We start from the raw sequence: 72,089 nt of genomic DNA, 5'->3' as shown, positions 1-72,089 counted from the left end.
TTAGAAAATAAAACACATAAAAGAACCGGACACGTGTAAAAGTTATTGTCGGGCGGACGCGTGCAATCGTTTCGGTGTGAAAACTTTTTTACACGTCCTATGCCAACATCCACGACACCCAGCACTCCTCCACGAAGCCCTCGGAAAAATGAAATAAAACCTATACTGAGGCTAGGGGCATGATGATATATATATAATATGTATATACAGCGCCAGTTTCATTTCACATCAAATTAACTTGTCACTCGCTCCATACCCACCACTGATCGGGCGTGTACGGCACACGTGCTCGGACACGTGCCCTGTATACACCCCTCCTCTCTTTTGCCGGAATGCTCAGTTTTTTGATATTGCAAATTCGCTAGTGCGTGAAACAAAAAAGAACTATCTATTCGCGTATAGTGTTTGTGCCGTGACACGAGCGTGCGCGCGCGTCTCGTACTTATATATATATATATTGGTACACTTTAGGAAAATAAACCACCACCGTTCACCACCGGTTTTGTCACCAGATTCGTTGACGACTCCTTTGTTAACGATATTTGATACAGCAGCTATCGTTTATAGACGTCATATTATATTATAAATACACGATAGTCCGCCTCTTCCCGTCATATCGCACTTTAATATGTCATATCACACGTTGAACACACACACACACACGCTCAAAGGCCGTCCTATCCCTTTTCATTTCGTCCTTGCTTTTCCACCTATATTCGTAATTACCTATATACATAGTTATATGGACATGACCCAAGTAAGTTCTAAAGTTAGGTACTACCTCCACCTAATACATAAAATTACCCAGTATATTATATACAAATCAAATATGATTTTGAAACTCTTTTAGGTACCATGAATAACATAGGAGTAAAAATGACTGTTTAAAGTTTCATTATTGTATAGTTTACAAATGTATCCTCTAGCTCTTTTTATTGTCTTTTTATTGTACAGTAGGTAAGTAAATAGACATAATATGCAATCATCATGATCTAGCGCTTGACTAAGATAGTATTTTCATAAATCTTCTATTTATTGTATACTTGTACTTATATGCAACTTGCAGGTATAAAAATATTATAATAACAAATTATTGACTATTGGCAAACTTTTAATAAAATATTAGCTTAGAAAAATAAACTTAATATTGTGGCGTCTAATCCAAAAATAACCAGGAAATGTATTAAAGAAATAATAAATAGCTACTATAACAACTAATAAAAAATAAACAAACTAACTCAATATGTTTACAAATCAAGTAGTTAATGAATAATGTTTTACGTTACTGATCAACCGAAGAAAATTGCAAATATTAAAACATATTATGCAAACATATTTTCATTGAAATAAGCCAAAAATAATAACGAGCATGATCATATGACGAGACCACTTAAGTACCATTTAAAAACTCTTATAATAACGTTCTTAATACAAATATTATACTAGAGAAGATGTCTTCTAAGATTTGAATAATCTGAAAGATGATACATTTGCTAGCTTTGATAAAGTATCTGTTGAATTATTAAAATCGCTTTTTACTGATATATAAACGATTAATTACAGTGTATATCATACAATATAAATTCTGAGTACTAAAAAAGCATATTTCTTGAAAAAATTATATTTTCAGATGTGGTTCCTTTATTAATTAAAGGGGGAAATCAGATGTGAACAAGTATTTTAAACCAGCATCGAAAACTATGAAGAAAATTATCAAAAGACATCTAAAAATTGCTTAGAGAAAGATAATTCATTTAATTCATCATTTCGGAATTAGATTAGACTATTTCATGAAAACCAACGCTAAACTGTATAAATGTATTTTTTAAATAGTTATAATATAGTTTTTATAATATTCTAGTTAATAGTATTAATAGCATAGAATGTTGGTACTAATAGATTTAAATTTAAAAAATTAGTAGGCATATAAAATGTTTATTATTAAAAACTTAATTTTGAATATGTATATACTATAAGTATATAATATAGTATGTAAAATTACAAGAACACCGTAAATCAGCCGATTATATTTTAAATGACACGAATATTTTTGAATTCAATTTAATCGACTTTTAATTCGATTTATAAAATTCATGCAACAATACCAATGGAAAAAGATTTTACCAAGTCCGTTATATCGTCTTGTTGTTGCAATAATTATAATATCACGTAAAATCATAAAAACAAATTGAGCATACAGTTAAAGTAAGTATAAACTCCACAGAACAAAAATATTGTAAAAATAAGTTACAACTATAAAAAACATCTATTAGTAATATTGTGATTTATATACTATTCGTTAACGTAATGTAGGTGTAATTATACAATAAAATAAATTTGTTATTAAATTATTAAGGGCTTGTAATGATTTTTATGCATCTTATATCATGTCATGAGCAATATGTTTATGTGCATATTATGACCGTAGTGTTCAGAATAATTAATGTAATTTTTTTTGTAAATTTTATTTTATTTTTCTAACATTCTAACATTTCTAACAAATTTAAGATTTCTAGCACAATTTTTTTTGTTCTTACTGTAGGAACCAATTTCATTAAGCTTTTCCAAAATTACTAACCTTTTGCTAAATATCACTGAAATCACATTTTTAATCTCGACAGCTGGACAACGGTGTCCAGTATTGATATATTAACATAGCAGACACAAATCCAAAACAAAGATTTTAGGGGCAGAAAAAACACAAATTGTGTTTTACAACGCAAATACAATTACAAATCACAAAAAAATTCCCTATGAAAATTGGAGAAATAATCTGTCCTATCGCTCCCCCTCGGCCCTCCCCCCCCCACCACCACTGTAATCGTTTCAAGTGTGAATACTATACGTAAGATAAATACATCATAAGTAATATAATATATTATATTAAAAAGTAAAATAATGAGGTGACTATCATTCGATGGCATACAGTGTGTCTCGTATGGAAAAACATAAGAATAATATGAAAGTTTAAATAAATATATTTACATATAATATAATAAAATAACCCATCCACCGAATCGGCTCGTTGACAGAGGCTGCAATACATGTAAATATGTAATATGCATGTATTACTTTTTGTAGGTACCTGTGTGTGCGTGTGTGAGTATGTGTATATGTGCATTGTCAGTCATTCAATTTCGTATCGCACGGAGTGGTGGAGACGTTTTTTCAAATTTAATTTAATTTAATTGAAATTGAAAAATTAAACGTCGTTATATGCTGCAAAACCCCTCCACCGTCCATCGTCCATGCGAAAGAGTGTAGCACTGGGCAGAGTCGCATAAGTGCGTAAAGTTTTTGTAATTTATAATTTTTTTTAACGTTTTAGTTTTTTTTACATAATATATCAATTAACACGCTAGTGTTAAAACACCATGGCCATCTCGTATATATATATATATAGCGTAAGTCTGAGGAGATGAGAGAATCGCCACTGTCAGAGGGGAAGGGTATACGCTGCAGGACGAAATCAAAATGGCGTCAGTTTTGAAATTTCGCAGCTGTTACCCTCCCCTAGTTGCCTCCACTCTACACACACATATATACTTGCGCGTGCACACATCACATACAGTCTTCGGATGAGGGAGGAAGCATAAATGTGTGAGTGTGAGTGTGAGTGTGAGTGTGTGTGTGTGTATATATATAAATATTGGATATTGAAATATATAGACGCACAAATATATGTGTAGTGTAATATATATATATGTATATATAATACATAAACACCCTCGCAACAGGGTGCGGTGCGTTGCGCACCCTCCTTCGGCATCAGTATAGTCCGTCCCTGTGCGTAGTGCGTATATATATACATACACATTGGTTTTGAAGATTGTATCTTTCACGGTCCAATGAAAACATCGCTCAATACCAGCTTAACGATTGTGTATATGCACGCATAATGTATGTGTGCCTGTACCTACACCCCCACTCACACATACTTGCCCATTTACGCACGCGTATATGATAATATACGTACGCAATAATGGGATGACAGCACCGCAGCAGTGTCAAAAACCAAATCGAATAACACCTGTACTGCAGCGCATTTACACATATAAACATAGGTACCTAACCTATATGAATAAGTATGATGTATATAGATCTATGTACTTATTTACGACATATTGATTGTATGTGTAGTCGATAGTACTAAAATATATGTAATATATAATATACTTGTACGACCTGTATTTTACCTCATATACGTTACTACCATCGGCACCCCCAGCAGGTCAAGACAAGATATCGCGTGGCGGCTCGCATGCAACATCAAACGTGAATATGAGAAATAGATACAATGCGAGACCGCGTAAAAGAATATATTTTATATTTATATATTATATTATCCAGTATCTACTGTAAAAATATATAAACATCAATAGTTTCTGAAAATATTTAAAAGGTGAGTAAAAACTAAAATAATGCGTGTTACCAATTTCCCATACACTATATTATAATAATTTATAATGCCTATAGTATGATATTATATCGAATCCTTTGAATATTCCAAAGACCAAAAGTATTATATCCAATATGTTGAGAGTATATTCATTATCTAGCTATAAAAGTATTCATTCAATGTTTTTTTTTTTTAAATGTATGAATTTTTAAGTAGGAGAGATCGGGTCTACTGGTCTAGTTTGCTCACTTTTTGCATTTTCACTTTTAATTTATTCAGCTTTATCAGTTTTAAGCTTAAAATACACCAAACAGTTCACTAACATGTAATCTACATTACTAATTTAAATTTCCATCTTAATTATTAAACCATAATATTGACAAAAAAAAAAAGAAAAAGAAAAGAAAAGAAAAAAATAATCAGGCCAACTTGCACCATGTGTGGGACAAATATTGTCTCACATATGTAGTTTTTCCTTATTTATTTATTTAAATTTAAGTATTTTTATAATATAATAACCATAATAACTAATGAAGCAATAAATGTATTGTTAAAAATAATCATATCACTAAAATTCTTATGTCTCCTTTGAAGCCAAACATATTAAATCACTACGAATCGTACAATGATAAACATTAAAGAACGATAGACATAATATAATGTTATTGAATCAATGTGCCCAACTATTAAACATCCGATTTTAATCGACTTCGGACTTGGTCAATTTACCCCGGCACCCAACTAGTCCTGGTCATCCCTACTATACTTAAGGAGTGTTAAAAAATATTAAATTTTAATAAATAAGGAAATATTAATAGCTTCAGTAATGAAATTCTTAATATTCTTAATCAAATTACAAACTTAAGAGTATGTCTGCAAAGTACGATCTACCGGTAATTCCAAAATCGAAAAACATTTAATTATACCTATACAAAACTAATAAATAATATGTAATATACATTTTGTACTGTCTTGATTTTACTTTTATGATCCAAAACCTAACCTAACGATAAGATAGATATAAATTATTTAGAGAACTTGGGAATGGAGATATACCTATGGTGAATTGTACCTCAAATCCCTAGTTACTTTCGAGTTACGACAAATCACCAACTTAATGACATAAATTTGTCTCAATAGCCAATACTATTGTACTATTATATCAGTTATATCAATTATATTTATTTTTTTATTTATATATTTTTTTTTTTTTTTTTTGAGGGGGGTAGTCTTCCGGGTCTGAACACTCCCGGCTTTAAAAAAAAAAAAGAGCTAAATATTGGTATTATCACAATTATCATTTATTTTATAATTTACTATTTTTATTTTAGTATAATATGTATATTCATTAAATGTTGGAAACCTCTGCCACACCAACCCCTCCCCCACAACAGAGAAATCACTCAAATTACGCAATTGAATTGTATAATATAAGCATCGGACTTCGGAAATATGCACACGCAATCAACACATATATATGTACATTATATTATTTTTACTTGCCATTGATATTACGGCACGCGTGTTCTGCAACATACCTGCAGTATAACAAGAGAACCTATACACGGTGATTCTTTTAAGTGGGCACACTAACTATCTCGAAAAGTATTTACTTTTTTCAAAATATTTTTTTACATGGTTTCAAGTTGTTAAAAAACCAACGTTTTTATTAAACAATTATATTTTTAAATATTTTTTATCCTTATAATTTTTTAAGTTTTTTACTTTTTTGAATGACAACATAGAGTTTTAATTTCATATTCCAAAGCAGAATATTTTTCTAAGTATTTTGATTTATAAAAATTGAATTTAGGACGAGTAGTTTATGAGTTATAAATATTTAAAGTTTAGATAGGCAGAGTGGAGTGGTACGGCCGTACGGGGTTACCCCGCAAAATGTTTGTCCACTACTCCGCTTATCTAAACTTTCAATACTTATAAGTTATAACTCATAAAATACTCGTCCTAAATACGATTTTTATGAATCAAAATACTTAGAAAAATATTCTGCTTTGGAATATGAAATTAAAACTCTATGTTGTCATTCAAAAAAGTAAAAAACTTAAAAAATTATAAGGATAAAAAATATTTAAAAATATAATCTTTTAATAAAAACATTGGTTTTTTAACAACTTGAAACTATGTAAAATAATATTTTCAAAAACATTAATAATTTTTGAAATAATGAGTGTTCAATGATAAAAGAATCACCCTGTATATATGAATTACAAGTATTCTTGAAAATCAGATTGTAATTCAGCATAATACCATATTATAACATGTTCAAAACACAAAAATCAAAAACAAAACAAAAAATCAGTGAACAAAATTCTAACGTTGCCAAATGTATATACATATTACATACTATAGAAAAAAATTCATTTCTTGGTGTTTGAATTATTAATAATTTTTACCCCGAATTCGATTCATCGCCAGACCGTTAACGAGCTAAGTATCCAAGTTCTCCCTAGTTTGTATAGTTCATTGTAAGTCCTCGGAGATTATTTATTTATATAAAACCCAGTGGACCGTCTCAAATTACTATAAGAAACGTGCACTGGTTAGTTTTCCGAGTTTACTATCGTCTTCTACAAGAATCAAGTCCGTCTATATGCAAATTTCCAATGCAGTATATAGAAATATATATGACAGGCACGTAGACAGAATAAAAAGCAAATGCATACAATTTCGCGAAAATATTATTATAGTATTTTTACTGGTAAATGTATATCGCTTGGAATGATACGTTATTTTAATACAATTTTTATGACTTAAACCTTTAAAGTTTATACAAATAGAGTACTCCGATGATTCAAATAATTATTACCCTCTCTCAACTCCCATGAAACTATATTTACGTTCAATTTAATACTTTTTTTTTATTGATGCCCATACCTCGATTCAGTGCCGTACCCAGGATTTGTTTTGGTGGGGGGAGGCTTAAACATTCATACTTATCTCTATGGAAAAATAGGAAATAATTTAAAAACATATTATAATATTATATACACATATACTATTTGAAGTATTATGCATTTAATATAATAATGTAAATTGTCACAATTTTAAATCTAAGCTTATTCCCCGTCAAGATTGTTACTATGATATGAACCCATTATGCATTAATAAAAAAATAACTCGCCCAAAAGCCCACTCCTTAGATACGGCACTGCCTCGATTGATATAACTAAAATGTTTAATATAATATACGTTAGATATCTCACCAACGTTATTAGCTTATTTTAAAATATTGTTAAAAATATTTCCAATGAGTTATTTATCGTATAGTACCTATCGTATACGAACATATTAAATTTACATTTTTACATCAAAAACATTTAATTTTAAAGACAGATAGAAAATGTGTGACATCTAGAAAGTTGTCTTCATGTTTTTTCACAAGTAAATATGAAATATTAATATTACCTATTTACTTTTATTTGAAAGTTTTATGTTTTATGACGGCAGGGGCGGATTGGGCCACCGGGAATTCGGGAGTTTTCCCGGTGGGCCGCTTCTTCAAATATTTACCTAAAATAAATGTTATGCCAAAAATTTATATTGAAAATTTGAAATATAAATTTTTTTCTATTTGTGGTGCACTGGTGCCTGAGTCAAAATAGCTATTGGTGTTTTAATTTTTGGACATTTACCGCGGTAATGATAAGTGATAAATTATTTATTATCTATGGTGATAATACTATACAAGATACCGCGTGATTTTTGTAGTTGTGATAACTGATATTATGTTATTTAATTAATTTTGTTTCTGTTCACTGTTATTAAGTTATTTTATATTTATTTATAATAATTAAATAATTATTTATAAATATTCATCGTTATTCAAGTTTTTAGGGAATAAAAAAATTTATTCTGATTTTGCCTGTTTATCACCAAGTAATTTTGAAGATTTACAAAAGAATAAACTCCCAGCCATTGCATTATATTAGCTCACTGAAAAAATTAAACCTTTTGAACCAACAATCACTGCTGATGGTTTAAAAAGTGAACTAATAAGTTTCTCCAGAAATTGGAATAACTTTAAAAAATCTATTCCAGAAACATATGAAGCTTTCAAAAATGTTGAATCAGATGATGATGATTTATTTAATGATGAAATAAGTACTGAAAAGTCACACTGCAAGACTTGTATGAATTGTGCAATCTGTTGCTACTCTGTACTATATAAATACAATTTATATTGTAATGCGTATAGTAACTTAGCTCTAGCTTATAAATATCTGCTTACCTTGCCATGCTCACAGGTACATAAGATTTTTACCCTTACATTATACTATAATATTGGATACTTTTTGTTATGTTTTTATTTATTTTACAGGTAGCTTGTGAAAGGTCTTTTTCTTTTTTAAAATATATCAAAACTAGACTTCGGAGCACACTAAGTGAAAGTAAATTAGAAGCGTTTATGCTTATGGGAATAGAAAAAGACATCCTCCATGAAATAGAAAATGATAAAATTATTGAAGTACTGAAGTCTAATAGCACATTGCTAAAGAATAAATTATCTTACTAAATATATTAATTATATTAATAATTAAAAAAATCTTTTTTACTATGGTTTTTAGGTACTTCATTAGCAAAACATGAATACTAAGTAATGTTAATGTGTTATCAGCTGTTCAAAAATAAAATAAATTAAAATGTTGATTTTGAAGTATAATACTATAAATAGTTTTAATTTTTAATTTTAATTTAAATATTCCTACATACAATGAAACATGAAACATAGGTCTACTGTCTACTCCTTTATGTCTGAACTTGTGATTGGGAAATAAGTGTTATATCATGCAAGTTCAAACGTACGTGAAGTTGGCCCCCCCACATCAACCCAGAAACTTCAAACCTCTTTAGAAAAATTGCTACTTATTTGCTAGAATTTGCTATGTAGTTTTTAGAATTTGCATGGTTTTGGTTTTCCCAGCAAAAACATTTTTCACTCGGGGGGGCCAACTTCACTGTAGCCCCCCCACATTTACTCAGAAACTTCAAACCTCTTTAGAAAAATTGCTACTTATTTGCTAGAATTTGCTATGTAGTTTTTAGAATTTGCATGGTTTTGGTTTTCCCAGCAAAAACATTTTTCACTCGGGGGGGCCAACTTCACTGTAGCCCCCCCACATTTACTCAGAAACTTCAAACCTCTTTAGAAAAATTGCTACTTATTTGCTAGAATTTGCTATGTAGTTTTTAGAATTTGCATGGTTTTGGTTTTCCCAGCAAAAACATTTTTCACTCGGGGGGGCCAACTTCCCGTAGCCCCCCCACATTAACTCAGAAACTTTAAACCTCTTTAGGAAAATTGCTACTTATTTGCTAGAATTTGCTATGTAGTTTTTAGAATTTGCATGGTTTTGGTTTATTCCTAATATATTTATATCATTTTTAAATCTCTTTAGAAAAATTGCTACTAACTTTTTATTTTTTTTTTTATTGAATAAAAACATGATGAATACGTGTTTTTTTAATTTTATTTTTTCTTATGTTTAAAAAATTATATTTATTCTCATTATTAGAATGAAAACAAAAAATAAAATATAAAATATTTTTTTCGATTCATTCTTCCATCAACAAATATAATAGAGTATCATGTTGGCCATTGGGTGTATAATAACAAAATAGTTTATTATAAAAATTAAAGTCTAATGAACTATACTATAATGAACATTATTAATTATAAGCAATTTAAAAAAAAATGAAATAAGTCTTTTATCTAAAAATGATAATAATAATATTAAAAGTTTAAATTAACATTTCACGTGTTTCTTTTTAAAATGTTTAGTTTAATCTTATATATACAAGAAGATGTGGAGTTAAATATTTTTCTTTTGTACTTGAGAATTTCATAATTTTTTTCAAAATATCATTGTGAAGTTCCCATTTATTTTCGGATCTTCGTATATACGCCACGTAGTGACCAGAACTAAAAGCTACAGCTCCGTAAAATATGTAGCTGAAAAATAATATATGAGTATGATTGTTACTAAGTTGTATGAAATTATATGAAATTTGTTCAATTTTAACTCAGTAAAAATAAATATAATTATATTTTTTGTTTAAATTATAAATAAAATTTTAACTACTATACTAACTTTTTTGTTTCAATATTTATGTTCACTGGAAAATCATCCAGCTTAAATTGTTGATTTTCAGCAAAAATATCAGTCTCAATAAATAAATGATATCCCAAGACTCTGGATGAATTCATGATCCCGCTACAAAATTCTTCTTGGCATTCGTATCTATTATTTTCTATATACTGAATAAGACTTTGTTGTAATAAATTAAATCCATTGCCTTTAAAACGCATGATGATTGTTGGGCAACCGTGAGTTTTTGAAGCATTTTTACATTGATTATTAGAACAAGTGATGTATTCTTCAGCCGATGGTGCATCTTTGAGCAATTGTGTAACAATAAAAGAAACGTTACATTCAGTGTTAATTAGTTTTATGTTGGATACATTCATGTCTTCGTTAAAAATGCCTTTTAGTAGAACAAATCGATCGGTGTATGTTTTTTTTGATGTCTTGTGATGAGCTAATTCTTTGCAAAATTGTAACATCCTATTTTTACTTGTGTTTATAAAATCTTTGTAGAAACTTATATCAATGTATGCCATTACTAATATCGACGAAACCGAATCAAACGGGCAGGTGTTGTGTAATAAATATTTATTTTTATTATATCGAATAGGAGTAGATGTATTACCATTTAACAATATAGTATCCAATGATGAACGCGTTGAAGGATTACTAAGAATTCTTTCTATTTCTGGATTTGAACTCATATATTTAGTAACTCTTTGTTTTTTATGTTTATTTATTTGAACTGGAGAAATAGTTGTATCATTCCCAAAACCACGCCAATTTTCAACAGCACTCAGAGAACATTCCGAGTTAATTGAAGTACTTAATTCATCGTCCGTAGCTGAGGAGTTTGGACTACTGATAGAATAATTCTGAATATTATCATTGTTGGTTGGTATTGGACTTGTTGTATTTAAATCGGAATCAGAATAGTCAATATTTTTTAAATATTCTATTGGTGCACATACAAGTTTATTTTTTGATTTCTCGTGAACCATTGTGTCATCAATGATTGAAATGTGATTATTTCTGTGATCTTGTGATATTAAAGAGTCTCGAATCTGAGTACTTCTGGTCAGTTTTGCATTAGATTCAATACTTTTTAGATGTGTTATTATAAACCTATCCACACTCATAGGTCGAACATCAAACCTCAGAATTTGAGATTTAAGCTCTTTGAAATCATTTTCAACTACGGCAGAACTTCCATTAGTATAAGGTGATTTAAACATTGTTCTCATAACATTGGTCCATAGAGGGAAATCTTTACAAATACGTAGAACATGGTTGGCTAATTCAGGAAGATAATATGCCGATAACCGATCTCCTTTTACTAAAGAATTTGTTTTACTTTGCTCGTAAATACTGTTTAAATATTGCTGTACATGATTTGAACTTAATACTTCAATATTATTATCTTCTATAACATAATCATCATCAGTACTTTGAAAACCATCTATAAAATCATTTTGTTCAGGCAACCCTTTTATTTTATTAATTATATTTTCTCTATTTTTCTCAGCCAGAGTTTTATTATGGTTATCATTTTCAATCCATCCATCAGTTTCGCTCATAATTACAGTCAGTACCGCTTCTAAATAATAACCAAATTCAAAAAGATTTTCTGATGATAAGAGAAGCCGCAGTGATCTAACATAAAATTCTTTCAGTGTTTTATTTCTTACACCAGTTAAACATTTCAATCGACAAAATATTTTAATAACATGTGCAACATCTATGCGTAAGAAACAACACGGTAAACGTTCCTCATGACCCATCAATGCCATGAAACAATTTTCTACATAGCTGCTTATGCTGCTACCGTTACAAAAGGCTCTCGACGTGGCTCCAAGTAGAGCTTTCGAATAATCACAGACAACTTCATTAGGATTGCCAATACCAAACTGCATCCATTCACTCAACCATAAAAAAATTGTCAAAGTATTTTGTTTTTCTGACAACATTTGTGAAACAGTCATGTTATTTCCAAAACTGGTACTTACTACAGCCTCATATAAGAATATGTGACTTGATAGTAATTTTAGCGACGAACGTTTAAGCTTTTTAACTAAAGAACCAGTAGCATCAATTGATAACTTACAATAATTTTTGCATGCTTCTTTGTAAATTATAATTTGATGTTGAGTCCAATAATGTACTAAAAAAGGATCGATGCCAATAGTATGTATAGACCCTGAATACTTTGAATTATTCTTAAATTCTACAAGTGATTGAACTGAGCATTTATATTTTTTACCTATTTCTTTATCTTTCGACTCCTGTTTCGCTTTTCGTAAGACAGATGTCTTATATAAATTTGGTGGGGAAATACTACCAAACTCCATATCATCAACATTTGCACGCCTCCAATTGCAAGCGAGATCGGTTTTTAATGATTGCCCTATTTCTTGACGTTTTATTCCTTTCAACGGTCTTTTTGTATTATGTTGATGTTCAAGCCCCTTTGTGTTATTCGTTAAAATTGAAACATCTAGCGGTTTTCCTTCGTCAGGTTTAGATTCACTCCAACCAAAAAGATTAGCATCACAATCCTTACATTTTGCCTTAAATGTAATGTAATACCTACTTTCGGAATTCGTGTATGCTTTCCCTCTTTTATAAATGAAGTTACAAGGAAGTTTATGAGCCTTTAAAAATTCATCATTTATTATATCTGTCCAAACATATGGTGTTAATATTTCATAATTTCTTCTTTTATTTTTTCTTTTATACGAAGTTGTTGTAGGACATATTAGTCTAAATTTTTCATATGACAGATAAAATTTAAATAACTCTCTACTAGAGTCATTTAATGATAATGATGATTCTGATGACGATATAAATGATTCATCTGTTGAACTTTCTTTATCATTTGATGATAGAACAGTTATTTTTTCATTAATACCTAGTAGATTCTTTAATTTGGTTTGCCAATTATTTCGATTATGATGCACAGCCAAATGCAATGTTACTGATGTAATTTTTCCTTCAAGAGCAGTAGAAATCTCATTCCAAATTTTCGAAGAGGCTTTTTTCAAAATACCATTTTCATTAAATAAGTCATTTTTCCTTTTTTCAAGATGACTGAAGACAATACCTAGCTCAACTACTGGTTTTCTACCTTTCTTCGATTTTTCCTAAAATAAAATTGTTTAAAAACTTAGACACCCGCATTTTATATTATCAGAAAAAAAAAATATGTAGGTATTTATTGTTGTTTTTAAAAATAAAATATCAATCTCGCAATCCATTTTACATATAGCACAGTAGGACAATAAGTTATCACTTTAATAGCTTAATATATATAGTAAATTTTGTTAAATATTGATTCAATTTTGTATCATTGTAAAAGAAAAACGTTTCTGAGCAAAGGCTGTCAAAGGTATTTTATATTCATATTAGGTACCAAAATACACATAAGTCGTAATTAAAAAAATTAAAAATTTGTTAATTTTTTGACTAATTCGATATAATGTTATTCAAATTTGAACATAAAATTACTATAGCAGCACCAATTTTATATTTTTAACATTATTCTACTTTAAAATATCATTAAATATAGAAAATATAACCTACTTGAAGCTGGCACCACAAAGTTAGCACAATCAACTAAAACCATTCCAACAAACTCTACTCGGACTTGTTGGACAATTGTTGGATTTTGTTTGAAGCTATAAAAAAAGTTATTCGATTTCAAAGTTTGTAGTGCCAACTACATGACCAGCACTACATTTATAAAAAAACACTTCAAAACTCTTACAAAAATACTCATATAACGTTGTTGGACATTGTTGGGCATTTGTTGGAAGCTATATAAAAAGGTATTCAATTTCAAAGTTCAAATGCCCAACAATGTCCAACAACGTTATATGAGTATTTTTGTAAGAGTTTTAAAGTGTTTTTTTATAAATGTAGTGCTTGTCATGTAGTTGGCACTACAAACTTTGAAATCGAATTACTTTTTTTATAGCTTCCAACAAAATCTAACAATTGTCCAACAAGTCCGAGTAGAGTTTGTTGGAATGGTTTTAGGTGATTGTGCTAACTTTGTGGTGCCAGCTTCACGTAGGTGAAAATATAAGATATGAAAATAAATTTATATTTTAAAATAGTTTTTATTTATTAAATATATTTATACTACCTAATAATCTTATAATTTACTTAATTATATTTATTCTTCTTTAGATTCTGAACGAAGTGATTAATGTATTGATTTTACAATTATGAGTTTTTTTTTTGTATGTATACTGTACAACAATTTTCGATATTTCTAATTATTTTTTTTAAAGTGTCAATAAAAAAATTTTGGGTACTCAAAAAAACTTGAAAATTTAATACAACGTTACTTATAAGTCGCTCTTATTGTAGTTAAAAAAAAATCAAAAATTGTTAAGCACAATCTTTTTTATAAGTGTTAAAAGTTCAAATTTTTACAAAATATGTCAAAATCGCGAAAATAAACAATTAATTTTGTAGTTGAAAATTCATAAAAATGTTGTATAAGTAGCTACGAGTTAAAAATTTAATACAAGATTTTCAATAAGTTTGGCTTGTATTATTATTATATAAATATTCATATTAGACGAGGAATTTCAAAAAATTAATTTAATTTTAAAATAACATGAATTATTGAAGTAATCTTACTACTATTAACTTAATATAATAACAGTTTATGTATATTAGGTATTTCCTATCATGAGATAAAATATCATTCTGAGAACCTTAATTTAAAACATAAAAAAGCGGGTAAGTGGATGTCGCTCTGCTGTACATTAGGGGGTGGGGTGGACCTCTGACTAGGGTAGGTTAAATTTGAATGAAATGATAGGTATCATTGTATACAAAAAACGATTCTAAACGGAGATGATTTGTCAGTCTAGGATATATTATAGATTATTAAATATCGAACCTTAGATTTAAAAAGAAAATTTGTCATGCATTTCTAGCTTAAAATAATTTGCGAATTTTTGTGATTTTTACGTATTTAGTCAAAATTTTAACTTTAAATGCTTATAAAAAAAAATCGTGCCTACGAATTTTTAATATTTTTTAACTGCTATTGTTACAATGTGTTAGAAGCCTTGTATTAAATTTTCAAGCTTTTCTACCGAACAAATAAATTTTTATCGATATTTATAGAAAAAAAAACTAAAAAAGTTGAAAAATTAAAATGTCAGTAAACAGCTCAAAACAAATCTAAATATTTTGAAAATTGTATCAAATATATAAAATGCCTATATAAATATTCAGTGAAAATTTCAAGTATCTGCGGTCATTTGTTTTAGTCTTTTAGAGTTACACCAAAATAAGAAAATCACTAAATGTGAAATCCAGTGAAAATCCAATGTTGTAAAAATTTAAATTTCAAATGCTCATAAAAATTTAATTTGAATTTCCGGTGGAATTTTTATTTGTGATAAAGATTGAAAAACTTGTAAGAAATCTTGTATTAAATTTTTAAATCTTAGATTTAAAAAGAAAATTTTTTATGAATTTCTACCTTAAAATAATTTGAGAATTTTCGAGATTTTTACGTATTTTGTCAAAATTCAAACTTTGAAGGCATATAAAATAAAATTGTGACAATGAATTTCTTTTATTTTTCAGCTGCTATTGTAACAATATATTTAGAGCCTTGAATTAAATGTTCAAGCTTTTCTGCCTAACAAATAAATTTTTATCGATATTAATTTTAAAAAAACTAATAATGATCGAAAATTTCAAATGCCTATGAATAGTTCAACTTAAGTCGAAATTTTTTGAAAATTGCATGTTTGATAGAATATACTTATATAAATATTCGGTGAAAATTTCATGTATCTATGGTCATTCGTTTTAAAGTTACATCAAAAACCAAAATCGATTTTGTCGAAAAATGAGTGTGCGTAAAATTTCCCGTTTTTCCCTTAATTTTTAGTTTGTTTTTCTCGATTATTTAGAAAAGTATTATTAAGAATTTTTTACTTTTGACCCCCCAAAGTACCAACTAGATTCACTTTCTGATCGAACGAGGTACTGAAGTCAAAAATCGAAGCACTTTTACTGCCCCAAAACGTGATGACAGACACAAAAAAAAACACACATCATTGTAAAATTAATACATTCATCGCTCCGCTCAGAATCTAATACAAACTGTTTTATTATTCGTAATTTCGTCACATTTGTCGTATTCACATAGGACACGGCGTAATAACCTTATGATAATTATTATTGCTTTATTATTTTCTTACTTCTAGATTTATTAAAACATAAAAGTACATAATTTATAAACAATCAAGGTAACTTACTATTTTGTTGTCCATTTTTCAAACGCGGCAAGCAAATGACAATGTGATAAATCAATATTATAAGTTGGTACACGAAATCGCATCAAACATCACACGTTGGAAATCGTAATACGAAAACGAATGACAGACAATCTAGTGTTTTTTACTTTATCGATAGTAAAATCAACGACGATACAATCATATGTAAATAACAAGATAACAATACTAAATATAAACCATTTTAATCGTTCGTATAGTCGATATACATAATAAGGTCGGGTTATATTAAACATTTAAAAATAGCAATATTTTAAAAGACAGTGGGAAATATTATTAGAACTCATATTATTTTTCATGTACTTTCTTGAAGTAATCGACCCGAAATCATTAGTGTGGGGCACAGGCGGGGTATCTTCACGGACATAATAAATTAATAACTAATAATGTATAGTTAAATTGTATTTGTTCATTACTGGGATAAATTAATTTAGTTAAGAATGTGACAGCCGACAGGTACTAGTCACAAAATAGGCACTTATCAAAGTACCTAAATTTACTTTGGATTTTATTTTTATTGTTATATAATAAAACAAATCTACCTATACCAAATAATACATAATATAATACTTTTCATGTAACTACTAGAGAGTAAATAAGAAATAATTATATGAAGTCTGAACAATCCGTTGCTATTACACGTTATGATTTGTCGATGGCTATAGTAGTGTTATAATATTATTTGATAAATCGTTGATTTTCGAAAAAAAAAAAATTATGCAATTAGAAGTTAAATATGAACTATTTTGTTGCATAGTTTCCGCAAGCACTTTGACTTACTAATTTTGAAAACCAACTTGCTATTAATTGCTAAGTAATAAGTATTCGCTATTTTTTGACATATATTTGCAGTGGATTGCGTAAAGTGGGTGGGCCAAGTTCATTGACGTGTTGTTTATTAATTATTAAAATAATATTTGATGAGTCATTAATATTGATGTTATAACCATCTATGACAATACCAACATCAACAGACATGCTTAAAAATGACGCAATAAATTTGGCATCCAAAACTATGTTGAAAGTTGTGGACATAAAGCAATGTTACAAATTCTAAAACTTATGTTTCAAATTGTTGCATGAAATCTGCAAAACCTTATTGGCACAAGTTTGAATTTGGTCAACCATACTCAAGGTGTCAACTTCAGGACGTAAAAAAGTAATATATAACAGATAAATGATTATAATTAATAATGTTTATTATAATGTAGTTCATTAGACTTTAATTTTTATAATAAACTATTTTGTTATTATACACCCAATGGCCAACATGATACTCTATTATATTTGTTGATGGAAGAATGAATCGAAAAAAATATTTTATATTTTATTTTTTGTTTTCATTCTAATAATGAGAATAAATATAATTTTTTAAACATAAGAAAAAATAAAATTAAAAAAACACGTATTCATCATGTTTTTATTCAATAAAAAAAAAAATAAAAAGTTAGTAGCAATTTTTCTAAAGAGATTTAAAAATGATATAAATATATTAGGAATAAAAAAAAAATATTTTTTTATAAAAAATGTTTTTGCTGGGAAAACCAAAACCATGCAAATTCTAAAAACTACATAGCAAATTCTAGCAAATAAGTAGCAATTTTCCTAAAGAGGTTTAAAGTTTCTGAGTTAATGTGGGGGGGCTACAGTGAAGTTGGCCCCCCCGAGTGAAAAATGTTTTTGCTGGGAAAACCAAAACCATGCAAATTCTAAAAACTACATAGCAAATTCTAGCAAATAAGTAGCAATTTTTCTAAAGAGGTTTGAAGTTTCTGAGTAAATGTGGGGGGGCTACAGTGAAGTTGGCCCCCCCGAGTGAAAAATGTTTTTGCTGGGAAAACCAAAACCATGCAAATTCTAAAAACTACATAGCAAATTCTAGCAAATAAGTAGCAATTTTTCTAAAGAGGTTTGAAGTTTCTGAGTAAATGTGGGGGGGCTACAGTGAAGTTGGCCCCCCCGAGTGAAAAATGTTTTTGCTGGGAAAACCAAAACCATGCAAATTCTAAAAACTACATAGCAAATTCTAGCAAATAAGTAGCAATTTTTCTAAAGAGGTTTGAAGTTTCTGGGTTGATGTGGGGGGGCCAACTTCACGTACGTCAAGTTCAATAATATAAAAAGGAAACAGATTTTTTTTTTATAAAATATTATATATATATACTATAGAAAAAACTTAATAGAGCATAATATCTTCCCAAATACTAAAAAAAAAAATGTATAGTTATGTTAAAATAAAATTAATAACAATTGATTTTGGTTAAAATCAACAAGCGATAAAAAAGTGGGCCGGTAATTTTGTATTTTCCCGGGCCGAAATTTCTCCCCAATCCGCCCCTGTATGACGGTATATATAAAATAAAAAAATAACATAATAGGCACTACGGATGGTCGCGAAGTGAACTAGAGGCGTAGGCACGGCCGCTGTAATAACTGATCAATTTTATTGGTACATCACAGTGAAGAAACGACAACAATCATCTGAATAATCATGTTTTTAGGTAGGTTCACCATATCAAATCTATTCTAATTTCAAATGTACAAATTATTATATAGTAAATAATATATCTTATCAATTATTCAAAAACTGTTATATTTATTTTGTTATTAATCGCCTTATTTATATATTATACAAATTATTTTTTCCTCTATTATTATTATATTGTAATTAAAAATTTTCTTTTATCTATTCGGTTTGATTTTATCCTATTAATCATAGTATGTAATATTTATATTGTATTAAAATTAAATGTTCATGGTAATTATAGCCTATAGGTATTAATTAATAATATATTACTTAAGGAACTCGCCATCTTCAATACAAACTTAGCTTATAGAAGGCGAGCAAACGATCATTTGTTTGTATTCAATAGAATATAGATAGCCTATTGTAAATTCTCTGTTTGCAAATAGATAAATAATAAACTAATACCTAAGTAAACTAAATTAACAAGAAAACCTAAACGGATGTGAAAAAATAAGAGACAAATTAGGTACCTCCAATATAAAAATAAGCAAATTATTTCAAATTTTTAATGTTCATTGCTTAGGTATATTACAGCAGCGACCGCTAATGACGTGCTTACATGCCTTAAAAATTAAAACTGTTGGTACTGTTTATCCTGTTTTGTGTATATATTTTGATATAGGTTTTTTGATTAAGGATCTAAATGATGACGTGTCATGGACTACGGACACGAGGATAAAGGCCAGCAACAACCATATTTTCATCAAAATAAAACACTGGCTACACCAGCCACCAATATCTACAATATGTCGTGTATAGTGTTGGATACTTGGATATATTTAGTAGTTTTGTATTCAGTAATGATTTAGGTAATATAGAGGTATATATTTATTATAATAATGTCAATACTGAATTATGGGGTGAATATAAACACAATTGAACTATTAAGTATAGAAATATTTGTTTGTACTATTTCAGTTATATAGCAGATTAATTTACATTTTATAAATGTATTTAATAAATCATATTATCTGTGTATGTTTTTAATAGCAATATAGCTATTATATGAAAATGTTTCAATGAATTTAAGATATTTTCACACGAATTTGTCAAAGTTATGTTAATCGTAGATGTTTTTATCAAATTTAAATTTGACATATATTTATTTAAATTGTGAAATTTCTAACCTACGTACCTATGTTTTTTGTTAGTATAATTTTGACTAATGATTAATAGTTAATACTAAAGAACTTATATTCAATTAACTCAGGATTTTTACTTTTAGTACATCTATTGTGTATACCATGTGTCCCAAAAAACAGGGGCCACTTTACCACTAATTACCATGAAAATATTTTTCAATTCTGTTTGCGGGACATTAAACTAGACTAATGGATCATAAATTTCTATGACTTACAATTTTTTTAACTCATGTATCTTGCGCATGCGCAATAAAACTTACATTTTTTTTAATGGCAACCTGTAATTTGAATATCATATTCGGGTTTATCGATTTTTTTCAAGCCATTTTGATGTATCAACTTGTGTCCTAAACCCAAAATTGACTAAACTAGAGCTATGGAGAATTTAAAAAATTAAAAAATTAAATTTATAATAAGTTCCACATTTTAATAGGTATAAGTAGGTAAATAACAAAAATAGAAATACCAATGCTCATTATTATTTTAATAGATACTTAATTATAGGTAATTCTGATGGAAACAAAAATACACTTCTTCTTCTTTTTTGGTCTCGGCCAATTAAGACCATATGCAATTTCATAATGTGTAATAATAAAATAAGATAATAATTCATAAATAGTAAATAGTTAATTAATTTAATAATAATAATTTTGATTGTTTGTTGCATGGTGTTTAAAAAAAAAATAAGTACGTACTACAGTTAGAAAAAAAAAATTAAATAAATTAAATTTTTAAATTTTTTTAATTCTTCATAGCTCTAGTTTAGTCAATTTTGGGTTTAGGACACAAGTTGATGCATCAAAATGGCTTGAAAAAAATCGATAAACCCGAATATGATATTCAAATTACAGGTTGCCATTAAAAAAAATGTAAATTTTATTGCGCATGCGCAAGATACATGAGTTAAAAAAATTGTAAGTCATAGAAATTTATGATCCATTAGTCTATTTTAATGTCCCGCAAACAGAATTGAAAAATATTTTCATGGTAATGAGTGGTAAAGTGGCCCCTGTTTTTTGGGACACACGGTATATATATATACACATTATATATTTCACGGATATTAAACAATACACATTTCAGAATTCCATGGTAAGGTTTTTATTTCAAACACATGCATTTACCATGACACTATGACAGTATATTCTTATTGTTCCATCATACCTTTAAAATATAGGTTAATTCAAATAAGTTAATGAATGTAAACACTAAACAATCATACATGTGAAGAAAGGAAAATATGTCGATAATAATAATAATATAATAAAAATATTTGAACTATGATAAAAGACTTTATTACACAAACAATTAAATATCTACAGATATTTCACAAATTAAAAAATCTTAACCTAAACATTTACAAATATAATATATTTATATATATATATATATATTTTTTTTTTTAAATATAATTTACAATTGAATTTAAAATGCCCATGAGCATAGGTATGCATCACGATGTACAATGTAGAGAAGATAGGGCGACACCGCTCTCGTATCTTTCAATGGTACAATATTGACACAAAAAATCACGGCAGTTTGGTAGTTCAGAATTGATCACCAAAGTGCGCTACCATTTGCACGAAGGCCGACTTCTATACGAATCGTAATATAGATTATTTATAATTAAATTGTATTTATTTTAATTGTTATTCAAATGTCAATAATGTGCATGCCAATATAATATATTTTATGTTATATTGTATAGATTATTAAAATACATAATTGTTTTGGAATCGTGTACCAATTATTATGTAAAAATTGTAATAATGTATGGTATTTAGCCATATCGTACAAATATATTGATTTAAATAAAATGTATGATATTTATATATTCATTTATTAATTGATACATATATGTACAAAAATGGAATTAGTAAATAGGTACAATTTAGTACAAGGTATAAGGTACTGGTACTAGTTCAAACTGCTAATAAAAGCTCAAATATACTGCTACTACCTACTAACCTAAGTCCCAAGTAGGTACACCCAAATACCCAAACAAAAAATCTTAATTATATTTATGTAGGTACCCATATAATATATAAGAAAAAAAAATTAAATATTAAGTATGATGTAGAGAAGATAGATCTACAATAGAGAATTGAATATAATATCAATTAAAATAATAATACAATATACATAATAATAATTAATAATACTTATAAATTGATAATAATCTATTTTTAATTCTCATTTAGGTACCTAATTGGTTATTTACTTGTACCATCTAAAGAACTTTATGAAATTATTTACCAAGTAATATTAAAATAATATATAAATATAAATACGCTAACAATTTACATAAGTTTAATATATTATGTATCTGTATATTAATTAATAATTATTATTATTAGTTTTAGCTCATTAGCTTAAAGATGCTATTTGCAAAATTATTGCAAAAACTAAAAAACAAAAAAATTTATTATTTTTAATATTAGATGAGCTAAGGACAGACAAATTTAATATAAAATTACACGGGTGTGATGAACATGCCAAATGCATTAACCAAAAATATAATAATATTTGATGTACATTCCAGAAAGTATTTTGTATGTGAGAAAAAATAAAAACAAAAAAATAAACCAAGCGCTAAGCAGTTTAAACTCATATAACAATACAACATATAATTGTTAAAATATAATACTTTTAAAATAAAACTTCCTTCATAAAATCTATATAAAATTGTACATAATTGAATAGAATAATTACTAACAAATAATTCTTACTAGGTTAATATCCTAAATTTTTAACTAATAGTATCGACTAACGAAAACGACAAAAATGTATATAATTTTACATTAAAATTTATGTAATAACAATATAAAAACCGGCCTTCAGGCGAATTGTGGCATTACCTACCATACTGCCGAGAAAATTTGCGACCGGAATATGTACAAGTGGTGTCGCCTTATCTTCTCTACATCATGGTATGTATTTTATCAGTTTGTACTATCCGCTTATCATCTTCTCGATTGAAACATAGTTTTTTGGATTTGATTGTTTGTATCCTATGGTTGAACTATCTGATGGATACATTTTCCTTATTAAACAGTTTAGAGTTATCTTTTTTTTCATCAGTGAACAAGCAATCCGAATAATCTCTGAAAGTCATATGCCCTCAAACGCCTTTTGCCTTAATTTTCTCCTTGTTGTTCAAAATGTAAGCATATGATTTTGATTGAGGGCTATAAATTCAGTAATTGGTTATCCTTTCGTCTCATTGGAAAACAACCTGGGAATCTTTTTTTGTTCAGCTATATAGCATATATTCAAATCTTTATAAAAGTCAGTCTTATTATGATATATCAATGAATCTAAAAATAAAAATAACCATAAACATAAATAATCTATTATAATGTTTGTAATAGAAAAATGTGAACAAAAATTATAATTTACCTGTATCTGTATACATGAGGTTGATTATGTCTCCGAAATGACTCTTCATAGTACCATAATAATACTCGTACATCAATGACTTACTTATATATAGAACTGCAAAACCTAAAAAAAAAAAAATAAATAAATATTTATTACAAATTATTAACAAAAATAAAAATAATATAACATTTGTGTTTAAGTATTGTTAGTGTTTTCAAGTATTTAAAGCTTAGATTGGCAGAGTGGAGTGGTATGGGTTACCCTACCCGGGAGTGGTACCCCGCTAAATGTTTGTCCACTACTCCGCTTGTCTAAACTTTAAATACTTATAACTCATAAACTACTCGTCCTAAATTCGATTTTTATGAATCAAAATACTTAGAAAAATATTTTGTTTTGGAATATGAAATTAAAACTCTATGTTGTCATTCAAAAAAGTAAAAAAATTATAAGGATAAAAAATATTTAAAAATATAATTTTTTAATAAAAACATTGGTTTTTTAACAACTTGAAACTATGTAAGATAATATTTTCAAAAACATTAATAATTTTTGAAATAATGAGTGTTCAATGATAAAAGAATCACCCTGTATATGACTTACAAGTTTTCTTGAAAATCAGATTGTAATAAATTCACCATAATACCATATTATAACATGTTCAAAGCACAAAAATCAAAAACAAAACAAAAAATCAGTGAACAAAATTCTAACATTGCCAAATATATATACATATTACATACTATAGAAAAAAAATTACTAAATTACTAAAAATACTAAGTGAAAAAATATTTTGAAAAAAGTCAATACTTTTTTAAATAATGAGTGTTCTTCGATAAAAAAAATCACCCTGTATATATAGTTAGTATGTTTCATAAAACTTCAAGATTATAATATGCATTACATGACTGATATGAGAAGACAGGTTTATGAATTGAAGATAAAGTTTTATATATTTACTTATGTTTTTGTCTGGATTGTGTATTTTTTAAATAATGTTATTAAGATTTTTAGATAATATATAGATCTATGTTTTTATTAGAAATAACGTTAAATGTGGAAATATATTCATTAAAAAATAAGGTATTTTTATTTTATATTATATTAGCTGAACCCGTGCACTTCGTAGCCCGTTAAAAATCCTATCTCTTTTATGGTCCATAGTTCATATTGTGTGTTAAATTCATTTCATGTGATGATGCTAGCAGTATATTTTTATACATAATGATAGGTAGTGGTTAAAATATATTATAATCTTACAACGATATTCAATTTCGTTTATCATTATGTAATTTTCTTCGTTTTTCAATATAATGTTGACAATTATTTAATATTCAATTCAATGATATTTAGGCATAACTTTTTCTAACTTAGCATATCTTCTGCCCATATGTCAAATAAAATTCTGTACCAAATTTTGTCGCAATCCGTGCAGCTGTTTAAGAATGTATATAGGACTAACAGATAAATATTATATATATAACCATCACTAATAACACAGAACAATAATAACCATCACTAAAGCAACCATTTATAAATAAACAAAAATTTCCATCCTAAAAATAAATCCAGCTGCTGTCGAGAGCACTTGTTTGTTTAAAGGGTTGCCTTTGACTACCAAAAAATATTAATATTATTTATTTTATTTTTTACTGGGCAGATGACGCCACTTTAATTTCATCACACCCTTATCATATTTCTCTAACCCGATAACTTTCTCAATTTTTTCATCCGTAAGAACCTTTTCCTGGCAATTATGACCCAAACAAAAAAAGAGTGAGCGAAATCGGTTCAGCCTTTCTCAATTGATGAATTGTTATACATTTTTATATATATATAGATTTGCTTAGTTTCAACTTCTCTCCAAAATCACCTGAATGACCTATCACACTGGTACTCTCTCTGGCGCGTCAAAATGAACGAAATTAAATCTGTACACACTACCTTTGCTCTCCGCCACAGCTAACCTCCCCAACTACATAAAAACAACAAACCTATACAAAATTCTGACACAACCAACCAAATATCTAGGTCTAATTTTCGACAAACGTCTAACGTGAGCTAAACACATTCACACAACAAAAATAAAATTATTATTATTGATGTATATTCTTAAAGTGTATAACTATGATATTTTTACAGTTTTTTATTTAAATTATGATATTTTACCATGATTTTATACAACTTCAGATATTCTTACCATTTTTTATTAAAAATGTATACAATGTTTCCATATGTTTAAATGTGTTTTCATTAAGACGATTATATTTGATAAGGTATGGTTTTGTGACTACAAAATTTTAGTTTTATTTTAAAAATTTCAGAATAAAGCAATGTTTTTACTTTTTAATAATTCATCGATAAAGTTATATTCCTACATGAATTGTTGTATTTTTATTAAGTATTATAAGTAATGTATAGTTATGAACGAGATATTTACCATTATAATCATAAATGTTTTCAGCCGGCGTAAAAAAATCTTGAATTTCTCGCTTGGTTATGGTTGGTTGTTGTTTGATTACAATATTAGAACCTGAAAATATTATATAATTATAATTAGATACTTGAAAAAATATCTTACACTATTTGTAACACCTTTATTATATTTTAGGAACATTTCTAGTTTAGCGCCCACGCGAATTTTTCAATTTTTTTTTTTGGAAACCTATGCGTTATAATGAGTTTAGAACGATGGTGCGAAAATTAATTGGCGGAAACCATTATTTTGGAAGTTATAGCCTTCCAAAGTTTGCAATTTAACGTTTACGTTTATGTCATAGTATGGGCAGTGATGTCTTGCTAGCGGCACTCGTCGCTACGCTCCTCGACGCCGTCTTTCCGCTCCACAAAACGAAAATATCCCTCAACTTGCTGTGCAACACCACCTTAAGTAGGTCACAGGGACAATGAGAAATCCTTAACCAAAATGCATTTGACGAAAAAAGGTAATAACAATGTTGATTTAACTAGGATTTGAAAAAAAAAAAAATTGAAAAATTCGTTATAAGCGCGAAAAATATAGCGTTTTGCGCAAGCGTATAAACGTAAAATTGCAAACTTTGGAAAGCTATAACTTCCAAAATAATGGTTTCCGCCAATTAATTTTTGCACCATCGTTCTAAACTCATAAGTTTATGTTGTAAAACACATAGGTTTCCGAAAAAAAAATTGAAAAATTCGCGTGGGCGCTAAACTAGAATTATGCCATATTTTACTTTTAGATAGTATAACGTATATAATAATATGTTGTATTATAATAATTAAACATGATATACGTAGCCTTAGTTATGATTATTACATCTAATAAAACTGTGTAGGTATTGTAAAAAATAAAAATACTTACGATGTTTTTCCTTGATATGTCTGATGAGGTTATCTTTTCAAATGAATTTTTCTGAGCAGAAACTGCATGAAATTGAATACATCGTGTGACTTGGCATGTCAGTGTAGAGTGTGTAGACAGTGTGTTCAGTGTTGTAGACTACCGATCTTAGTCATAGACTCATAGATAATATAATAAACTAATAAAGAAATGGATGAGTCATCGGCCATCCCTGATCCCTATGCCTTATACACGGAGCGACGGAGTCACGGAGTGTTCTGTGGTCGAAGAGAACTCATGTTACCACAGTGGTTAAATAGTGGTTGCCGGGTAGCAAAATTTTAAAGCATGACGTCACGGCGCGCGAAATTTTAAAATATGTCAGCCCATTAATATTACCATTCGACAATCAACAATCAGATAGGGCATAGAACCATAGATAATTAATAATTTTTAATGATGACAATAATATTGATATAAGAAAATAATAATTGTTCGGTATAAATACAAATTAATATAAAATGAGTGATCTGCAATAGTGCACTATGTCAAAAACTTATAATAATATAATAATAGATAAATAAATATAGTATAACAAATATTAATAATGATATTTTCAATTTTGTTATTGTCATTTGTCAATCATAGACTTAGGTTAAGTCTAGCATGAGGTCTATGTTGTCATTTTGTCAATAGATAACAATAAAGTACATGACAAATAAGAATTTATTTGTCATGATAAAGTATAAACATAGGTTAAATAATAGGTTAATGAATAAGTTTAATTACATTAAAATTAAAATTAAAAATCACATAAAACATATTAAAGTTATTGGTTTTGAAATAAAACAAGTTTTGTGTATTTAGACATAATTGACAATTGTTATGGTATCATTTTTATTTTTTAATTCGTGATACATTCGTATACCTATCTAAATCACGGACTAAGAATACTAAGATATCTTAGTCCGTGATGAAAACTGAAGATAATATTAAGTTAAGATTACAGTTATATATAATATTGTGGCGGCCGCGATGGCCACCATCGCCGCGCGGGCTCTTGTTTGAATTATTAAATTGTTGTATGATTAGTTTTTGCGTTGTATTCGTTTCATTTTTACGTCGCACACGGCGATTGTGTATTATTATTAATATTGTTGTTTTGTTTGTTCTTTGGCGACCGGCGCGAGCTCGTTCTCTCGTCTCGGCATTCTCGCTACGCTCGACCAAGTGTTCGCTCGCCTTGTGTTTTTCGTCGTTAGGAAACGCGGAGTGTTTCGTTCTCTATACCCCACGCATATTAATTGTTACCGGGCTGCCTTTGTGCACCTTTAGTTTGTATGATATTTATGTTGTTGTTTTAAATAAAGTATTTTGAAACGACGTCGTTCGTTAGTTAGTTAAACACCCTTTTGCCAGCCTTATGGGCTTCAGCCAAGTCATACTTTCGGGGAAAATTCTAAGTGATATGTTATATATGATATACCAGTATACTACAATCTACATTCACTAGATCCCAACCTTTGGTAGGTAATGACTAATAGGTATATTAATGTTAGATATTTTGAAACATACAAATCACGTTTGTTATACATAGTGTTTGGTATATGCTGTAACCGTGCGTCAATCTACTTTAGTTATTAGACGGATATCACCGCCATTCTATATTTATCTGGACAGTGGATACACAAGATTTCAATGATCCTTTTAGAACTGAAGTGGGATCTCCATTAAATTTATAGTGTTTTGTATAATACCTGGTACTTTTCACGCAGTCTTTACTCTTTCGACTGCTTAAGAAAAACATGGTCATAACCATTATCTCTTATTTAAAGTTATCTCCAAGCTGTTCAATTCTTAATCAAACTTAAAAATCATCAATTATTAATATCAATGTTAAAGCCTAATTGGATAAATAAAAAAAAGCAAAGTACATAAGAATAAAATCAATTGTTCAAGTTATTGTAAGATAATTTATAAAAAATATATTATTAAAAATGTTTTAAATATAATAATATACTATAATCTGTGAACTAAAAATGGGTCATTAACAATAATTATCTTAACTAAATTAAACTATGTAACAAAATAAAAACATTTCATACATTTTTTTTTTAATAAAATTTTCTCAACACTACATATCATTTTAAAAGTAATGATAATAACTGAATTTAAAGTATAAATCATCACATTTAATAACATTTGATCCCAATAACATAAAAATGAACACTAAAAGTGTATTTAATTGATTTTATTCAACATCTCTGTAAGAATTTTCTCAAGTTTACGAGAATCAGCTGCAAAATTCCTTATACCTTCAGACAACTTATCATTGGCCATTTTGTCTTCATTCATTTCCCAGCGGAATTTGGCTTCATCAATTTCAATTCTTTTCAAATCTGATGCTTTACCTAAAGTCAAATAATTCATTATTCACAGCTTGTTTTAAATTTAATATTTAAATGAATATTTACCATTCTTCACCGTTAAATACTCTGTGAGTGGCTCATCAGACAATTCTAATTCCTCAAGTAGCTTAGGACTAATTGTTAATAAATCACATCCAGCCAATGCTTTGATTTCACCTAGTTTAAACATTTTACTAATAATATAAATTAATTTAATACACATAATGTAACAATATTACCAATGTTACGGAATGATGCACCCATTACAACGGTTTTGTAGTTGAATTTTTTGAAATAATTGTAAATATTGGTTACTGATTGAACACCTGGATCTTTTAAAGGTTCAAAACTTTTCTTGTCAGTGTTTGCAACATGCCTATATATTAAATGGTTATTTTAATATTTTTCAATAGTATTTAAAGTTATGTAAGAAGCAGTAAGTTCAGCAGCTACCAGCATTTTACTCATATAATATTAATATAATAATAATTGTAATTCCAAGAAACCTTTTCTACATAACACAAAATATACGTTCATACAAATAAAATTGAACAGCAAATTAAATATATATTTTTAACTTAAAAGTAAGTAAGCACAATATACTTTAAAAAATTCATCACAGTCCAATCTATGATCACTCCAAATTATCAACATACAAACAGCATTAAATTTTACTGAAAGGAGTACAAAAAATAATAACCATATAATGTAAGATTATGTTGTGAGAGGGAGGAGTTTTGGAATAATATGTGAGCATTTTAATTAATATTGGTTACATGAAATATACAAAAACTAATAAGTATTATAAAAAACTAATAAATTAATATTAAAACAATTTCACCTAAATGGTGGAAAAAAGACAAATTAATTCCAAATAACAAAAATATTGATACAGAATGTATAATATCATTATGCTAGGAATGAAATCCCATGTTTATGGAACACAACATGTACAGTCATAGTTTATAAAAAAAATTGTCAATGATTGAAATTTGACATTGTATCTAGTAAACGAAAATAATATTATAAGGAATATGAACAAGAAAAAGTGGTAAATATTTAAAATTAATCAATTAAATTTACCAGTCCAAAATACGACCAACGAAAGGAGATATCAAAGTGACATCGGATTCAGCACAAGCAATGGCTTGATAAAGTGAAAACAATAAAGTTAAATTACAATGTATTCCATATTCTTGTTCCAAAACTCTGAAAATTATTTTAAATAAATATTTAAACATAAATTTGTATCAATAATTAGTGAAATAGTTAAAATACTAACTTAGCTGCTTGAATACCTTCCCATGTAGAAGCTAATTTAATTAATATACGTTCTTTGGAAATTCCAACTTTTTCATACATTTTAATGTATTTTATAGCTTTAGCAATACTTGCTTCTTTGTCAAAAGACAATCTTTAAAAAAAAAAAATAATAGTTATAATTAAAATAATGTAATAAATTATTAGTCATATTGTATATTAAAACATACCTAGCATCAACTTCAGTAGACACTCGTCCTGGAATTAGAGACAGAATTTCAGTACCAAATAACACAACAAGATTATCCATGGCTTCTTCAGTTTGTTCTTCAATTGTCCTGTGATCAGTATAACACATTTTAAAACATTGATTCATAAATATAAAAAATGATCATATTGAATACCTAGAGTAGTATTAGAAATAATTGATATATTATGTTAGTAATCAGATAAGTCATGCTATTATAATTTATAATACACATTATTAGTATCAATAACAAAACCTAATATGTACCAAGTATAGTATTATATGTTTATAAACAAAAATAAATTGCATGTTTTTCATCAATGAACATAGATCAGAAATAATATATCCAAACAAAATTTATTAAGACATCTTTCAAAAAGGCATTACAAAACGATTGTACAATGTTAAAAATACTTAAGGGGATTCTGTCTTTGTCTAACACACACATAATATGAGAATTTTGACACGTTATACTTCTAACACAAAGATTGATCTAATAAAGAGATGAGAATTCTGAAAAAAAATATTAGAAATATTTGTCAAGACAACTTACGATCAATTTTACCATATTTTTGGTTTAGAAATTGTACAGACAAAAAAAATTTTAAATCAAAAATGCTGAAGAGATTATCTCAAATACACTGCTGTGTATTAAATCTGTTTTCAGAAATCTTATCACTTCACTAGATAAATTGGTATGTTGGAAAATAACACATTTAATGTTGTATGTTGCATGTGTGATAAATAAAGACAGAAAAATCAGCACTTCCTATTCCTTTAAGAAGACACAACATAGGTATTCACAATAATACATTTAACTCTGTAATTTTTAAAATTAGAGTGAATTTACCTTTTATTAAATCTAAAGGCAAGAATATTATCCAGGGAATCATGTAGGATTTTATTGATATTGTTATTTTTAAGTAAGTTATGATAGTTTTAAAATGTATACAAAAAAAAAACTTAAAAATGGTCATAAGCTACATAAAAATAATAAATATATTCTAGCTTTTACATTTTATGTGAGGTAAATTTACTCTAATTTTAGAAATCACAGAGTAAAATATATTATCGTGAATGTAAAATTTTCTGCAGTACGTTTGTAACAAGGAGAAAACAAATATCCGCGTGGTGTTTTCTTAATATTATAATTATGCTGTTTGTTATTAATTTAATTTATAGTTTTTTTTAATGTGATGTATTGCATTTACATGTATATTATATATTTTGTATTACACTTAAGATTGCTTAACTTGTTTTCAAGTTTGAAATGATTGAATAATATGTTACAGTTTAATTTAAATTGTCTATTGAATCTACAAAAAAAAAAACTGATAAATGTAGAATTCATACTAACTTTCCATTTGCAACCGCTAATTTCAGAGCTTTTGATATCAAATCTTTGTACTGAGGCATTTTGGCTGCAGCTAGAATAAGACTTGGGTTTGTGGTAGCATCAGTAGGTTTATACTTTTTCATGGCTAGAAAAAAGTTTGAATAGATTATATAAATGAAATAATTAGTTAACTTGTTACTAGGGATGGGCATGAAATACGAATATCTGAATATCTGGATATTCAATTCAGGATTTCCAGAATTATCAGGATTTATGGATTTGTATTTTATGTTACTTAAGACATACAATTATTTTTAATGTCTGGTAAAATAAATTATTTTATTTTATTATGATGAAAATTTAACAGTAAATTAATATGATCCAAGTTTTATGATATCACCGGTACTTAAAATGCGTTCAAAATTTGGTATACCTATGTTATAAAATTAAAACATTATTAGTATATAAAAATGAGTCATTGAACAGCCAAATCGAGTTGAATTATTCGGATACTCTGGATAATCCGTAAAATCCGGACTCACTAAATCCAATTTGAAAAATCTGAATAATTCTGATTTTTTAAATCCGGATATGCCTACCACTACTTGTTACTCATTGTTGATAAAAGTTATAAAACATACTAAAAAATATAATTAAGAAAATTTTAAAATTATTTTAAAAAAACTAATAACGAATAGGTATATAATATTATTTATTAATTTATTATAATCTTTAAATTTATAACAATTAAATTGGAGTCTTTCAACATCAGCTTCTTTATCTAATTTATGTCGTATAATTTGTATTCCATTTAATAATCAGACTATATTTTAATTTAATCAATATTTAAAAATTTTAAACTAAAAACATTGTATTATATTTAATAACCCTTTTAATAATGTTGTTTTACCTGCCTACACCATATAATATTCATCAAATGTACAAAGTTCAAGGGCCTTTAAACTCAATATGAGATAAAGAAATAGAACATTACTATGGGTTATATTTTACAACAAAAAGCATAATGACGACTACAATATTATAACGGATAAGTAACCGTAATTTTATAAGTTACAATTAAAGCTTTCTACAACTATTAGGATAAGTAGTAGATATGCTGTTATATATACCTACCAAAATTTTACTCTGAATTATAAAATATATAAAACATTTTACAACAGCACTCCCACCTTCTTAGGCTTACTTTTACTTTTTTTAAATATTGCAAAAACTCATTTATTCTTTGAATTATTTAGTGTTGTTACAGATAAACTATCTACATTATACAACTGGGAGACTTGAAAGTGAAAGGAACTACACAAATTAGGTGAATAGGTATATCAGATGAACTAAATAGTCGCTTTATAAATTATTAAGACTTTTAGAAGCAAATTTTAAATAATAATGTTTCAGATCGATTAAAAATCTAATGATTGACTGGTACCTATAAAAATAAAATATTAAATTATAAGCATCCAACTAGTGGCAAAATTCAACAGGCACCTAAGTGCCTTAATAACAGTAAGCGAGTTGAAAGTTATAGTAATAATTAGTAGGGTGTAAACGTTTAACACAATAACAATTATTGATATATTATATTATTATAGGTATTTCTGTCGTAGAATACTAGAATACCGGTTAGGTAATTACTTATTAGATACGTACTTTCAAAATCTCCCGTGTCAGCCACAACGACAGTAAAATTCTTGAGCTGACTCAGCGACGACATTTTTGACTTCTTAGGGGACGGTTCTGTCATTTTAATAAAATATTATGTAATGATGTAAAATTGGATCGATGCTCAAAGCTGAAAAGCTCAAATACGAGAAAAACGGTTTATCACCTACAAACAGTAACTCAAACGCGGCAGAACCGCTGACCAAATGTAAACTAAAGATAATGGTAATTGGCAATATTGCCAAATGGCAAATGCCAGGACACGTCTGGACAGGACGTTATGATTATGAAATTAAAAACATATGTTAACCTCCAAGTGAACTCTACCACAGCAATACTGCCAATCGACCGGCCAAATGTTGACAGTTTGGCCAATAGCCGTGGAAAGCAAGGTACTGGGCAAGATGATGGTGAAGGTGAAAAGAATAAAAAACAGGTTTGTTCAATGAATTGTAATTTGTTATTGTTATTGATCTCGGACTTACTGATTAACGTTCGCCTTCGCTCCGCTCGTTTACTGAGCATCTGGGCAAAAAGTCTCTCCCTATTACTTAAAAAGTTGAAAATCATTAGTTCAGACACGGATATAGTATCTATATCCGTAGTTTTGGCATAAGTTTAGTAGTTAGTAAATGAGCACAAAATTTGACATTTAGGCACCTGAATGTTTTGGGAATATTTATTCAAAAGTTTATGGGTAGGTATGCCATAGTTTACATGAGAGAACTTATACCTATAATAATCATGCATTAGGGCTCTCAGTTTACACTTGTGTACTAGTTCTGAGGGTAAAACCTAGGTACCAAAGCAATGCAAAACTGCTAAGACCCTCTGTCGTGATATCTACAATTACTCCTCATCAATTAGTAACCGGAAGTCACAATTTGAGAGTTTTAAGAGTTATGAATTTTAACCACATTTTCGAAACGGAATAGGTTTCGAACTAACTTTTCACTAAACCAGAAATATAATACTTAAATAAATAAATTATATAATATTATAATAGGTACCTACAACCAACATGATTACATACATTTACATAAGCATGCCCAATAAGGCTGGGCAGTCAAACATAACATCATGTATTAACACACAAATCCCTAAATAACACCTATATATACTAATCACCATCACCACTAACTTGTAAAAATTAATTCATCTAATTTATAACAAACGTATAAATACTAAGATTACTGCTTAAAAATTATGTCAATTATGATGATATTGAATATTGAGGGGAGGGGAGGAGGTTCACACAGTATAAATGTATAATAGTCAAGTGCCTACCCAGGTACTGACTACCTCATGATAACGCTTATTTAAATATCTTTAAATCTATAAACTCCTATAAATGAACAAGACCAATACAATATGATTAGAAAATAAAAAATATAGGTAACGATTAATAATTATCATACAAAATTGGCAATAAAGACAGATCTGAATGATTTCTTTCAATAAATGAACAATGAGTTGTGCACACAAATTAAAACCTAAAAGTTAAATTACGAAGCACATTGAGAAAGAGACTTTGGCTTCAATTGATTTCAAACGAAACGAAAAATTTACAAAATTATAATTTGAGAATACACTTATGACTACAGCATGTAACGCCTAGAGAATTAAATGCAATGAAATATTAAAATTATTAAAATCATGCCTGAATGAATATCAAGAGAGCACTTTGGTATTAATGTTTAAAAAATTGTATACACGATCATTAATTAGAGATAAATTACAAAAAAAACAATTAGAAAAAGGGTATTGGCGACCATAGGCAAATGGATTTCAAGAAACAAAAAAAAAAATTGAAAAAATATAATTTGAGAATACACGCTACACACTTCAGTATGTTATGTCAAAAGAGTTAAATGCAATGCAATATTAAAAATATTAAAATCATGCCTGAATGAATAAGTAGAGAACACATTGTTATTAAAGATTAAATATTATTTACTCAAAATTCAACTAGAGTTAAACTACAATAAAATTTGAGAAAGAGTGTATTGGAGCCCGCAGGCAAAAGTATTTCAAGAAGCAAAAAAAAATTTTCAAAAAATTAAAAAGTAAGTATACACACTGAACACTGCAGTGTGTAATCTTAATACAATAAAACGGAAAAAGACTATGAATAAAAAAAAAATTATGATAGAATTATTATTGAGATAGTGAATAGTTATTAAATTTTAAAAAATTTGGGCACAAAAATCAACTACTCAAAAACTAAAAAAAAATTGAGAAAGAGTGTATTGGCTCCCGCAGGCAAAAGTATTTCAAGAAGCAAACAATAATTTTCAAAGAATTTAAAATTATGTTTACACACTGAATACTACAGTGTGTAATCTAAATATAATTAAAAGCAAATTGACATTAAATAAAAATAAAATCATGATAGTATAATTATTTAGAAGGTGAATAGTGAATAATTATTAAATTAAAAAAATTGTTCCCAAAAATCAACTACTCAAAAACTAAAAAAAAATTGAGAAAGAGGGTATTGGCACCCGCAGGCAAAAGTATTTCAAGAAGGAAAAAAAATAAAAAATACGTATACACACTGAATACTGCAGTGTGTAATCTTTATACAATAAAACGGAATAAGACTATGAATAAAGAAAATCATGATAGAATTATTATTGAGATAGTGAATAATTATTAAATTTTAAAAATTGTGTGCACAAAATTCAACTACTCAAAAACTAAAAAAAAATTGAGAAAGAGGGTATTGGCGCCCGCAGGCAAAAGTATTTCAAGAAGCAAAAAAAAATTAATAAGTATGTTAACACACTGAATACTGCAGTGTGTAATCTTAATATAATTAAAAGCAAATTGACATTAAATAAAAATAAAATCATGATAGTATAATTATTTAGAAGGTGAATAGTGAATAATTATTAAATTAAAAAAATTGTTCCCAAAAATCAACTACTCAAAAACTAAAAAAAAATTGAGAAAGAGTGTATTGGCGCCCGCAGGCAAAAGTATTTCAAGAAGCAAAAAATAATTTTCAAAGAATTTAAAATTATGTTTACACACTGAATACTACAGTGTGTAATCTAAATATAATTAAAAGCAAATTGACATTAAATAAAAATAAAATCATGATAGTATAATTATTTAGAAGGTGAATAGTGAATAATTATTAAATTAAAAAAATTGTTCCCAAAAATCAACTACTCAAAAACTAAAAAAAAATTGAGAAAGAGGGTATTGGCACCCGCAGGCAAAAGTATTTCAAGAAGGAAAAAAAATAAAAAATACGTATACACACTGAATACTGCAGTGTGTAATCTTTATACAATAAAACGGAATAAGACTATGAATAAAGAAAATCATGATAGAATTATTATTGAGATAGTGAATAATTATTAAATTTTAAAAATTGTGTGCACAAAATTCAACTACTCAAAAACTAAAAAAAAATTGAGACAGAGGGTATTGGCGCCCGCAGGCAAAAGGTTTTCAAGAAGCAAAAATTTTTTTAAAAATTTAAAAGTATGTATACACACTAAATACTAGCGTTTGTAATCTTTAATATAATTAAAAGCAAATTGACATTAAATAAGAATAAAATCGTGATGGTATAATCATTTAGAAGGCGAATAGTGAATAATTATTAAATTTTAAAAATTGTGTGCCAAAAATCAACTACTCAAAAACTAAAAAAAAATTGAGAAAGAGTGTATTGGCGCCCGCAGGCAAAAGTATTTCAAGCAGCAAAAAAAAATTTTCAAAAAATTAAAAATTATGTATACACACTGAAAACTACAGTTTGTAATCTTAATATAATTAAAAGCAAATTGACATTAAATAAAAATAAAATTATGATAGAATTATTATTGAGATAGTGAATAATTATTAAATTTTAAAAATTGTGTGCACAAAAATCAACTACTCAAAAACTAAAAAAAAATTGAGAAAGAGGGTATTGGCGCCCGCAGGCAAAAGTATTTCAAGAAGCAAAAAAAAATTAATAAGTATGTTTACACACTGAATACTACAGTGTGTAATCTAAATATAATTAAAAGCAAATTGACATTAAATAAAAATAAAATCATGATAGTATAATTATTTAGAAGGTGAATAGTGAATAATTATTAAATTAAAAAAATTGTTCCCAAAAATCAACTACTCAAAAACTAAAAAAAAATTGAGAAAGAGTGTATTGGCGCCCGCAGGCAAAAGTATTTCAAGAAGCAAAAAATAATTTTCAAAGAATTTAAAATTATGTTTACACACTGAATACTACAGTGTGTAATCTAAATATAATTAAAAGCAAATTGACATTAAATAAAAATAAAATCATGATAGTATAATTATTTAGAAGGTGAATAGTGAATAATTATTAAATTAAAAAAATTGTTCCCAAAAATCAACTACTCAAAAACTAAAAAAAAATTGAGAAAGAGGGTATTGGCACCCGCAGGCAAAAGTATTTCAAGAAGGAAAAAAAATAAAAAATACGTATACACACTGAATACTGCAGTGTGTAATCTTTATACAATAAAACGGAATAAGACTATGAATAAAGAAAATCATGATAGAATTATTATTGAGATAGTGAATAATTATTAAATTTTAAAAATTGTGTGCACAAAATTCAACTACTCAAAAACTAAAAAAAAATTGAGACAGAGGGTATTGGCGCCCGCAGGCAAAAGGTTTTCAAGAAGCAAAAAATTTTTTAAAAATTTAAAAGTATGTATACACACTAAATACTAGCGTTTGTAATCTTTAATATAATTAAAAGCAAATTGACATTAAATAAGAATAAAATCGTGATGGTATAATCATTTAGAAGGCGAATAGTGAATAATTATTAAATTTTAAAAATTGTGTGCCAAAAATCAACTACTCAAAAACTAAAAAAAAATTGAGAAAGAGTGTATTGGCGCCCGCAGGCAAAAGTATTTCAAGCAGCAAAAAAAAATTTTCAAAAAATTAAAAATTATGTATACACACTGAAAACTACAGTTTGTAATCTTAATATAATTAAAAGCAAATTGACATTAAATAAAAATAAAATTATGATAGAATTATTATTGAGATAGTGAATAATTATTAAATTTTAAAAATTGTGTGCACAAAAATCAACTACTCAAAAACTAAAAAAAAATTGAGAAAGAGGGTATTGGCGCCCGCAGGCAAAAGTATTTCAAGAAGCAAAAAAAAATTAATAAGTATTTTAACACACTGAATACTGCAGTGTGTAATCTTAATATAATTAAAAGCAAATTGACATTAAATAAAAATAAAATCATGATAGTATAATTATTTAGAAGGTGAATAGTGAATAATTATTAAATTAAAAAAATTGTTCCCAAAAATCAACTACTCAAAAACTAAAAAAAAATTGAGAAAGAGTGTATTGGCGCCCGCAGGCAAAAGTATTTCAAGAACCAAAAAATAATTTTCAAAGAATTTAAAATTATGTTTACACACTGAATACTACAGTGTGTAATCTAAATATAATTAAAAGCAAATTGACATTAAATAAAAATAAAATCATGATAGTATAATTATTTAGAAGGTGAATAGTGAATAATTATTAAATTAAAAAAATTGTTCCCAAAAATCAACTACTCAAAAACTAAAAAAAAATTGAGAAAGAGGGTATTGGCACCCGCAGGCAAAAGTATTTCAAGAAGGAAAAAAAATAAAAAATACGTATACACACTGAATACTACAGTGTGTAATCTTAATATAATTAAAAGCAAATTGACATTAAATAAAAATAAAATTATGATAGAATTATTATTGAGATAGTGAATAATTATTAAATTTTAAAAATTGTGTGCACAAAATTCAACTACTCAAAAACTAAAAAAAAATTGAGACAGAGGGTAAGAAGCAAAAAATTTTTTAAAAATTTTAAAGTATGTATACACCCTGAATACTGCAGTATCTATATATTATACTATATATATATATATATATTATACTATATATACTATATATATATATATATATATATATATATATATATATATATATATATATTATATTATCTTAATATAATAAAAATAAAAATAAAAAACTATAAATTAAAATAAAATCGTGATAGATTTAAGACTGCAGTCCATAGATTATGAATTAATTAATTAATTAATTTTTGATTATATTAAATTATTAATTAATATGGAATTTAGTGAAGGAATATAGAAATGATGAGTTCAACTCATTCGTTCAAGTTGGAATGTACTCGTGCTAAAATACAAGATGCAAAAATTATAATAATGAATTAAGACTGGTCGCTATGGATTACAGTCAATTTTAAATTATATCACAAATAGTTTTGTGTATATTAAATTATATGATTATCAATGAATAATATTTGATCAGAAAACTCATTTTTTAATATGATTGACAATTGTTACAATTTTGTGTGGAAAATACTGGTAGTGCATTAGTCAGGCTTTAGAATCATGTTAAAAATTACTGTTATATTATAATTAAAAAAAAATTATTATTAATTATTTATTTAAAAATCATAACAACGAATTAAAAATTAATAAAAAAAAATAATTTACATTTCCTTGGTAATTTTTAAATATTTTCTTTCATTGTCATGTTTACAATATCGAATACCTTGATAGTTAATAGGAAAAAATCATTGCAAAGGTTTCGACTAGGTGATGATATTCAACTATCATCACCTATGCTTCAACTCACGATAGTCTTTATAGGTACCTAACCTAACCTTTATAACTTAATTAACCACCTGCTTGTCACGCGGGGAAGGCAGTGCCGTAGCCAGGGTTAGGATTTGAAGAGGGTAAAAGTGTATACAGTACTATACACTCAATATCTCTCTCGGAAGGCTGACTACGTCACTGGGTTTAATAAGTATCAATCTGAATGTTTGCAGTAAAATAAATAGTATTTGGGTAACGCGTGACAAACCGATGGTTAACTAGGACACTTTGAATAAAAAGATCCTTAGTTGGTTTCCGATTTAAGTGTTTGCTACCTAATCAAATTGATCTCTAGATTGTTGACCTCTTAAGAATATTTCTTATTATTAAAATATTGGGCTCCTTTAAATATTTTTTGTCCCACTGGTTTTATACGAATTCGGTGTAAATGCCTCTTAGATAATATATAATGGATGGAGTGATTCCCATCTGTTTGGTGTATATATAATTTTGAGCACATATTTAAGAGACGAATGTTTTACTGAGATCCGAAATGTGTGCATTGTGTATATACGTGATGAGAACAGTCTGCATATAGGGTCATCCATAGTACATATTATTTTGTTCTAAACAAAAAGTGTGATTGGGAGTATGATTGGACGTAAATTGTATAAGTAATAACTAATAAGTATTAAAGATTTATCTGTATATATGTCTCCGACTTACAAGTCCCGTTGAAGAGAATTATTAACCTTTTATTACTATCAAAAACTGATGATCCTATTGATAACTACTGAACATACATTTTTTATGTTTTGCACTTGTGAGAATATCTGCATGAATACAGGTGAGACCTCATCAAAGCAAAACAACTTTTAAATATAGCTTAGGAATAAAAGTGGGTTATTTAATATTTTCTAAATTCTGCCCTCTTCAAACAATAAAATTAAAGTTATTACTCTTTACCGGCTCCAAAAACGTCATGATAATGTTATTTTATTTTTATATGGTAACTAAAAAAGTGACCCTCAACACTAGGAGTTGAATTATTACAATTTCAAATATTTTTTAAACAATTATTTCTACCATAAAATATTATTTTTTATTATTTCAACATAACATTTTTCTGTGTGATAGGTAATTTTTTACGTTTACAGTGTCTGTATTTTTTTATGTGAGAAAGATAACGTCTAGAATAAATATTAATCATCTCAAATTACATACTTATTGTTTAATATTATTATTGAAAAGTTGTAATACGAACTCTAATATTTTGTATAGACTTAAGCAATGTACAATTGGATATATATTGTTTTTATTATTACATAATACACTTTTTTTTTTTAAATAAGTGCTGGCAATTATGGCCATATTACGTGTGTTTGATTATTAACACGTGAGTATGTGGGGCAAGGATTTGTCACTAAGAACCCAGGTGGTGGTCACCCATCCAGGAGCTAGTGACACCAGGTGATGCTTGACCATGGCAAACTATCACGTCACACCAGCCCCCAACATACACTTTTTGTGTACCCATATTGGCCATATTTATTCTAAATAGAAATGTTATTTTTGGTATTCTTACATTAATACGACTATTGTGTGCATAATATACCAGGCCAGAGGCAAATTTTTTTTCAAGGCATCAACTGCATAACCGGGTTTTACAATTTTGTTTGATTCACATGTAAATAGGACGAGGATTCGTCACTAAGAACCCAGGTGATCGCGCATCCGGGAGCTAGCGACGCCGGTCGATGTGTTGACTTCAGAACAATAAGTGACTTCCGCCAACCACTATACCACACCAGGCCCTAAATTTACTTTTCAAACATATGTATACCATAACATAATCTATTATATGAGATAAATTGTATTTGTAGGTCTATTTTTCATCAAGTTCAAGAATGTTTTTTGTTTATATAGATATTAATTACAATATGTATGTCACTTAAATTATTGAATAGGTAATAAATACCTACGGCAAAACTATAATTTTATTTTTAGATTTCTAAAATCTTAAATTTAAAAAGTCAATTAGATTAGTCAAAAAAGTAAATGACGAAAACTAGTATAGTTTCTAATACTTGACAAAAATTAAATATCTAAGAATGACTATATTTCTCAAAAAGTTACCTATCACCAGATCTTATTTCTTTCCGGTATGAGAGATTTAAATTAATTTTATATAACTAATAATAAAAGTTGCTTTTTAATTCGTTACGTAATCTTAACTACGTTCAAAAGTTGTTTTTCTTTTATTCGGAAAAATTACTATACCTAACGAATCTTTATTTTACATAATTTTATGCCTACTATTTGCCATACCTACTCTAGAATATCATCATCCATCTAAGTTAAACAATATTTTGACTTATTTTATTATTTTCTTATACTTCTTAATTTGTATTATATATCTTATTATATATTTATTTTTAAATATTTATTGCAAACAAAGATTCGCTTTTCTAAGGATATATAATATACATTAGCCATAATCATACAATTCACACTCAGTGTGTTCGAATAAGTGTTGATGTAATAAGTATTAACTCAATTTTTACCAAAAGTTATTAAATTTTTCAAATATTTTTACAGAGGCCGGGGCATTACATGCGAAATATGAGACGCCCTAAGATGCGTAGGTTCACTTAAATAGTTCTAATAAAATTTAAAGGTATGATTATTATCTAGAGCCTCTCACAGACCCGATTTTGAAGCGAGTTATGTATATTTTAAAATATACATAACTTGTCTAAAAATTAAAATATTGTAAAAAGCCTATATGATATGATGTTCTAAATAATAATCTAACCATTCATTCCACTCTAATTTTAGAAATTATTAAGATTACTATTTATTATCATTATTGTGTACGAACAATTTGTTATACTGTGAGTGGGTTAGAGAAAGAAAAAATGCGTCAACATCCTCTTAACCGATTTAACCAACCTACTCTTTTTATTCTATCCAATAAGTCGAAGGCTGTAAACAGGGTCGGCTTTTGATACGATCGACGTGTGCGATGGCACAGGGGCACCAAAATCAAGAGGGCGCATGGTTGCCTGTTTATATATTTAAAAAGAGGGTGAAAGGCGCCGAGATAATACTTGCACTGGGCGCTGAAAAAGCTAGAGCCGGCCGTGGTTGTAAACCTATTAACTTTAAACAATCAACAATCAAGAACTTTTTCAATTTGATAACACTTAAGAGGATGTCAGTGTATTTATCTTTTCTCTCTCTGACCCACGCACAATATAGCAAATTTTACGTTCACAACAATGTAATCGTAATAATTTCTAACATTAGAGTGAAATTACTTAATTTAAGGGTAAATTTTAATCTAGAGCATCACATTTGCTTTTTATTATATAATAAGAAAAAGCTGATGAGTAATGAGTTGCTCCTTGCTCTAGATCATAATCTTACCTTTCATTTAACTCTAATTTTAGAAATTAATAAGATTAATTATTATTGTTATTGTGAACAAAAATATCAATATAATACACGTGGGGTAGAGAGATAAAAATGCACTGACGTCCTCTTGACAGCCAACTTTCTCTTTGTATTCTATCCCATAAGTCCAAGGTTGTAAACCTATGACTATTCGTAGTTTCAGCCAAAGGATCGACTGACCTTTGCATTTCAAGATTCTTTCCTACATATTTGACATCGTTAACATAACTATCCTACCTAACTATTCCCCCTTCTCTCAACTAACTTAACCTAACCTTCTCACCCTCTCACCGTTTCTCTCAACCACTCACACACTCTTTCTCTCTCACCCTCTCTCTATTCCCCCTCTCTCTCTATCTCTCCAACATCCTCTCTCTATCGCTCTCAACTTATCTTCTCTACCACTCTCTCTCGTTCACTATCTCTCTTTCTCTCTCTCTCTCTCTCTCTCTCTCTCTCTCTCTCTCTCTCTCTCACCCACACTCCCAGTGTCTCTATAGTACCTACAGGTCATCGTACCTGATAATCGGTGAAAATATTTAAATACCAAGGAAAATTACAAAAAATATTCAAAAAATATTATACCTAACCAATTCGGTAATTTTTAACATGACTTTAATGATAGCCAGAATAGTTTCATTCCAGTAGTTACTATACAATTAATTGAAAAATTTCGGGAAATGTGTCACCTGATCAATAACAATATTAAAAGGAAACCTACTAGGTAGCATATTTTTTGTAACATTAAGTATTTATAAAAAGTCAAAAATTAAATTTACCACCGAAAATAATATAAAAACAAACTTACCTCAAACATCGACTCTTTCGGGCTTTGATGGAATCCACGACGTATGAACACTGCGGCGCCGACGGGAGAACGTAAAACTGAATTGAAGTCTGAAAATATTATGATTTATGAAAATAAAATCATACATAATGCAGTATATCATTTCTGCTTTACTAATTGAAATTTTAACTTTAGAATCTATCATCGATTGCGTCTTCTGCAACGACTTTAACAATAAATTGTCATAGCACCGTATACATTATATTATATTATAAATAATAATATATTATTAAATCCGTAAATATTAATATAGATACATAAAATTAGAAAAATAAACGCATATAAAGTAAATATAAATAAGTCTGGACAACAGTTATTAGACATTAGTTAGGTAACTTAGGTAACTATATTTCGATAAATTATATTTCTGTTACTAAGTACGAACATGTTAATCAAATCATTAAAACTATTGCAGTTAAGCTATAAACTGACTTTCAACAATTTAATATACTATTTGTTTCCCGTACTAAAAGCAAAGAAAAAATACTAAAATTATTGTTAAGCTTAATAATTTATCAACTGAGAAAGCATTTTTATAAGTGACCAAAATAAAATAAGCCATATTCTATCTAGTAATGGAAAAACGAAATACAAAATGAATTATATGTATACATTTTAAGTTACCTACATATTATTTTAATTTAATTTAAATTTCAAATTCACGGCTTTAGATGAAATTATTTTAAAAGATTTAGATTATTTGAATATAATGTAAAAAAAATGATATTGAATATTTGTTCAGTTATACTTTTTGTGATACTGACATCAATATTTTTAACATAGATATACGTTGTAAATTTTCAAACTTCGATGAATTAGTATTAATTTTTTACGCTTATAACTCTAAATTTGATGTTATCATTCGTATTAAAACATGGCTATTATATAATTTTAATTTTGCTTTAGATGGAAATCAACAAACTCAATTGTCGTAAGAATAAAAATGACTGAGTATTGAGTAACCAAATTCCTTAAAAACGATCTTAAAAAATAATAATAGGACCCATAAGGTTCTAACTGATTTTAATTCTATGGAAAAATATGTTTTGATAAAAAAAATAAATCTTTGACCAATATTGGTATCTATAGCTCCCCAGACAGAAATATTGATAATTTTTTGATTACTCTACATTTTTATCTTGAACACTTGAATAATAATCAAATATTTTATAAAATATAGAAGGTGATTTAAACATAAATATTATAGATTCGAAGATATTGAATGGGCTATCTTAGTTACTAAGACTTAGTATAATGGTAAGCCATGATTTTATCTCTTGTATAAATAATCAAACACATTCATTTGATAGATTATTTATAAAATGTCTGTTATTACTTGTATATCAACATAGGAATATTATTTCAAAATGTAATCATAATTTTAATACCAGGTATAAAAAAAAATGTTAATATAGCTGATAGATGTTATAAAAATGTTAGTTTCGAAAGTTCCTTGAATACTGCTATTATATATTATATCGTAGAAGTTAAAGAATTAAATATTAATAATTATGATTTTAGGAGTTATAAGCATTTTAAACATTTTAAAATTAATTTAAGTTATATATCTTCACAAATTATTAATCTTAAATATCTATTATAAAACTGTATTCTTAGTAAATTAGTATACATTTTCTTTATGTATAACTGTCCGTATTACAAACTTAAATTTAAGAAGTAAAACTCCAACACAAGATTTAAGCTTATAGAAGTTGTGAAAATTTTGCTCGTCTAACTTGAACGTATTAGCAAAAAAGAAAATCGTAAACTAAAATAAAAAATTAAATTAAATTAAAATAATATTTGATTTTTATCTTTCCTACCTATAAACTATTAGTGTTAATTTATGTTTTAAATATTGTATTCAAGACCTTATTGGTTTTATACGAATATAATATTTCTTCACTAGCAATGGTAATTCAATAAAGTAATGTATAAAGTGTTTACATGTGTGGTCAATATATAGTTTGGTAAATAGTGGTAATTAAGCGAATTTAGCGAGCGACAAATTTACTTAATCTGCATCTACAAAAATATTTAAATGTTGGGCAGTTCTAAAATTTTCTTAGCGCAAGCTCTGGGTAATTGCAGGTGTCTAAGTTATAGTTATCTACTAGAACTCGAGTACCTATTCCGTTTCATTTTTATTTTAATATTAGAAGGATCAATTATAATTGCTTATTAGTTGGTGTATTTATTTTATTTCAATAATTTGTATATATATATATACACATGATTTATTAATTTTTAATATATTGAGTTTTAGAAAATATATAACACATACGATTCTAATAAATAATAGAATTAGGTACATAATACAATATGTAATATACTAATATATAATATACATAATTACGTAATATACTGTAAAATGTTGAGAGAAATTATAACTCCTGTGTGTATGTATACTACACTAATTATACAGATACCTATAAGAGTATAAGGTATATTTTTCGTAAACGAGCACACACCGTGGTCATCACTATAGTTAGAACTCAGGATAGGCAGTTTATCACTCGGTGAACTTTTTTTTTTTGTACAAGGTTTTATACGATATGTACACATATGGTGAACAACAAAGGTTATATTGTTTATTATAACTATAATATACCTAATATGACAATAAAATGTATGTTGTACTAAAACTAAATTAATAGTTTCCTATAACTTCTAACATTGGATTTAGAAAAAAAATACCAGTTATAAAATAAAATTGTGTCATATGAGACATGAATTATGACTTATCAGTTATAAAAAGTATTAATTTTTATATAATTGAACCAAAATTTCTTTATCAAAAACCTATCTAGATAATTAATTTATAATTGTAATCACACTCTACGCTTATGGCAACCAGAAAAAAGACGAAGTTCGAATGTTATACATTTCAAGAATAAAATATGCGTCTACGAAACTTGGATAGCATATTTTTTGTGATATTAAATATTTATTTTCAGTCTTAAATATAAATTTAAGCCCAAAACAATAGGTATGAAAACAAATTTACCTTAAATATCGATTCTTTCAGGCTTCGATGGAGTTCGTGACGTGTATACAGTATGCACTCCGACGCGACGCTGACGTAGAAACGCATCAGATACTGATGAATTGAAGTCTGAAAATAATGTGATTTAAAAAAAAAAATTATTCGGTATGCAGTATGTTTTTCGTTCATGTCTGCTTTGCAAGCTAATTGAAATAATAGAATCCGTAATCGGCAGCGTCTTCTGCAGAGACTTTGGCAATCGCCATAGATTATATTTAATTAAGTCAATTGTCAATAAAATAAATCCATAGATATAATATATTTCTAATAGAACTTTTATATTAAAGAAGTCCGCGTTTACAATTTGTTCATTGAAATAATAAAATGTGATTAAACAATTATACAAAAAAATGCATAATTTTAAATTAAAATAATGTATAACAGCTTGTATATAATACTTATAAATAGTACTTAGGTATTACGTATTTCAATCATTTTTTTTTTTTGAAATTTATTTATTTTATTGTTGATAAAGTGATTAATATGATGTTTAAATATTAGAAGATGCACATACAGGCCCGTATTAACAAAAATTGTCGCCAGGGGCAACATCAAATTTGCTACGGCCGTCCCCCAACCACTAAAAAAAAAAATTTTACTTTATTGATATTTAGGGTTGCCATACGTCCCGGAAAACCGGGACTGTCTCCGGTTTTCGACTTTGTGTCCCGGTGTCCCGAAAAATGTTTTCGGGACGCCTATATGTCCCGGTTTTAGGAAAAAATGTTTAGTGTTTAATTTTGACAATTTTTTTTTCGTATAATAATTGAAATCGAGAGTCAAAATGTTATTGTTAGAGATAACAATTAATTGATAAATCCATAAACTAAATATAAAATAATATCGGGAATATTTGAGGACAACAAACGAGTCGTGTGCAATGTGCAGTTTACGTTTTATTTTTATATTCGATCGATAATCAAACGTCCATATCCATGATACGGGTGATACAGAGGCAGACTAATGACTTTTATATCAGTAGAACATACTACATAGGTCGTAGCCTAAATTGTTCGTTTTTATTATTTTATTTGTTATTATGGCCCCAAAAAGAAAATGTCAGTTTTGTGACGAATTTAATATTGTTAAATATTATTAAACAATAAATTTAAAAAAAAAGTTTACATTGTTAATTTGTTACAGTAAAGTGTATAAGTTATAACACTATCACCTATTGTGTAATTTTTTTAATACATACCCAATGGCTTATATAATTTAACGATATTTATTTCTAAATGTATTTACTATTTTTTTTGTCTGTCCCGGTTTTGTTTGATGAAATTATGGCAACCCTATTGATATTACACAATTGTAGAAGTGAATAGAGACATTAATATAAAATAAAACTCAGTACAATAACCAATATATAATATTATTTAAAACAATTTTTAAAATGACACAACTTAAAAGATAAAAATATTCAATTAATTTATTACTTCATAACTTTAAATTCTAAATTTTTGATCATCTCAACATTTTGCCGCCCCTAAATCTAATTTTTGTATTGCCGCCAGGGGCAATTGCCCCTCTGAGCCATCCCTTAAATACGGACCTGTGCGGCTGTGCACATACATATTTTTACTAAAATCTATTTTTTTTATCGACTATTATATAAAAATGTTGATTAAAATAAATGTGATTACTGCTTTTCAAAGTTGTGTGTAAAATGAAAATAATAACTGTTAAATTTTACGACGCATAAGGATGTACTGTGTATAATCCTATTTATAAAAATTATTATTATTATTATTGTTCTATAAGTGGGCCGCGGCATACCTATAATAACGAGTAAAATACTTAAAAGTAATTCGACAACCATAGGTATAGAGCTGCTGTGTAATCGTACCAATAGAGGTATAGTTGTTTTCCATATTTTTATATGCATTTCACGGTTGGGTATAAAATATGTGTCTACGGCGCTTGTCCGTTTCGAAAAATGTATTAAGTAGGTATTAAAGCATTTGCAACAAAGGAATATTAAAAACTTACAAAAATATTGACTCTTCTGGTGAAACTTCTATTTGTGCGGTTACCTACCATGAATGTCATCATCTACTAAAAGTAGGTGCAATGTGCAATTTAGTGTATTGATTTTTGTGCGATTATTAATTTACCCGAACAGAATAAATTTAATTGCGTTTTGCCATAGGTTTATACTTTTACAGCCTTACAGGCATTATTATATAGTAAATAATTATGCATTCTTATAAGGTCTTAGAGATTTTAGATATTTACCGACTTCACCGATGACATAGTTATGTATACCGTGGTAATATTTTGTCATATTGGTTCTTAAAAATTTAAAACTTAAATCATTTTAAGTTCACGTCTAGTACACATTTTGTATTTGTTATTGGATTGAATTCATATGTACAGTGAACCTGCAGTGTATTTCTATAGTTGAAACTTAAACTTTTGCAAGTTGCAACTGCAAATTCTAACTTAAACATTGTTTTGTTACCTATCTACTAAATATAGAGTCTATATATATATATATTATATTATATTATATTATATTATATTATATTATATTATATTATATTATATTATATTATATTATATTATAGTCTATATTATAGACTGATATATTTTTGATAAAGCATCTATCGACTATCTGTTATCTATTTACACCATACATTTAATTTATTTTTATTTTTGGGTCATTCTGAATCATATAAGTCGTTAAAACTGTTAAAAGTGTACGAAATATAACATAACAAAAATAGATCTATTTTGTCACGGGGAAAACCACGCAATAGACAAGCCAAACAACTAGTTAGGGTGGTATGCGTATCACAAATCAATAATCATTATGTCGTGATCTTACCTATTTATTTTATTGAGTCATGCTATCAGCGGACCCATTTGTTTAGAACAACAATATTCGTATTTATAGTCATGTAGATGAACAATCAGCTGATTGTAATTAATTGTATATCATCATGGATTATAAATACTTATTTATGATTATAATAATTAAATAATATAAAGAAACAAATTGATAAGCAAACTTTTAATGCATCATTTTTTATATGTTGCATATATTTTTGAGAATTCAACATGTTAGGGTCTCCGTATAATTTCCTAAGCAACATAAAGGCTCTACAATTAAATAAGTTTGAGGACCGCTGCTATAAGTTATATATGAAAATACTCTTAACCCTGTGGGAGGATTTAATGATATTAAATTCGACCACCTACAAAACGTCAAGTGTCAAAACCAATTGCGGTACAAGTATCTATTATACGAAACTAAACAAGTTTATAGAATTTTGTAATAATCTATAACAATGAAAAAAATAAAATAAAATAATTTCTATATAACTTTAAATTATTATAATGTGTTTTTAAACAATAATTTTATCATTAACTGAAATAGGAAATAGATTTATTTTTAATCATATTAATTTAACATAAATACTTATTACAAATGTATATAAAACTATAAATTATAATAATATAATTTATATTCTTATTTTATATTATTCAATATTAGCCATAAGTAATAACTAAATAATATTTTATGGTGTGAATGTCTTTGACAAATTACAAATAATACAACTAGATTATAACAATAATTTTAATAAAATATATTTTAGTAGATCTAACATTATTTATAATGTTGATACTTGGACATAAACAAATTATAGTAATAAAATTATAAGGTAAATTAGGGTAAATAATACTATCTGTTAAAATTGAAAGGATAGTGAAATCACAAACATTGTTGTCAATATTAGTAACAATATTAAATACTTTGATCATTAAAATGTATAATAGTAAAAGCCAACAACTTATAAAAATAAATATTAAGAGTAGATTTTTAACTAGATGAAAACAATATTTTTAATTGAAACATTACAAATTATAAATAAAGTGTTGCTATTTTAGATTAAATATTAAAAACATTATACTGAGAATATAAAAAAAAAATAAAATAAAAAAAGAACACGCTGGTAATCTGAAAAAAATAAGGTAATTAAGACGTATACAAATACTTAATTTATACAGCAATAATGTATACAGTAAATTAACTGTTGACTGCACTAGATTTTACTTGCATTTTTCAATCATGTTTTATAAATTTGTTCTAAAAATAATAATACACAAAAAAAAAAATGTTCTCTTAGACATGTTGAAATATTTATATATTAAACAAATTAATTAAATTGATTATAACTATCTATGTATAAAATGAAATACTGAAGTAAGGAGCAAATTCGGATAATTTTTTAAGAAACCCCAACAAATGTCATATGTGATTAACAGTATTTATGCAATTCATATTTGTTCAATTTAATTTAAGCTTTTTTTGTACCATGTTTTATATTAGATTAATTATTAACATACTAATGAGTTTATAGATTGAATGTTATTGTAAAACATTTAGACAAAGTAAAGCTTATTTGAGAATTTAACTGACAAAATAATACAGAATAAATGAATTAATAAAAACTTAAGATTAGTTTCTGTGATGCTTAACATTTTGATTTTTATACATTTATCTAAAACGATAATACAACTTTGGTGTAATTTAGAATTATACTTTTATATGGCTAAATAGGTACCTAATATGGAAATAAATTTTATCACAGGTATACTTAATTTTAAAATATATAAACTAACTTTAAAAATTGAACAATTCAGTAATAAACATTTCTCTTAGGGAAAAATAAAAATTTGTTCCTTGTTATAGGAGGAGAAACTGGTAGGTTCAAACAGTATCACATAGCGTGGAAGCAGCTTCTTCCACATTCCAATTACAGTCGTTAAGAGCAATAATACAAGCTTCTCTGGATGCCATTCCTAATCTAAACATACCAGTAAATCAATAACATTTGTTCATTAAACAGTTCTCTTAAATGTATGTGTCCATTCTTATAATTCATTCACTTACCTTAAAAGATTATTAATTTTTAGATATTTTACACTCTCCTGGAAATTCCAACATGTTGCTTCTAAAGCATCTAAACATTCTTCTTCAGTCACTGTATTATTAAAATAACTACAAAGCTGAGATACAGAAGAATCAGGCTAAAAAATATAAATAATAATAACAACTAGATATAATTATTTTTTACATATGATATCTCATTTGTTGTCTCCTTCTTACAAAATATGTAGAACAAAGTAAATTTGCATTCAGCAGAATTTATTTTGTGTTGTGGGTATTAAGTTTGAAGTATACTGACCTATTATCAAATGTATAGGCTAAGAATATTACCTTAAAAATAAATAATAAATCACAGATAAAATATTCTTATAGTTAAAATTATTAATAACCTTAATCGCCAATTGACTGTAATATTAACTACTGAATAAAAATTTACAATGTCATATGTTTGTAAGACGGAAACAAATAATCATTACATCCTTATTACATCATTATTTACCGTATTTTGTTCTGGAACAATCTGATACATGTTGGGTGTTTGACTATAGTACCTCGACAAGTCTACTGGAGGACTATAGTATGGTGAACTATGATTAGAAGCAACAGTTAAATTATCAGTCTTGACGTTTGAATATACATCATTTCTATAATGATTGGAAGCCATATTGTTGATATTTTTATGTGATGTTATATCACTTATACACAACTCTTTGACTTTATTTTCTGCTATATTCAGATTGGCCGCATATATTGGATCTGAATCATACTTAGAGACAAATAGCGACATATCAAGATCTGTTGTAGAATAATAACTAGATGTATTTGAACCATTAGTGTTATTGTTTATGGAACTTGAAGGTCTAGGAATAGCTGAATTTAAAAGCTCTGTGTTTAATTTTTTTGGAGCCACATTAGGAGGTGCCAACACAATTTGGTTATTAGTATTGGTTTGTGCTTCTTTATTACCAAGACTTTTTTCAAGTTCAGCAATAAAGTTCATATCAAGTTTGGGTGTATTAGTCAATATAGGCTCATTGGATTCTAAAATGTGTGTATTAGAATAAGGACGTTTTTGGACATCTGTGGTAGTCTCAAAGATAGAAGTATCAAATGGATCACTAGGTTGTTCAGAAGAAAATAATCCACTGACATTTGTATATGTGTGATTATAATTAAATGGTTCAGAATTATCAGCTGAAAAATAAAACATTAAAATAATGAGACAACAGATTTGATTTTGTATATTATGTAACTAAATACTTACTTTCTGCTACATCAATTGGTTGATCGAGAATAGATAAATTTGAATTGATGGATGAAGAATTACTAGTATTATGATTTATTGGTGGTGGTGTACATCCATCTAAATCAACTAAAACTTGTTCACCATTAGGTAGTCGAGGAAATGGACCAGGAGGTCTTCCAGGAGCCGGTCTTAAGCTTCTTTTACGACCATCTGTAAGCTTAGAGTAGTTGAATTGTTTGTTTGATGGAAGTATAGATGTAAGCACAGTGTTTTTGGATTTTTCTGCTTTCGATCGTACATTTTTTTCAACAAGGTCTGAATTTTTTTTAGGACTTGTATTTTTTCGACTTGGCAGTATAGGAGGACCAGTTTCAATAACTCTCGGACGATCTCCTAATAAATCTGGTGGCTCCATAGGATTATTCAAATAGACTTGATCGATTTTATCATGAAAGCCCCAATTTTTTCCACTAGCATCGCCATGATGGCCAGTATGAATGAAAGAATTTCGAAGAGGTTTGCTGATATCGTCTGATGCTTTCCGTCTCATTGGATCAACTGACCGCCTACATAAATGTATCAATTTAATTTTAATCACAATTATCTGTAACTACAAAGATATATAAATAATATTTTACCTAGCAAAGTATCCAATTTGAAAAGTCCTCAAATTTTGTCCTTTCCACCAGAAATGATCAGGTTGTCCATCAATTACAATAATTCGATCATCTACTTCAATTTCCAATCTACTTAAGTCATCACAAGACTCATTGGATACCAAGGTTGATGTAGCTTTGACAATGTTTGGTGAGTTACTTTTTAAATAATTTCTTATGCTTTTAAAACTTGGACGTTCACCTGGGTCTAGGATCCAACACTGCAAAGGAAATAATTAAATATTTTTAATTTAAATTTAACGAAAGAATATTATAATATTGTTTCTCACCTGCTGCATTAATCTATATAAATTTATTGGACATGCTTCTGGTTGCTCTAGACGCTGACGTTCTCTAACAAGTTTAAATAGTACTTGAGAAGCATCAAGACCTGCCCAAGGTTCTTCACCGCCAGTAAACATTTCCCAAAGTACCACACCATACATCCATGTATCAGAAGCATGTGAAAATTGCCTAGTGCGTAAACTTTCTGGCGCACACCAGGGGAATGGTACTCTGCGTCGTTCAGTCATAACATAACAATCTTCTTCCATTGGTAATAATCGCATCAGTCCAAAGTCACCAATTTTCACCTAAGTTACATAAAAATATTATTTATTATTAATTATTAAGATCATTAATATATAAAATATATACCTATAGTAATAATAAATAAGTGGAGTACCTGGTGAGGTGTAGTAAGCAATATATTTCGACATGCTAAATCCCTATGTATACATCTTTTTTTCTCAAGATACTCCATACCAGTTGCAACTTGTAGAGCATACTCCCACAAATCAGTTATCATAATATGGCCACATTGTTTTCTTAAATAATCTCTAAGACTACCTAAAGGAGCTAGTTCAGTTACCATCATCATTGGCTGAGTTAAAACGATTCCATACAACCTAAATATACAAATTTTAATATAATGTAACAAAATTTAATCATATCTATATTAGAAGTACTGATAAGTAAAATTACTTTAAAACTAAATAATTTATCAGTATAAAACATTAAGGTTCATCAAAATATCAAAATATAGTTTAATACAATAAAATATGTAATAAACATTTTTTAACATCTAAGTCTTTTTGGTGATGACAATTCAATATAAACGAACAATTAATGGAAAATGCAAAAAGTTCATTGAAAAAATGAAGAAAACAATAAATATTACAAAGTTTCTCAATAATACTTAATAATACAATATTTATTGGTGATATTTAAGTTTTAAAATAGTTAACTAAACTCCACACATTTAAAAAAATAATATTTTATTATTGTATTAAAGAATAATTTTATGATTACAGTGAAACCTCTTTTAACGGACACCTCCAAATAACGGACAGAATTTTAGGAAAGGTGAAATGTGTAATCACTGTATTTCCACTCTTAATAGCGGAAACCTCCAAATAGCGGACGATGTTTAAGCGACCGAAAGTGTCCGGTATTTAGAGGTTTCACTGTATACTATACTGCAGTAGTAAGTAAAAACACTGTAAGTTACCGTAGAATGATTTTGAGCAAAAAGTGTTTTTGTATAGATTAGTAAGTATGATTTACAGCATTTAAGTTATTTGAATATTGCTTAAAATATACTTTTGTAGTAATATTTCCAACATATGGCATATTCATCTACACAAGCCGAATATCACAATTATTTATTTATTTAACTAATTTTATATTTTTGGAACTTGCAGCTTTTTCGCTTAAGACAGCAGTACAGTATTACCCTACACTAAGTCATGTGTGCCTAAGATATAATCTCTATATATGACCCTAATATTCTATCTCTCAAATATTATTAAAAATTAATTTTCACTAACTACATGTTTATATAATTAAGTACTTTATAAGATGCACATGATCTAATGTGTGCATAGCTTGAACTTCTTTGACAAAATCTTCAAACATTTGCGGCAATGATGGTACGTCTTGTTTTAAAATCTTGACAGCAACTTGAATAACACGTCCAGTTGAAGTGGTCCATTCTCCACGACTCACGATTCCAAAAGAACCATCACCAATTTTTTCAGATAACCTGTAACCGTTATAATTAATATGCATAAATTCATAGTTAAACAATAAGATAAAGTAATATTTACTTTATATCCTTTTCAAGGATTAAACAAGTAAGAGACAGAGCTGATGGTTGAGCAGATTCAGTTGAAGACGTATTTTTTTTTAGTGTTCCTGTCGAATGTTTGTTTGCTTGTGTTCCACCCAAAATAGACAAAATTTTATTTCTTCGCTCAGCACCTTTACGTTTTTTTACAGCCTCCAATAACCTTCGAGCTGCTGGTTTACTAATACCAATATTTTCCAAATCTTCTGGTTTAACATACTCAAAGTGAGTTAATCTGGTTATCTGAACAGATATAAGAAATATGATTAATACCTATTATTTAATACTCATAAATCATAATAATTTAAAAAACAATGACTTATAAGAAAATTGTTGATATTTTTTAACTCACTTGCAGTTCATCAATGATTCGATTAAAGAAGTGTTCAAGTTGTACATCCAACAAAAGGCTTTGAAGCCATTCTTTATCATCTCCATCTTCAGTTAGCGCCATTTTCATGTAAAATTAACATCCTTCAAAAAGCAGAAGAAAAATCAACCAAGTAATAAATTTGTACTACAACTTACAAAATAATTAAATACAATCTTTTAATGATCTTAATGTATGGTATATATGTGAAAAACACAATCTACAAAGAGTATGAGTGCCATATGTCTTGGTTTTGCCAAAACATTACAGGTTTTAAATATAGTGTCTCGTAGTCACAATTAAGAATTTTGGGACAATCTATTGTCCCAAAACCAAACTTTAATAATTTCAATAAAATTAAAAATCATATTATCCTTTACTAAACATTTATAGTAGAAAAACAGTAGGTATTGTTTAGATGAACAATTTATAATAAAGATAACTACTTGATTTAATTACAAACTCAATTTTAAAATAATTTTTCCGACTTCGTAATAATTATTGTCAAGTATTATGTTCTTTGCTTTCAATTTTATTATCACATATCAGTAATTGATTACTTTATCAGTTACTCATTTTACTTTGTAACAAGTTTTACTTGAGTTAACGTTTTCTTTTAAACATATGTTGTGAATACTGACCATAATGTGTGATGTGTGCTACTACAGTAATAAAAAAATAGAATGTTGCAACAGGTGGTTGACCGTGGATGAGTGGTTAGATTCCTTCGAATGAAAACTACATAAAAATGTTAGTCTTAGCTTAAGTAAAATAGAATATGGCAACACTAACAAGGAGAAAATAATACAAAAAATATAACACTGTTAGCAACCTGTCATACTACTATTATAGCAACTGGACCATATCTAGCACTTTCCTGAATCTTAACCAATTATAATACTAAGCTATTAACATTAACTAGAAAGCTATTATAAATGTTGATATGTAATCCATTTATAAGATAAAAATGTCATAATTTAAATAAAAACCAACAGATAGTCATGGAACACTATTAACTATTAAAATATAAAATTTAATATAAACATATAACATACAATTTTGTAATAGAATAATTTTAAATAATTTAATTATGTCTGTGAAAAATTGAAATAAAATCTATGAGAAACATTTAGAGTATTGTTATTATGAAATTTTTTTACTTAATTGAGTTATTAAAAAATATAGATATATTTATTTAAAAGAATTTCTATACTAATGTAAACAAAATAATTATAAAATGTAGAATTTAAAATTAAGATCCATATTTTTTTATATCATGCAAATTAAAAGGCACACTTCAATATTATAAGAGATATAAAAATTATTTTGAGTTAAATACTTAAATGTAACATTTAAGATGAACTCTTATAAAATTAAATTATTTTGAAATGTATAAAACATAATTGTTAATACCTACTACAACTACATAACAAAAATGAATAACTATGTATGATATCTACAACCTTAATATAATATACCTTTCTCAAGTATCATGTTAAAATACTAACAAATAGATACTTAACCGCCTAGGTACAATATCTTTTTGATAGATATCACACAAAATCTATTAAGTATTTATAATTCAATAGTACATAATATTATATTAGTCAGGGTTGGGCAGTATCTTAGATACTATTGTATCTTGTATCGCAATATATTTTTAGTAAATGTATCTAGTATTTCATAAAATAATTTATGATGCGATACAAGATAAAATTCTGATTTTATTATTAAAATAACAATTAAAAATATATAGTAATAATAATAATAATTATTATTAATCTAGAAATTAATATTTTTATTTAATATTGTAGGTTGTTGGAAATAATTTTTCAACCCAGTACCAATAAATCATAAAATGTAGTTATTTATGTGATGTATATTGTATACTATACATATATATCTGTGACACACACACATTGAATTGGACTTTACATCTGTATCTTATTAGATATCCGTAATTTAGTATAATAGGTAGTGTACCTAATAGTTACTACGTTATAGTGTATACCTTTCGCAATAAAGTAGGTGTTTTATTACTAATGTATTATTATTATTACTGAATAAGTGTCAATTGTTATTTTTTTATTTGTCATTATAATTACTTAATGAAGTGCCCATCCCCATAATTTTTTAAAAATCCAGCGACTACTTTTATTAAAATGTATCTAGTATCTTTAATCGCACTACTCCAAAGTAAAATATCTTGTATCAAGTATCTCAATACTTCTTTTTGAGTATCTTGCCCAAACCTGATATTAGTGTGCTGTACATAAAGCTTAATATCAGTTATACCTTTTTCAATCAAAAAATGATTGGAAGTAAAGCCAACTTAATTTTTTTGTATGTTGTTTCACTAAATATTTGATCAAGATATAAAAAAACTAATTTATAACTATTAACATGTAAAGAAGTGATGTGATAATAATACGAAAAAAATCATATTAAAGATATAATATAAGTAAAAATTCTACAAAAATAAAGTATGGCTACCCAATTTAAATTGTTTTGCTACAATACATTAAATCAAACCATGTAAAATAAAAAATATTATCAGCAAGACATAATAAGAATAAGAATTAATGTAGTTATAATTTATAATACAAGGAAATGTTATTTAAATCAGAAAAGTGCCAATATAAAAATATATACAGGTACTTACAACAATCTTATTAGAATTAATTTAGTACCTATAATTAGTAACAATATTTAAGGCAGGATACAAAAGCTTTTATAATTTATTCACTTATTTTTTAATATGTTTTTTTTTCAAATAACTCATAGAATTTACAGAATACTTAAAAAAAATACTAATGAGCAATTAAAATTAATGTTTATAGATTTTTTAAATTTTATATGAGTTCAATTTAGGATAATGATTCTAATGTAACTAATTTTACAAAATGAATGATTAGTTAACTAGATGAATTGCTATCTACCTACTTAATGCAATAATTTTAAATATTTAATTGTACATAGTTCTATGGTAAATAAAAATATAGTATTAATATAACTAATAAGGCTTGTAGTAAAACTAGGCTTTTGAAGCTTTTATGTCAAGGCCTTTACCATACTATCTACGTTCTCAATCAAAATATGCAACCTTATTATGACACTCAAATTCTATGGCTCAGACATATAACACTTATAAAATGCTACTATACTTTTTATAATTTTTATGCCTTCAATGCGATATAAAACATAGATAACTTCATTCTAAAAATGATATTGTATGTGTTTTTTTTACTATATTTTCGTTAAATAATAGACTTTAAATAACAACTCAATTAAAATATAATATTGTAACAGGTAATAGGTATGCTTAAATAAAGTAAATTAGATTAAATCCATAATAAATATTATTGTAATTATTTATATACCTTATATGATTCAAATTAGGTAACCATATATTCAACTTCTTATTTTTCTTTACCCTTTCAAGTGTCCAAAAAGCATCTTATCTCATAGATGATTTATTGAATATTTTTTTAATTTAATATGTAGGTACCAATGGATACTTAAATTAAAGTATGCTCATGTATCAACCTAAGATATTATAAAACTAATAAATGCTTATAACATACATACATCCAGGGGGTGAACTCCGGGTTCAAACCCCCCCACCACCACGGCATATACTTATTGTTTATACAAATTAAGATTGTTTACGGGATTGTTTATCTTGTCAGACCCCCCTATGAAAAATGTCTGGTTGCGCTAATTGATATCTTCATACCTTTTTATTTTATTCATGTTCTTTATAGGAAAATTGATTTTTCTATAGTAAATTTAATTTATTATCAATGATTATGCAATAGATAATATAATATCTTATTACCAATGCAAATTGTGCCCATGTTAAGTAATTTAATTTCAACACTTCTACATAGTGTGTCTAAGTCTAATGAGGGACAAATTAATCGATTTATAAAGTAAAACTTTCAGAAGACAAATCAAAAGTCGACATAAACAAATTAAAAGTGATAATAAGCTCACACCAACATTAATAAGAAATACAATTCGTCAATACATATTATATTTTATAATAATGAGTCAATACGTACCAGTTTTAGACAATTAATTGTACAGCTAACAAATTATCGTAACAATGGAGGTTTGATGAGTCGAACATCTTCAACGGCATTTGGAAAAAATCTTTGTCACAGGACGATTATTCATACGTATAAATATTATATAGTTAATAACAACAATCTTCAATCAGTAATATTATTATGAAACGGTCTCTAACAACGATTGTGTTATGTTGTTGTCGACCGATGCGGACATTAGTAGAGTACTAGAGTACTATAGTCCGTCACGGCCCACAGACAACTCGATTAAATTAAAATATTGTTGCTGATACAGTTGAACGGCGCATTTTAGTATCGGTTACTCCAGTACGCGATAGGTACAATAATAATAATGTTATTACAATAGGATTTGTAGACACCAGGAGCAGCAGTAGTAGCAGCAGCTGTAGTAACTACTAACTATAATATTGCAGCCTGTGGACGTCTTGTGGCAACGGTTGACGAGTAACGGGTTAGTGGTTGCAGGCGTTGCAGCCTTGCAGGCGAGACTAGGCAACTTACTGCAACATCGGAGTTGATAACTACCAACAATCGAGCGATTTCGATGTTCAATATCGATAAACAGTGGGCAACTTTAGTGTATAATTGGCATCACGATTCACGATACCTAATATTTTACGAGTATAATAGTATAATAGACAATATATAGTGGCATAATGCTAACCTATACGGGTACGATAATATTGCAGGGTATGGGTAAGACGCACCTACCACCTTGACACTATAAAAAAAAAATAGCCCAAACATTAAACAATAAATTATTGTCTTGAATTTCGGGAATCGGGATGTTATATATTACTATTATAAAACTATACGAGTATCGGGGATTCGACGGATACAACAACAATCTTAGATATACCTTATATACCTATCTTAAAAATAATGTATACACTATACAACATACAGCTGTACAGTGTACACGGCATACGTAAATGTTGAATACGTGATACGTATGTTTTGTCCAGAGTGCGTAATGCGGATGTATGATGTAGATAAATGACAGGAAATCAATCGCGTTAAGGACGAATCATTGTACCGTTTTGTCTACGCGTATAAACTATGAAATAAACGGGCTACATGCAGCAGTTGAATAGTTGATTGATTACTTGAATAGCAGTATTGTAAAAGATGCTTTTGATATTTTATTTAAATACAGATACAAATTCATACATTAATTAGAAAGTATTTCAAATACCTACTTTAAAAAAAAAGTATTTAAGATACAAATACTTGGAATGTATTTTAATACTTTTCAAATACTTTTTTTATTTTACTTTTCTACTAGTCGGTTCACCAAATTAATATTATTTATTTAATTTATTTATATTTAAATTTTCTAATTGCTAAACGCTAATTTAAAATTGTCATGTTACATTCAATTAGGTAGTATTATTAGAATTAATATTTGTACCATTTTCTTAAATGTACACTGAAAAATTAAAATAAATAAACTTGTTATATTATAGCAATAATTCTTTGATTCTTTAATTATTAAGTAAACACAATTGTTTATAAAATATTGAAATTTTGTAATAATCACATTCACAAACAAACCAGACATCGGCAATAATAAACCGGACTTTCGAAATTTATGAACGAAAGAATATTATAAACAAAATACTATAGCAATTAAAAAAAAAATTTTAAAAATATGTGACAATTGACGAAAAATTCGTGCTTGAATTCTCAAAAGTATTTGTATAAAAGTATTTGATTTTCAAATACAAATACGTCCAAGAAAATATTTAAAATACTTTCCAAATACCTAATCCAAAAAGTATTTAAAAAGTATTCTAAATACTATAAAACTACTCGTATAAAAGTATTTAAATACATTCTAAGTATTCAAATACTTTACAACACTATTGAATAGTTGAACACCTATATAGTTTGTGGCCGACAACGACTAACGGGGAGCGATACGTAAGATTTACTTCAGAGACCAGATTAAGTTGAACTACGGTTGAAATTTGAAATAATTTTTGATTATTGTGGAAAAAAAAAATCACGATAACACGATTCTTATTATTTTCGCTTAAATTTAAAATAGTGGTTAGAAACACAAAGGGAAAAAATGCATGAACGCCTACACAGCTGCATGAACAAATTAATGTTGTTAATATTATAATTTTGATGGGTAATGAGTACTGACTACTGGAGTCGTACTGGCAAGTGGCAACTGACATTTCATATAAGTTATTATATATTATTATTTATTATTTATTTTATACTAGGTATACATCAGAGTGTCAGTCCAACTTAGTTTTTTGTACCTAATTTATATTAATAATTGTACTCCTAATAAAAATTGTACCCATAATTCATTTCTCTTTGACAGAAAGAGCTAAACTATGAATCTGAGTTTTTTGGTACCCGATTTGGTCTCCTTTTATCCTCCTTAAAAAGATTATATCCTTTTTGTTTTTATGCAAATTGCATTTGCTTCACCTTTTGGGTGAAAAGGTAAATATGCTTTAACTTTTCCCCCAGTATTTTTCCTGATGTTTGGAAAATAATCGTACTTCGTGAGGAAGGAGTCAAAAGTAATAAGCTGGTAATTTAGTAACGCTCTGATGTAGGTGGCGTAGGCGTCTATATTAAAGTTAGTTATTAGAGTTATTAATGTCATGTTACTGTACTGTGATGGATGTGTTAAATTTGAATTCAATGACATAAAATCATTGAATATTAAAAACAATTCTGAGCGAAGACGATCTGTCAGTTCAAGGGCGCCCGCAGGGGGGGCAAAGGGGCCATTGCCCCTCCTGGGAATATTTTAAAACTATTGTTAGTTTAATGCCACGCATATTAAAGACATTGTTAAAAAGCAAAAACAAAAAATTATTGAAGAAGTTTTACTATCATTTTGTTACAACCAAGACGCATACAACTTTAATCTGATAATTAATATAAATATAATTAATTTGTAACATCTACATTAACATGTATTTAAAAATTTAAAAATGTATTGTAAACCTACACATATAAGGGACTTAATGACTTATGTGATGACATATAATTTTGATTTTTTCTTCTATTTAGGTTATGCTATTTTAGAATGAAAACACTAAAAATATATTAAAATTTAAAATAATCTTTTTGATTTAGTTTTAGAATTTTGATCTTGCCCCTGGTGGGATTTTATCCTGCGGGCGTGCTTGTGTCAGTCTATAATATTAGTTATTTTTATTAATAAGTATTAAAAGGTTAATTTAATTTATTATATAATCATTAATAATACAATTATAATAAGCATTACTAGGTACTATATTTGGTTAAATTAATTTTTTTCCTAAAAAATTGAATTTTACATTTTTATTGTGTGTATGAAATATAATAATGTACTGTATAATTATTCATGATTAATATTTTTAAATTACAACGAAATAATAAAAATCGTTAAAAATAAGGAGCACACAACACAAAAAAAAAATATTTAGATTATTTTTAAATGTTAAATTATTGTAGATATGGCTATATGAAATGATTTAGTGAAAATCTGATGCAAAAAATATTATTACTTTAAGAGATATTATAAAATGTAAAAAAGCCGCGTGACGTCATTGGGCCCTACTCTTCGTAATCGCCAATCATATACGTGTAAAAGTTCCTCACTTCTCACAACGATTTACCCACCTAAACATTTTATTTTTGAAAGTTAATTTACGTATAAATGTGAGGTTTTGTGTGTTTAAGATGACGCAAGAATCAGAATTTCTATATGACGTTTAGTTTTTTAAATATTTAAAATCTTAAAAGTGATATTTTTGTTAAACGGCGCTTCATGGCGATTTAATAAGTACGAAATAAAAAAGCGGGTAAGTCGTAGATGTCGCTCTGCTGTACTGTAGGTTACTGTAATGGATGGGATTAAATTTGAATGCAATGATAGGTATCATTGTATACGAAAAACGATTCTGAACGGAGATGATTTGTCAGTCTAGGAAATTATATTATAATACAATATAATATTATATTATATTATATTTAAATATTGTCATAATATATTCTATTTTGAAACAAATATTTTATTTTTCAATTAAGACGCATTTTGCATATGGCATGGTTAATCAATTAGTGTAGTTATCAAAATTCATAATACCTTATATTATCATAGATATACGAATACCTGGTTTGAGGATAAATCGTTATCATTACGCGATTTCATAAAAATTTAAAACTCAAACGCTCAAAACATTTTTCCTATAATGACGCTTCAAATTTTCTCTATAGCTATTTGAAGCAAAACTTGTGGAAAACTTGGTGTTAAATTTTATAACCTTAGATATAAATACAAACAATATTATGAATTTTGAACTACAAAATAATTTGCAAATATTCATGGTTTTGACAAATTTTTGTCAATATTTGAAATTCAAATGCTAATAAAAATTTAATTTGAATTTCCGGTGGACATTTTTTTTGTGATTAAAGTTTGACAAATTTGAAAGGAATCTTGTATTAAATTTTCAAATCTTAAATTTAAAAAGAAATTTTTTTATGAATTTCTAGCTTATAATAATTTGCGAATTTTCGTGATTTTTACGTATGTTGTCAGAATTAAAATTTAAATGCTTATAAAAAAATGTGTGACTATATATTTCTTTTATTTTTCAAATGCTTTTGTAAAAATATTTTAGGAGTCTTGTATAAAATTTTCAAATCTTAGGTATAAAAGGAAAATTTTTTATGAATTTCTAGGATAAAATAATTTACGAATTTTTGTGATTTTTACGTATGTTGTCAAAATTAAAATTTGAATACATGTAAAAAAAAAAATGTGGCTATACATTTATTTTATTTTTCAACTGCTATTGTAAAAATATATTATGAGCCTTGTATTAAATTCTCAAATCTTAGAATTAAAAAGAAAAACTTTTATGAATTTCGATCTAAGATAATTTGAAAATTGCCGTAATTTTTACGTATTAAGTCAATATTTGAACTTCAAATGCTAATAAAAAAAAAATCGTGCCTATGTATTTTTATATTTTTTTTAACACTATAAGAATAACTTATGAGGAACTTTGCATTAAATTTTCAAGTATTTTGATAGAGCCATAAAAATTTTATCGACACTTCAAAAAAAAATTTTCAGAAAAATTGAAAATTTCAGTTGTTTATAAATACCTCAAAAAAAGTCAAAATATTTTGAAAATTAAATCATGTAAAGAAAATGCCAATCTAAATAACTGTTAAAATTTTTCAAGTATCTATGACTTATACTTTTTGAATAATAACAAATGTTTAAAATCGTTTGAGGATAAATCGTTATCGTTACGCTATTTCGTAAAAATTTAAAATTCAAACGCACATAAATTTTTTCCTATAATGATGCTTCGAGTTTTCTCTATAGCTACTTGAAGGAAAACTTATGGAAAACTTAGTTTTGTATTTTTAATCCTTAGTTATAAACGCAAAAAAATTTTATGATTTTTCAACTTAAAACTAATTTGCAAATATTCATGGTTTTGACGAATTTTTGCCAATATTTAAACTTCAAATACTAATTTAAAAAAAAAATGTGCCTATGTATTCTTATAATTTTTTAATCACTATAAGAATAACTTATGAGGAACTTTGTATTAAATTTTCAAGTATTTTGATAGAGCCATAAAAAATGATTTTTCAACTTCAAAATTACTTGAAAATTTTCGCGTTTTCGACAGATTTCGTAAATTTTGAACTGTAAACGCTTATTAAAAAAAATTGTGACTTACGATATTTAATTTTTTTTAGCTACAATAAGAACAACTCATAAGGAACCGTGTATTAAATTAAATTTAAAAAAAAACACACATCATTGTAAAATCAATACATCATTCATCCACTTCGTTCAGAATCTAAAAATTAGTAGTATAGCCGTTAGTACATCGTGTAAATTACTTATATATCGCAGTATATCACATATTTTTATGGGCATGTATTGTATATTTCATTTAAAAATAAAAAAAAAATGTATACAAATAATCGACACTAGCTAGTATGCACAGTGAGTAAATGTGAATATGTGATACAATATATATAAGATAATGAAGCAGATGGCTTGAATGAGGAAATCGTTCATCCAGAGCAACTCCTATTTTAGATAAAAATTATGTTTTTTAGATTCTGAACGAAGTGATGAATGACGTATTGATTTTACAATGATGTGTGTTTTTTTTTTGTGTCTGTGTACAGCATAACTAGTCGAAATAATGCTTCGATTTCAAACTTTAGGGGGTGGTTTCGGATGTAAATTTGAAGATCCTTGGTGCATTATAGAGATCAAAAGTAAACATTTTCCAACAGTTTTCAAAAAAATCGAGAAAAACAAGAAAAAATGACAGAAAAAAGGGAATTTTTACGCAAAACCAGTTTTCGACCAAATCGATATTTTTATATGGTTGTAATTCAAAAACTAATCACTGTAAATACTTGAGATTTTCACCAAATGTTAATGTTAATGATATCTATATACAGTTTAATTTTCAAAAATTTTCAACTTTTTTTGAGTTATTTATAGACCACTGAAATTTTCGATTTTTTTGAGAATTTTTTTTTGAAGTGTCGGTAAAAAAATGTTGGATGACCAAAAAAACTTGAAAATTTAATACACGGTTCCTTATGAGTTGTTCTTATTGTAGCTAAAAAAAAATTAAATATCGTAAGTCACAATTTTTTTTAATAAGCGTTTACAGTTCAAAATTTTACGAAATCTGTCGAAAACGCGAAAATTTGCAAGTAATTTTGAAGTTGAAAAATCATTTTTTATGGCTCTATCAAAATACTTGAAAATTTAATACAAAGTTCCTCATAAGTTATTCTTATAGTGATTAAAAATTTATAAAAATACATAGGCACGATTTTTTTTTATTAGCATTTGAAGTTCAAATATTGACTTAATACGTAAAATTTACGGCAATTTTCAAATTATCTTAGATCGAAATTCATAAAAGTTTTTCTTTTTAATTCTAAGATTTGAGAATTTAATACAACGCTCATAATATATTTTTACAATAGCAGTTCAAAAATAAAATAAATGTATAGGCACAATTTTTTTTTTACATGTATTCAAATTTTAATTTTTACAACATACGTAAAAATTACAAAAATTACGTAAATTATTTTATCCAAGAAATTCATAACAACTTTACCTTTTATACCTAAGATTTGAAAATTTTATACAAGGCTACTAAAATAATTTTACAATAGCATTTGAAAAATAAAAGAAATATATAGTCACACATTTTTTTTATAAGCATTTACAGTTCAAATTTTGACTAAATACATAAAAATTACGGCAATGTTCAAATTATCTTAGATCAAAATTCATAAAAGTTTTTCTTTTTAATTCTAAGATTTGAGAATTTAATACAAGGTTCATAACATAGTTTTGCAATAGCAGTTGAAAAATAAAAGAAATATATAGCCACATTTTTTTTTTACATGCATTCAAATTTTAATTTTGACAACATACGTAAAAATCACGAAAATTCGTAAATTATTTTATTCTAGAAATTCATAAAAAATTTTCCTTTTATACCTAAGATTTGAAAATTTAATACAAGGCTCCTAAAATATTTTTACAATAGCAGTTGAAAAATCAAGAAATGTATGGTCACATTTTTTTTACAAGCATTTAAAGTTCAAATTTTGTCTAAATACGTAAAAATTACGAAAATTCGCAAATTATTTTAAGCTAGAAATTCATAAAAAATTTTCTTTTTAAATCTAAGCTTTGAAAATTTAATACAAGGTTCCTTACAAATTTGTCAATCTTTATCACAAAAAAAAAATGTCCACCGGAAATTCAAATAAAATTTTTATTAGCATTATTTCAAATATTGACAAAAATTCGTCAAAACCATGAATATTTGCAAATTATTTTGTAGTTCAAAATTCATAATATTGTTTGTATTTATATCTAAGGTTATAAAATTTAACACCAAGTTTTCCATAAGTTTTGCTTCAAATAGCTATAGAGAAAATTTGAAGCGTCATTATAGGAAAAATGTTTTGAGCGTTTGAGTTTTAAATTTTTATGAAATCGCGTACCTAATGATAACGATTTATCCTCAAACCAGGTATTCGTATATCTATGATAATATAAGGTATTATGAATTATGATAACTACATGATAAATTGATAACTACACTAATTGATTAACCATGCCATATGCAAAATGCGTCTTAATTGAAAAATAAAATATTTGATTCAAAATAGAATATATGACAATATTTAAATATAATATATTCTAGAACCTAGACTGACAAATCATCTCCGTTCAGAATCGTTTTTCGTATACAATGATACCTATCATTCCATTCAAATTTAATCCCATCCATTACAGTAACCTATACAGTACAGCAGAGCGACATCCACGTCTTACCCGCTTATTTTTTTTCTCTCTATTTTATCTTATCTATTTATTTATTAAAATTGTATTCATAAAGAAAATCTCTTCTCCAGCTCTATTTCAGTTATCGAGGGGATTTTCTGATACGAGTGGCTAAATCGCATAGACCTTATACTTATAGACGGAACATATAGTAGTTACTCATGTTGACGATATGCTGCGTCCCACGAAGCACCGAAGCACTTGGCACATGCGCACTAGCGACGCACGATAAAAATCCATATCAATTTATTGTACAAATATTCATTGACCTTATACGGTCTATGCAATAATATTGTACGATTGCTGTTATCATTCCACCTGTGGAGTGTGGGCTGTTGTTTTATTTTTTGAACTTTTTGTCGTTTGAAATATGATTTAATAACAACATGGGTCGAAAATGTATTGTTTGCAACAAACCAGAAATTGTAAATTCTGGTGTTTCATTTCACTCGTAAGTTGATATTTTAGAACTATTATTATGTAATTTAACCAACAATATGCCAAAAATTGTCTTTTTAGATTTCCTAAAGAACAAGGACTATAAAGGTCATTGGTCGCACAATATAATTATTTTATTAACTTTTTAATGTACAAACATAATATAATACATCCTAGGCCCACAATGATATTTAATTACCTTTTTGTGTTTAAGTCTTGATTACATGAATAAATTCTTAACTTTTTAGTACAACATTTTGTTTTTTTATTTCTATACCATTCCAGTGTTCGATTCTCAGTTAAGCACTAGCCTGAGTTGTAGGCAGTTCATAGAATAATACTATCATAGTATATAGGTAGTAGAGTTTTAATTTTAAGGCAGTCACAGTCCGCAGTAGTTGTTTTTCGCGTGCCAATATTATCACAATAGTTATTGTGTGGACATTAAAAATAATAATTTTGTTTCGAAGAATGGGCAACACTGCATCTCAACTTCTCATGACCGTACCAGTACACTGGGTAGGATAAGGATGTTCCGTCTATGGTCTATAAGTATAAGGTCTATGCTAAATCGCTAAATATTTTTTGTGGGTTTTGGGATAATGTCGAATTATTTGAATATCAATAATTTCAATAACTGATTAAAAAAATATAATATATATTATTTGGTTTATTAATAGTATCGTTCAGACTTAGAGTTATTATACAAACTATACATATATTTGTTTAAATTTTAATCTAATACATATTATGTTGATTTTCAAAAACTAGGTTAGAAAATCGGAAGATATTCTCAACCTTTTAAAATTGAATTATTCGTAATACGTATTTACATCACTGCAGTTGCAGAAGATAATGAATGTTGGTCTGGATCTAGAAAATACCTTTTGGCTTTTATGTTATTTATTGGATAATTTTAAGTCTGTATATTTAAATTGTTGCCAAAAAATGCTTACCTTAATATGGACACAAAATATTGAGACCGTAGAAAGCTGAGTATAGACTACAAAACTTACACTCAGTACAATTATTATTTTCACTTGGTGCTTTGATAGGCCTACGAAAAAAATTATATGATAAAACCAGAGTTCACGATGATAGTAATTAGTAAGTTTTCAACTTACTAGTTACTGACTTAGAGCTAATGTAAAAAAATAGCATTATAAAATACAAGTATTATGTCTAACAGGCCGTAAAAAGGTCTGGTAAAACCGCTTGAAGATGATTGAAATTGCGGGCGGTGGTAAACTCTTCCGATTTTATGGTAAACTCTCCCGGGTTAATATTATGTTTACCTGAAGTAAATGTGTAAACTGTAAACTCTCCCGGGTCAAAATTATGTTTACCTAAAGTAAATGTCTAAACTCTCCCGGGTTAACTTTATAGTTACCTGTAGGAAACTAGGAAGTATGTTAACTCTCCCGAGTTGTTTTAAATGTTAAAACATTTTTTTAGGAAAAAAAATAGATTCCCTAATTTTTTTTAAATCTGTATGTTTTTATCATCAAAAACAATAATTTTAACATTTTTACGTATATTTTGTATTTGTAACTTATATCATATTATTATTATTATTATTATTATTATTATTGACTACTTTAAACGCAACTTAAATGTATATTAAATTTATTTTATGATTTTTACTAGGCCGGGGAGAGTTTACATGTTTCCATCAGGTAGTACTGAAGTAGACCCGGAAGAGTTTACCATCAGGAGAGTTTACCATCGGGAGAGTTTACAATCGTCCGAAATTTCGCTTTCCCTTTCAGAAAA

The 72,089-nt window shown here is 27.3% G+C and overlaps 3 protein-coding genes and 2 long non-coding RNA genes across 6 annotated transcripts; 1 reads left to right on the top strand and 4 right to left on the bottom strand.

Moving 5' to 3' along the window:
- Positions 1-21,770: 21,770 nt before the first annotated feature.
- Positions 21,771-27,650, bottom strand: LOC149056149 (uncharacterized). The gene is made up of 4 exons (XR_016191649.1): positions 27,223-27,650; positions 26,320-26,412; positions 23,898-24,002; positions 21,771-23,815 (listed from the first exon to the last, which is right to left on the bottom strand). It is a non-coding gene; the product is annotated as an uncharacterized LOC149056149 (long non-coding RNA).
- A 1,482-nt stretch (positions 27,651-29,132) lies between these two features.
- On the bottom strand, positions 29,133-34,294 carry Taldo (transaldolase). Its single transcript, XM_089226647.1, has 8 exons — positions 34,118-34,294; positions 32,474-32,597; positions 31,100-31,207; positions 30,892-31,023; positions 30,693-30,818; positions 29,849-29,985; positions 29,676-29,786; positions 29,133-29,612 (listed from the first exon to the last, which is right to left on the bottom strand). The coding sequence occupies exons 1-8, from the start codon at positions 34,209-34,211 to the stop codon at positions 29,443-29,445; spliced, it is 1,002 nt and encodes a 333-aa protein (XP_089082773.1). The 5' UTR covers positions 34,212-34,294; the 3' UTR covers positions 29,133-29,442.
- Positions 34,118-50,235, bottom strand: LOC149056148 (uncharacterized). 2 transcript variants are annotated; one of them, XM_089226648.1, is made up of 4 exons: positions 50,103-50,235; positions 48,075-48,182; positions 45,029-45,117; positions 34,118-34,679 (listed from the first exon to the last, which is right to left on the bottom strand). In XM_089226648.1, the coding sequence occupies exons 1-4, from the start codon at positions 50,163-50,165 to the stop codon at positions 34,343-34,345; spliced, it is 597 nt and encodes a 198-aa protein (XP_089082774.1). In that variant the 5' UTR covers positions 50,166-50,235; the 3' UTR covers positions 34,118-34,342. The 2 variants fall into 2 exon arrangements, with proteins under 2 accessions (XP_089082774.1, XP_089082775.1); XM_089226649.1 differs by lacking the exon at positions 50,103-50,235 and adding an exon at positions 48,713-48,808.
- A 1,453-nt stretch (positions 50,236-51,688) lies between these two features.
- Ack (activated Cdc42 kinase) lies at positions 51,689-61,941 on the bottom strand. Its single transcript, XM_015510919.2, has 11 exons — positions 61,472-61,941; positions 57,390-57,511; positions 57,018-57,280; positions 56,762-56,953; positions 55,595-55,817; positions 55,200-55,502; positions 54,892-55,130; positions 54,272-54,819; positions 53,507-54,201; positions 53,011-53,147; positions 51,689-52,924 (listed from the first exon to the last, which is right to left on the bottom strand). The coding sequence occupies exons 2-11, from the start codon at positions 57,495-57,497 to the stop codon at positions 52,828-52,830; spliced, it is 2,805 nt and encodes a 934-aa protein (XP_015366405.2). The 5' UTR covers positions 57,498-57,511; positions 61,472-61,941; the 3' UTR covers positions 51,689-52,827.
- An 8,227-nt stretch (positions 61,942-70,168) lies between these two features.
- On the top strand, positions 70,169-70,569 carry LOC149056147 (uncharacterized). The gene is made up of 2 exons (XR_016191761.1): positions 70,169-70,329; positions 70,398-70,569. It is a non-coding gene; the product is annotated as an uncharacterized LOC149056147 (long non-coding RNA).
- The last annotated feature ends 1,520 nt before the right edge of the window (positions 70,570-72,089 follow it).

This window comes from Diuraphis noxia, unplaced genomic scaffold (genome assembly GCF_037042655.1).
Source record: "Diuraphis noxia isolate RWA-SAM2 unplaced genomic scaffold, SU_Dnox_SAM2 contig0004, whole genome shotgun sequence".
Lineage (NCBI taxonomy): Eukaryota > Metazoa > Arthropoda > Insecta > Hemiptera > Aphididae > Diuraphis > Diuraphis noxia.
The sequence above is the reverse complement of the archived record's forward strand: the minus strand, read 5'-3'. Positions and strand labels throughout refer to the sequence as shown.

What these genes read in the sequence shown, in the direction of transcription:
- Taldo (XM_089226647.1), bottom strand. Translation starts at nt 34,211, where the DNA reads ATGACAGAACCGTCCCCTAAGAAGTCAAAAATGTCGTCGCTGAGTCAG. An exon ending in GTTGGTCGTATTTTGGACTG is followed by an intron (nt 29,986 to 30,692) that starts GTAAATTTAATT and finishes TTTAATATATAG; the next exon opens with GCATGTTGCAAACACTGACA. An exon ending in TGCATCATTCCGTAACATTG is followed by an intron (nt 29,787 to 29,848) that starts GTAATATTGTTA and finishes TGTTTAAACTAG; the next exon opens with GTGAAATCAAAGCATTGGCT.
- Ack (XM_015510919.2), bottom strand. Translation starts at nt 57,497, where the DNA reads ATGAAAATGGCGCTAACTGAAGATGGAGATGATAAAGAATGGCTTCAA. An exon ending in GATCATGTGCATCTTATAAA is followed by an intron (nt 55,818 to 56,761) that starts GTACTTAATTAT and finishes TTGTATATTTAG; the next exon opens with GTTGTATGGAATCGTTTTAA. An exon ending in ACCAATTGATGTAGCAGAAA is followed by an intron (nt 54,202 to 54,271) that starts GTAAGTATTTAG and finishes TTTATTTTTCAG; the next exon opens with CTGATAATTCTGAACCATTT.
- LOC149056148 (XM_089226648.1), bottom strand. Translation starts at nt 50,165, where the DNA reads ATGATGACATTCATGGTAGGTAACCGCACAAATAGAAGTTTCACCAGA. An exon ending in CCAGAAGAGTCAATATTTTT is followed by an intron (nt 48,183 to 50,102) that starts GTAAGTTTTTAA and finishes CATTATTTTCAG; the next exon opens with ACTTCAATTCATCAGTATCT. An exon ending in CGAAAGAGTCGATGTTTGAG is followed by an intron (nt 34,680 to 45,028) that starts GTAAGTTTGTTT and finishes CAACTTTTTAAG; the next exon opens with TAATAGGGAGAGACTTTTTG.